At 46.5% G+C, this 60,948-nt stretch overlaps 1 protein-coding gene across 1 annotated transcript; it reads right to left on the reverse strand.

Moving 5' to 3' along the window:
• Window positions 1-18,802: 18,802 nt before the first annotated feature.
• Window positions 18,803-60,669, reverse strand: LOC115118117 (ras-related protein Rab-15-like). The gene is made up of 6 exons (XM_065026040.1): window positions 60,330-60,669; window positions 34,957-35,017; window positions 34,584-34,644; window positions 29,761-29,838; window positions 29,016-29,171; window positions 18,803-20,232 (listed from the first exon to the last, which is right to left on the reverse strand). The coding sequence occupies exons 1-6, from the start codon at window positions 60,451-60,453 to the stop codon at window positions 20,074-20,076; spliced, it is 639 nt and encodes a 212-aa protein (XP_064882112.1). The 5' UTR covers window positions 60,454-60,669; the 3' UTR covers window positions 18,803-20,073.
• Between the last annotated feature and the right edge of the window lie 279 nt (window positions 60,670-60,948).

Consider the following 60,948-nt stretch of genomic DNA (forward strand, 5'->3'; position numbering starts at 1 on the left):
TAACAAAAACAACAAACGTGAGAAAACCTAAAACAGTCCCATCTGGTGCAAACACAAAGACAGGAACAATCACCCACAAACACACAGTGAAACCCAGGCTACCTAAATATGGTTCCCAATCAGAGACAATGACTAACACCTGCCTCTGATTGAGAACCATATCAGGCCAGACATAGAAATAGACAAACAAGACATCCAACATAGAATGCCAACTCAGATCACACCCTGACCAACCAAAACATAGAAACATACAAAGCAAACTATGGTCAGGGTGTGACAAATTCTAAAATGATCTAGATCCTCTATGAGGCTGTGGAGGGATTCTAATTCTAAAATGATCTAGATCCTCTATTGAGGTTGTGGAGGGATTCTAATTCTAAAATGATCTAGATCCTCTATGAGGTTGTGGAGGGATTCTAATTCTAAAATGATCTAGATCCTCTGAGGTTGTGGAGGGATTCTAATTCTAAAATAATCTAGATCCTCTATGAGGTTGTGGAGGGATTCTAATTCTAAAATTATCTAGATCCTCTATGAGGCTGTGGAGGGATTCTAATTCTAAAATAATCCAGATCCTCTATGAGGCTGTGGAGGGATTCTAATTCTAATTCTAAAATAATCCAGATCCTCTATGAGGCTGTGGAGGGATTATAATTTGAATTCTAAAATAATCCAGATCCTCTATGAGGCTGTGGAGGTATTCTAATTCGAATTCTAAAATAATCCAGATCCTCTATGAGGCTGTGGAGGTATTCTAATTCTAATTCTAAAATAATCCAGATCCTCTATGAGGCTGTGGAGGGATTCTAATTCTAAAATGATCTAGATCCTCTATGAGGCTGTGGAGGGATTCTAATTCTAAAATAATCTAGATCCTCTATGAAGCTGTGGAGGGATTCTAATTCTAAAATAATCCAGATCCTCTATGAGGCTGTGGAGGGATTCTAATTATAAAATAATCCAGATCCTCTATGAGGCTGTGGAGGGATTATAATTCGAATTCTAAAATAATCCAGATCCTCTATGAGGCTGTGGAGGTATTCTAATTCGAATTCTAAAATAATCCAGATCCTCTATGAGGCTGTGGAGGTATTCTAATTCGAATTCTAAAATAATCCAGATCCTCTATGAGGCTGTGGAGGGATTCTAATTCTAAAATGACCTAGATCCTCTATGAGGCTGTGGAGGGATTCTAATTCTAAAATAATCTAGAGCCTCTATGAGGCTGTGGAGGGATTCTAATTCTAAAATAATCCAGATCCTCTATGAGGCTGTGGAGGGATTCTAATTCTAAAATAATCCAGATCCTCTATGAGGTTGTGGAGGGATTCTAATTCTAATTCTAAAATAATCCAGATCCTCTATGAGGCTGTGGAGGGATTCTAATTCTAAAATGATCTAGATCCTCTATGAGGCTGTGGAGGGATTCTAATTCTAAAATAATCTAGATCCTCTATGAGGCTGTGGAGGGATTCTAATTCTAAAATAATCCAGATCCTCTATGAGGTTGTGGAGGGATTCTAATTCTAAAATAATCCAGATCCTCTATGAGGCTGTGGAGGGATTCTAATTCTAAAATAATCCAGATCCTCTATGAGGCTGTGGAGGGATTCTAATTCTAAAATAATCCAGATCCTCTATGAGGCTGTGGAGGGATTCTAATTCTAAAATAATCCAGATCCTCTATGAGGCTGTGGAGGGATTCTAATTCTAAAATAATCCAGATCCTCTATGAGGCTGTGGAGGGATTCTAATTCTAATTCTAAAATAATCCAGATCCTCTATGAGGCTGTGGATGGATTCTAATTGTGGATTTAAAAGAAAACATTAATCATCAGCGTACAATGACACCTTCGTTTTTACATCCTGGATTTCTAGCCACTTGATAGTATTGTTGGATCTGATTTTAACAGCTAACATTTCATTGGCCATAGTAAATAGATATGCCGATAGTGGACAACCTTGTTTTACTCCTCTTGACAGTTTAAAACTTTCTGAGAAGTAGCCATTTTTTACTATTTTACACCTATGGTTACTATACTTGACTTTAACCCATTTTATAAGAGATTCTCCAAACTTGAAATGTTCCAGGTATTTATATATAAACTCCAGTCGTACTTTATCAAAAGTATTTTCAAAGTCAGCTATGACCTGCTGACTCTTTTCAAACTCAGCAGGCCTGTTTTCCCAGATTTTTCATATTATTCTATTGTTTCAAGTACTTGTCTTATATTATCTCCAATGTATTGTCCATGTAAAAAACCTGTCTGATTAGAATGGATAATATCTGACAATACTTTTTTAATCATATGTGCTATACATTTTGCTAGAATTTTTGCATCACACATTGAAGTGTAAGAGGCCATTTTTTAAATGGACTGGATCTTTATATTTACCACTTGGATCCTGTTTCAGTAATAATTCAATCAGACCTTCTTGTTGAGTGTCCGATAATCTACAATTTATATAGAAGTGGTTAAAACATGCTAATTAATGTGGAGATATCCTCTGAGGATATCAAAAAAAGTTTGCTATGCCATCCAGCCCTGGAGTTTCCCTGGACTTAAATGCTTTAATTGCATCAGGAACTTCCTCCTCTGTAATGTGGCCTTCACAATGAGTCTTTCTGTACACATGTTAATTTTACATTATTAATAAGAAAAACATCCATAGAATTAGTTTCTGCTAAAGGAGATGGTGGAGACTGAAATGTAAACACAAGCTTAAAGTACCTTGGGTGACTGTCATTTGTAACACATTTCAGTAAATTCTTATTGGATTTCTATGTTGAAGATAAAAAAAATATTTTGGTGCATTTTTCCCTGTATTCCATCCAGTTTGCTTTATTTTATATATTTGAACTTTCTTGAATAAGCCCCTCCATTGTTTTTCCTCTAATTTATTCTGAGGCTCTATGGTACAGATTGTATTGCTACCAGTCTGTCCTGTTAGACCTATAAGTTCCTTTGGTACTATGGACTCTTTGACCTATTGCTTCCGGAGCCGACAGAGATGGCTGCCTCGCTTCGCGCTCCTAGGAAACTATGCAGTATTTTGTTTTTTTACGTGTTATTTCATACATTGGTACCCCAGGTAATCTTAGGTTTAATTACATACAGTCGGGAGGAACTATTGGATATAAGAGCAAAATCAACTCACCATCATTACGACCAGGAATACGACTTTCCCCAAGCGGATCCTCTGTTTTGCCCACCACCCAGGACAATGGATCGGATCCAAGCCGGCGAACCAAAACAACGACGCCGTAAAAGGGGCAGAAGAAGCGGTCTTCTGGTCAGGCTCCGGAAACGGGCACATCGCACTCTGCTCCAGAGCATACTACTCGCCAATGTCCAGTCTCTTGACAACAAGGTAGATGAAATCCGAGCAAGGGTAGCATTCCAGAGAGACATAAGAGACTGTCACGTTCTTTGCTTCATGGAAACATGGCTCACTCGAGACACGCTATCGGAGTCGATACAGCCAGCTGGTTTCTTCACACATTGCGCCGACAGAAACAAGCATCTTTCTGGTAAGAAGAGGGGCGGGGGAGTATGCCTTATGATTAACGAGATGTGGTGTGATCATAACAACATACAGGAACTCAAGTTCTTCTGTTCACTTGACTTAGAATTCCTCACAATCAAATGTCGAACGCATTATCTACCAAGGGAATTCTCTTCGATTATAATCACAGCCGCATATATTCCCCCCCCAAGCAGACATATCGATGGCCCTGAACTAACTTTATTTGACTCTATGTAAACTGGAAACCACATATCCTGAGGCTGCATTCATTGTAGCTGGGGATTTTAACAAGGCTAATCTGAAAAGAAGACTTCATAAATTCTATCAGCATATCGATTGTGCAACCAGGGCTGGTAAAACCCTGGATCATTGTTATTCTAACTTCCGCGACGCATATAAGGCCCTCGCCCGCCGTCCTTTCAGGAAAAGCTGACCACGACTCCATTTTGTTGCTCCCTGACCAATCTGATTCCACGCATCAAGAATGCTTCGATCACGTGGACTGGGATATGTTCCGAATTGCGTAAAACAACAACATTGATGAATACGCTGATTCGGTGAGCGAGTTTATTAGCAAGTGCATTGGCGATGTCGTACTCACAGCAACTATTAAAACATTCCCAAACCAGAAACTGTGGATTGATGGCAGCATTCACTCGAAACTGAACGCGCGAACCACTGCTTTTAACCACTGCAAGGAGACCGAAAACATGACCGAATACAAACAGTGTAGTTATTCCCTCCGCAAGGCAATCAAACAAGCTAAGCTTCAGGCTCTGGTACACTTCACAAAATAGATGGCATCATGAGGGAGGAAAATTATGTGGATATATTGAAGTAATATCTCAAGACATCAGTCAGGAAGTTAAAGCTTGGTCGCAAATGGGTCTTCCAAATGGACAATGACCCCAAGCATATTTCCAAAGTTGTGGCAAAATGGCTTGAGGACAACAAAGTCAAGGTATTGGAGTGGCCATCACAAAGCCTTGACCTCGATCCCATAGAAAATTTGTAGGCAGAACTGAAAAGGCGTGTGCGAGCATGGAGGCCTACAAACATTACTCAGTTACACCAGGTCTGTCAGGAGGAATGGGCCAAAATTCACCCAACTTATTGTGGGAAGCTTGTGGAAGGCTACCCAAAACGTTTGACCCAAGTTAAACATTTTAAAGGCAATGCTACCAAATACGAATTGAGTGTATTCCCACTGGGAATGTGATGAAAGAAATTGAAGCTGAAATAAATAATTCTCTCTACTATTTCACATTCTTCAAATTAAGTGGTGATCCTATCTGACCTAAGACAGAATTTTATTACTAGGATTTAATGTCAGGAATTGTGAAAAACTGAGTTTAAATGTATTTGGCTAAGGTGGCTAAGGAAACTTCCGACTTCAACTGTATGTTATGTCGGAAAAATTCAAATTCCTCTGTCCTAGTTAAAAACAAGTGAATTATTGCAGCAGTCTTTCCCATACATTTCTTATTAGCAGCTCTTAGCCATTAAGTAGTTATCCAAACACCAAATACTCAAGATTTAGATTAAATATTGACCACATTTGTTTCACCCATTGACTGGTAGTCTAGCTTAAAGTTCTGTCTGACTCACTTTTAATTATGCACACACCTTTGTGTGTGTGTGTGTGTGTGTGTGTGTGTGTGTGTGTGTGTGTGTGTGTGTGTGTGTGTGTGTGTGTGTGTGTGTGTGTTTTAGTCTGCATAAGTGTGTATGGAGTGTCTTTTGAAGCTGAGCAGTATAAAAAAATAAAAATGTATTTTAAAAGAGATCAGAGCAGAGGACGAATTCAGCACCAGAAAATTCCTGTTTATCATTCAGCAGTGCTGACTTCTCCTCTCCCCTTAGGGAGCTCTGGAGTGGAAGGAGGAGAGTGACTCACACTGGAGCGAACGCACAACCACGGAGAAGAGAAGAGGTGGGAGGATGACATCACTACAGGGTCCAGTAGCACACTGAAGAGGTGCTACTGGACCCTGATACACACATACACCACACACACACACACACACACACACATGCATACACACACTGAAACACACACACACAGAAACAGACACACACAGAAACAGACACACACTCACACAGAAACAGACACACACTCACACAGAAACAGACACATGCACATACACACACACAGAAACAGACACACACGAACACACACAACTCTTCGTCCCAATCTCCACCTACCACCCACGCCAAACTCCCCCGCCTGCATCATATATCCCATATCCTCACATCTCCCTCCGCCACATGCACACTCAGCCCCCCTCCTTCCTCCTTACTTCCTCCACTCAGCCCCCCTCCCCCTCTCCTCCCTACTTCCTCCACTCAGCCCCCTCCCCCTCCCTACTTCCTCCACTCAGCCCCCTCCCTCCTTCCTCCCTACTTCCTCCACTCAGCCCCCTCCTTCCTCCTTACTTCCTCCACTCAGCCCCCTCCCCCTCTCCTCCCTACTTCCTCCACTCAGCCCCCCTCCCCCTCTCCTCCCTACTTCCTCCACTCAGCCCCCTCCCCCCCTCTCCTCCCTACTTCCTCCACTCAGCCCCCTCCCCCTCTCCTCCCTACTTCCTCCACTCAGCCCCCTCCCTCCTCTCCTCCCTACTTCCTCCACTCAGCCCCCCCTTCCTCCCTACTACCTCCACTCAGCCCCCCTCTCCTCCCTACTACCTCCACTCAGCCCCCTCCCTCCTTCCTCCCTACTTCCTCCACTCAGCCCCCTCTCCTCCCTACTTCCTCCTCTCAGCCCCCTCCCCCTCTCCTCCCTACTTCCTCCACTCAGCCCCCCTCCTTCCTCCCTACTACCTCCACTCAGCCCCCTCCCTCCTTCCTCCCTACTTCCTCCACTCAGCCCCCTCTCCTCCCTACTTCCTCCACTCAGCCCCCCCTCCCCCTCTCCTCCCTACTTCCTCCACTCAGCCCCCCTCCCTCCTTCCTCCTTACTTCCTCCACTCAGCCCCCTCCCTCCTCTCCTCCCTACTTCCTCCACTCAGCCCCCTCCCCCTCTCCTCCCTACTGCCTCCACTCAGCCCCCTCCCTCCTTCCTCCCTACTTCCTCCACTCAGCCCCCTCCCTCCTTCCTCCCTACTTCCTCCACTCAGCCCCCTCCTTCCTCCCTACTTCCTCCACTCAGCCCCCTCCCTCCTCTCCTCCCTACTTTCTCCACTCAGCCCCCCCCTCCTTCCTCCCTACTTCCTCCACTCAGCCCCCTCCCTCCTCTCCTCCCTACTTCCTCCACTCAGCCCCCTCCTTCATCCCTACTTCCTCCACTCAGCTCCCCTCCTTCATCCCTACTACCTCCACTCAGCCCCCTCCCCCTCTCCTCCCTACTTCCTCCACTCAGCCCCCTCCCCCCTCTCCTCCCTACTTCCTCCACTCAGCCCCCTCCCTCCTCTCCTCCCTACTTCCTCCACTCAGCCCCCTCCCCCTCTCCTCCCTACTGCCTCCACTCAGCCCCCTCCCTCCTTCCTCCCTACTTCCTCCACTCAGCCCCCTCCCTCCTTCCTCCCTACTTCCTCCACTCAGCCCCCCTCCCTCCTTCCTCCCTACTTCCTCCACTCAGCCCCCTCCTTCCTCCCTACTTCCTCCACTCAGCCCCCTCCCTCCTCTCCTCCCTACTTTCTCCACTCAGCCCCCCCTCCTTCCTCCCTACTTCCTCCACTCAGCCCCCCTCCCTCCTCTCCTCCCTACTTCCTCCACTCAGCCCCCTCCTTCATCCCTACTTCCTCCACTCAGCCCCCTCCTTCATCCCTACTACCTCCACTCAGCCCCCTCCCTCCTCTCCTCCCTACTTCCTCCACTCAGCCCCCTCCCCCGTCTCCTCCCTACTACCTCCACTCAGCCCCCTCCCCCTCTCCTCCCTACTTCCTCCACTCAGCCCCCTCCCCCTCTCCTCCCTACTTCCTCCACTCAACCCCCTCCCCCTCTCCTCCCTACTTCCTCCACTCAGCCCCCCCCTCCCTCCTCTCCTCCCTACTTCCTCCTTCACTCTCCTCACTCTCCTCTCCTTTTGCCCCAAATAACACAGAGCATATTTTTCTGGCTATCCTGAGGAAACGTGTTCCGTGTCGTCATTCAGCCACGACTCGGTGAAAGATATTAAGATATTACAGTTGTTTTTTATGTCCCGTTGGTAGAATAGTCTCGAACGGAGCTCATCCAGTTTATTCTCAAGGGATTTCACATTGACCAATAGAACGAATGGTAGAGGCGGGTTGCCCATTTACTTACGGAATTCTCAACAGAGCACCGTGATTTGCGGCCGACTGTATTTCCTTATTTCCGGCCTTGTCCGGGAGCAATACCCTTCACGTCAGACTCATTAAATAAAAAATATTTGTCCAGTTCGAGGTGAGTAATCGCTGTTCTGATATCCAGAAGCTCTTTTTTTGGTCATAAGAGTCAGTAGCATCAACATTATGTACAAAAAAAAATATATATATATACAGTATATATATATATATATATCACAAATGGTTAGGAGCCCGTAAAACGGCAGCCATCCTCTCCGGCGGCCATTATTTTTCACACCCTATATCAACTAAATGCAGGCCAGAGTGTGCAAGGCTGTCTGCAGCTATATTGTAAACTTTCATACATAGGCTAGGTTGTAGCAACCTCATGATGGGTTTAGGGAGAATTAGAGTATCATGTAGTAGCCTAAACCTATCGCTGTTACATTGAACTGGGTGAATGGAATATGAAGAACAGTCATTCCAATATGCTGTAATAGAAATAAGGCCATGCTCATGAAGAAAATAAATATAATCGGCCTCCCTCGTCTTAAACGGCACTGACACAGGCACTGCTTTTAACCAGGGGCCAATAGGGAATAGGGTGCCACAGTTGTCTTCCTCTGGTCTCTATAAATAACCCTCTGGAGGATGATAATCTCTCTCTCTCAAGCATCTACGCTTCCCCTCTGTCTTCCCACCAAGCAGAATTGGACCTACTTGAAACGTACGTGTGTGTGTGTGTGTGTGTGTGTGTGTGGTGTGTGTGTGTGTGTGTGAGCGAGAGAGGCATGGGAGAGGGTTTTTCAGGTCAGGCAGGCAGAAGGGTGTTTTTAATTAGTTACTGGACAGAGAATGTTGGTGGGGTGTGAGGACATGAGGACTGAACAGGGGGAAGGAATCTTCACAGAACTGCTATATCACCCCCCCCTCCATTCACTTCCACCCAGAGGAGGCATGTCGTGGGAGAGGAGGGGAGGGGAGGTCGGGTGAGAAGGCGTCAGGGTGATGATGAGCACCGCTCTCTCTGACACACTGACACGCCACAACATGAATCACAGGAATTAGCTTAGTGGACTAGTTCCCAGCACGTCGGAGAGAGCATGTGTGTGTGTGTGTGTGTGTGTGCGTGCGTGCGTGCGTGCGTGTGTGTGCGTTTCGTGCGTGCGTGTCAGAGAGAGAGAGAGAGGGTGTGTCTCAACAATATCTCCTTTCTCCTGAAGTGTGCACTCATTCACTACTTCCCACAAATCTAAATGCAACATATTTCTTTATACCACTCATTTCAAATCAGGGGAGGGGAGTGAACAAGTGCACACATTGGGAGGAAGGAGAGATGTATCTAACCATAATTGGTTGCGTGGGGCTCTGTTGGTAGAGCATGGCGCTTGCAACTCCAGGGTTGTTGGTTCAATTCCCACCGGGGACCAATACAAAGAAAAAAGTGTATGCGCTCACTAATGTATGTCTCTCTGGATAAGAGAGTCTGTTAAATGACTCACTACTGTACGTCTCTCTGGATAAGAGAGTCTGTTAAATGACTCACTACTGTACGTCTCTCTGGATAAGAGAGTCTGATAAATGACTCACTACTTTAAGTCTCTCTGGATAAGAGAGTCTGATAAATGACTCACTACTTTAAGTCTCTCTGGATAAGAGAGTCTGATAAATGACTCACTACTTTAAGTCTCTCTGGATAAGAGTGTCTCATAAATTATTAAAATGTCAATGTAATTGGGATTTAACCAGAGAGAGTGTGCGTGTGTCATGGGATAATCAACGAGGGGCTGTGCGTTCTATAGAAAATAATGAACGACGTGTAAGGTGTGTTCCACGACACTCTACCAGAGTGGAACCGACCTTCCACCACAGGAGGCTGGTGGCACCTTAATTGGGGAGGACGGGCTCGTGGTAATGGCCGGAGCTGAATGGATGGAATGGTATCAGACCCGTGGTTTCTAGGTGTTTGACGCCATTCCATTGGTTCTGTTCCGGATGTTATTGTGAGCCGTCCTCAACCCAGCAGCCTCCTGTGCCTTCCACAAGAGTGGCATTATTTTCAAGAGAACGCAAAGACCCCCGTGTTGATTATTCCTGTTATACCATGGCTATAATTTAACACATTTGCCGGTGGAAATTGATAGCAAGTATACGAGATAGCTACAGATAGCTACAGTAGTTGCTGTTGTAACCAAGCAAACACACTTGCTAGTTTATCTAACCAAACCATCATCCTAGCTTGCTATTATTAAAATATAATTCAACAATACCAATACTGTTTTCAATTCGACTTTTGCTTTCAAAAGCAGCTCAAACAAAACATGTAAAAATGAACTATAGCCATTGAATTCTACCGTCCAAATATACTGTGCGTTATAGGGAAATAATGCACACTCTAGAATGTCGTTCAAGCCAATCAGAAAGGATTATTCAACAATGACATGGTATGAACAGATATAGATCCAGAGCCATAGAATGACTAGAAAGAGCCTCCTGAGTGGCGCAGTGGTTAAGGGCGCTGTACTGCAGCGCCAGCTGTGCCATCAGAGTCCCTGGGTTCGCGCCCAGGGACTCTGTCGTAACCGGCCGCGACCGGGAGGTCTGTGGGGCGATGCACAATTGGCCTAGCGTCGCCTGGGTTAGGGAGGGCTTGGTCGGTAAGGGGTTTAGGGAGGGCTTGTCTCATCCCGCACCAGCGACTCCTGTGGCGCTAGGTGCACGGTGTTTCCTCCGGCGCATTGGTGCGGCTGGCTTCCGGGTTGGATGCGCACTGTGCGGCTTGGTTGGGTTGTGTATCGGAGGACGTATGACTTTCAACCTTCGTCTCTCCCGAGCCTGTACGGGAGTTGTAGCGATGAGACAAGATAGTAGCTACTACAACAATTGGATACCACGAAATTGGGGAGAAAAAAGGGGTAAAATTTAAATAAATAAAAAATAAAAAAGAATGTTTTGGATGCTGATTCGCTTGCTTCTCTCCACCAACTCAACCCCATAGTTACTGTTGCTACGACTAAGAGACAATTTATGCTTGATCAGAAACTCTGTGACGGGTAGGCCAAATTGACCTCTGTACCACATCGCTGTGCGCCTCCCAAAGGTTGTGACCGGGTGGTGGGCTCCATATAGCTGGCAAGCAAGGTGCTGAAACAAAAGGCTAGCAATATGATGGCTAATATGTAGCTAGCTAGCAATATGATGGCTAATATGTAGCTAGCTAGCAATATGATGGCTAATATGTAGCTAGCTAGCAATATGATGGCTAATATGTAGCTAGCTAGCAATATGATGGCTAATATGTAGCTAGCTAGCAATATGATGGCTAATATGTAGCTAGCTAGCAATCTTAGATCGCTGTCTATAGTGAGAGGCAACAGAGTGTTCGGCTAACTGGCTAGCAACTGGTTTTACTGTATAAATTAGCTCGATTCCGTTCTATTTATTTAACTTTTCCATTTCAAATTAAGAACACTCTGTGGACTCTGTCTATCTGAAACACATGTCAAGGTAATTGCACCACTAACTACAACATTTGCATTGGATTCTGTCTCCCTGACAACCTAGGATGTCCATTACCAGGCTGGAGAGTGGTGGTGGCCACTGGAGGGAAATCAACTTCACTGAGCACATTTGGAAGCTCATCGCCATGAATTTTTATCTATACCAGCTGATAGAAGTATCTAGGTCCCAAGATAACGATTCACTTTGACCCAAGAGAACATTTCAGACTAAGATTTTGCAAAATGTAAGATCATAATGAACAATATTATAAGGACAGAGGGGATCTGATTCAAGATCAGCCCTGGTCAACTCCATTCTCTTACCCTGGTTCTGGAGAGCTACATTGGTATGCATTTGTTTGTGTGTGTCCTAGTGTAACGGATGTGAAACCGCTAGCTTAGTTAGCGGTGCGCGCTAAATAGCGTTTCAATCGGTGACGTCACTTGCTCTGAGACCTTGAAGTAGTAGTTCCCCTTGCTCTGCAAGGGCCGCGGCTTTTGTGGAGCGATGGGTAACGATGCTTCGTGGGTGACTGTTGTTGATGTGTGCAGAGGGTCCCTGGTTCGCGCCCGGCGAGGGGACGGTCTAAAGTTATACTGTTACACTAGGAATTCTAGGTGGGGATGAACCCACTGGAGGTCAACATCGATGAGCACATACATGTACAGTGCCTTGCGAAAGTATTCGGCCCCCTTGAACTTTGCGACCTTTTGCCACATTTCAGGCTTCAAACATAAAGATATAAAACTGTATTTTCTGTAGAATCAACAACAAGTGGGACACAATCATGAAGTGGAACGACATTTATTGGATATTTCAAACTTTTTTAACAAATCAAAAACTGAAGAATTGGGCGTGCAAAATTATTCAGCCCCTTTACTTTCAGTGCAGCAAACTCTCTCCAGAGGGTCAGTGAGGTTCTCTGAATGATCCAATGTTGACCTAAATGACTAATGATGATAAATACAATCCACCTGTGTGTAATCAAGTCTCCGTATAAATGCACCTGCACTGTGATAGTCTCAGAGGTCCGTTAAAAGCGCAGAGAGCATCATGAAGAACAAGGAACACACCAGGCAGGTCTGAGATACTGTTGTGAAGAAGTTTAAAGCCGGATTTGGATACAAAAAGATTTCCCAAGCTTTAAACATCCCAAGGAGCACTGTGCAAGCGATAATATTGAAATGGAAGGAGTATCAGACCACTGCAAATCTACCAAGACCTGGCCGTCCCTCTAAACTTTCAGCTCATACAAGGAGAAGACTGATCAGAGATGCAGCCAAGAGGCCCATGATCACTCTGGATGAACTGCAGAGATCTACAGCTGAGGTGGGAGACTCTGTCCATAGGACAACAATCAGTCGTATATTGCACAAATCTGGCCTTTATGGAAGAGTGGCAAGAAGAAAGCCATTTCTTAAAGATATCCATAAAAAGTGTTGTTTAAAGTTTGCCACAAGCCACCTGGGAGACACACCAAACATGTGGAAGAAGGTGCTCTGGTCAGATGAAACCAAAATTGAACTTTTTGGCAACAATGCAAAACGTTATGTTTGGCGTAAAAGCAACACAGCTCATCACCCTGAACACACCATCCCCACTGTCAAACATGGTGGTGGCAGCATCATGGTTTGGGCCTGCTTTTCTTCAGCAGGGACATGGAAGATGGTTAAAATTGATGGGAAGATGGATGGAGCCAAATACAGGGCCATTCTGGAAGAAAACCTGATGGAGTCTGCAAAAGACCTGAGACTGGGACGGAGATTTGTCTTCCAACAAGACAATGACCCAAAACATAAAGCAAAATCTACAATGGAATGGTTCAAAAATAAACATATCCAGGTGTTAGAATGGCCAAGTCAAAGTCCAGACCTGAATCCAATCGAGAATCTGTGGAAAGAACTGAAAACTGCTGTTCACAAATGCTCTCCATCCAACCTCACTGAGCTCGAGCTGTTTTGCAAGGAGGAATGGGAAAAAATGTCAGTCTCTCGATGTGCAAAACTGATAGAGACATACCCCAAGCGACTTACAGCTGTAATCGCAGCAAAAGGTGGCGCTACAAAGTATTAACTTAAGGGGGCTGAATAATTTTGCACGCCCAATTTTTCAGTTTTTGATTTGTTAAAAAAGTTTGAAATATCCAATAAATGTCGTTCCACTTCATGATTGTGTCCCACTTGTGGTTGATTCTTCACAAAAAAATACAGTTTTATATCTTTATGTTTGAAGCCTGAAATGTGGCAAAAGGTCGCAAAGTTCAAGGGGGCCGAATACTTTCGCAAGGCACTGTAGGAGTCCATCCCCTTGTGACGTCCATCTACACCAGCGAGGTTTCCTATATTATAACGTACATTACAGAAACAACGTTGAAAAACCCCCCTTGGGGGTCTCCACCTCTCACCTTCTACAGATTCATACCCGCAATCCACCACTCACCTTCTACTTAGTCATACCCACAATCCACCTCTCCCCTTCTACAGAGTCATACCCACAATCCACCTCTCACCTTCTATAGAGTCATACCCGCAATCCACCACTCACCTTCTACTTAGTCATACCCACAATCCACCTCTCCCCTTCTACAGAGTCATACCCACAATCCACCTCTCACCTTCTATAGAGTCATACCCACAACCCATCTCTCACCATCTACAGAGTCATACCCACAATCCACCTCTCACCTTCTAGAGAGTCATACCCACAATTCACCTCTCACCTTCTAGAGAGTCATACCCACAATCCATCTCTCACCTTCTACTTAGTCATACCCACAATCCACCTCTCCCCTTCTACAGAGTCATACCCACAATCCACCTCTCACCTTCTATAGAGTCATACCCACAACCCATCTCTCACCATCTACAGAGTCATACCCACAATCCACCTCTCACCTTCTAGAGAGTCATACCCACAATTCACCTCTCACCTTCTAAAGAGTCATACCCACAATCCATCTCTCACCTTCTACAGAGTCGTACCCACAATCCACTTCTCCCATTCTACAGAGTCATACCCACAATCCACCTCTCACCTTCTGTGTAGTCATACCCACAATCCATCTCTCACCTTCTATAGAGTCATACCCACAATCCATCTCTCACCTTCTACAGAGTCATACCCACAATCAACCTCTCACCTTCTAGAGAGTCATACACTAGTCACAATCCACCTCTCACCTTCTACAGTCATACCCACAATCCACCTCTCACCTTGTATAGAGTCATACCCACAATCCACCTCTCTTTTTCTACAGAGTCGTACCCACAATCCACCTCTCACCTTGTACAGTCATACCCACAATCCACCTCTCCCCTTCTACAGAGTCATACCAACAATCCACCTCTCACCTTCTCCTGAGTCATACCCTAGTCACAATCCACCTCTCACCTTCTACTGAGTCATACCCACAATCCACCTCTCACCTTCTACAGAGTCATACCCACAATCCACTTTCCCCTTCTACAGAGTCATACCCTAGTCCCAATCCACCTCTTACCTTCTACATGGCAGGCCCTGGTTTACAGTGCGTTCGGAAAGTATTCAGACCCCTTGACTTTTTTGTTAGGTTACAGCCTTATTATAAAATTGATTAAATCATTTATTTCCCTCATCAATCTACACACAACACCCCATAATGACAAAGCAAAAACTTGTTTTAGACATTTTTGCTAATGTATACAAAATAAAAACTGAAATATCACATTTACATAAGTATTCAGACCCTTTACTCAGTACTTTGTTGAAGGACCTTTAGCAGCGATTACAGCAGTCTTCTTGGGTATGATGCTACAAGCTTGGCTCACCTGTATTTGGGGAGTTTGTCCCATTCTTCTCTGCAGATCCACTCAGGCTCTGTCAGGTTGGATGGGGAGCGACACTGCACAGTTATTTTCAGGTCTCTCCAGAGATGTTCGATCGGGTTCATACAGGAACTCAAGTCCTTCTGTTCACCTGACATAGAATTCCTCACAATCAAATGTCGACCGCATTATCTACCAAGGGAATTCTCTTCGATTATAATCACAGCCGTATATACCCCCCCAAGCAGACACATCGATGGCCCTGAACTAACTTTATTTGACTCTTTGAAAACTGGAAACCACATATCCTGAGGCTGCATTCATTGTAGCTGGGGATTTTAACAAGGCTAATCTGAAAACAAGACTCCCTAAATTCTATCAGCATATCGATTGTGCAACCAGGGCTGGTAAAACCCTGGATCATTGTTATTCTAACTTCCGCGACGCATATAAGGCCCTCACCCGCCGTCCTTTCAGAAAAGCTGACCACGACTCCATTTTGTTGCTTCCAGCCTACAGAGAAACTAAAACAAGAAGCTCCCGCGCTCAGGTCTGTTCAAAGCTGGTACGACCAATCTGATTCCACGCTTCAAGACTGCTTCGATCACGTGGACTGGGATATGTTCCGCATTGCGTCCTACAACAACATTGATGAATACGCTGATTCGGTGAGCGAGTTTATTAGCAAGTGCATCGGCGATGTCGTACTCACAGCAACTATTAAAACATTCCCAAACCAGAAACCATGGATTGATGGCAGCATTCACTCGAAACTGAAAGCGCAAACCACTGCTTTTAACCACTGCAAGGTGACCGGAACCATGACCGAATACAAACAGTGTAGCTATTCCCTCCGCAAGGCAATCAAACAAGCTAAGCGTCAGTATAGAGACAAAGTAGAGTTGCAATTCAACGGCTCAGACACAAGAGGTGTGTGGCAGGGTTTACAGTCAATCACGGATTACAAAAAGAAAACAAACCCCGTCGCGGACCAGGATGTCTTGCTCCCAGACAGACTAAATAACTTCTTTGCTCGCTTTGAGGACAATACAGTGCCACTGACACCGCCCACTACCAAAACCTGCGGACTATCCTTCACTGCAGCTGACATGAGTAAAACATTTAAACGTGTTAACCCTCGCAAGGCTGCAGGCCCAGATGGCATCCCCAGCCGCGTCCTCAGAGCATGCGCAGACCAGCTGGCTGGTGTGTTTACGGACATATTCAATCAATCCTTATCCCAGTCTGCTGTTCCCACATGCTTCAAGAGGGCCACCATTGTTCCTGTTCCCAAGAAAGCTAAGGTAACTGAGCTAGTCAAGGACCATATCACCTCCACCCTACCTGACACCCTAAACCCACTCCAATTTGCTTACCGCCCCAATAGGTCCACAGACGACGCAATCGTAACCACACTGCACACTGCCCTAACCCATCTGGACAAGAGGAATACCTATGTGAGAATGCTGTTCATCGACTACAGCTCAGCATTTAACACCATAGTACCCTCAAACTCGTCATCAAGCTCGAGACCCTGGGTCTCGACCCCACCCTGTGCAACTGGGTACTGGACTTCCTGACGGGCCGCCCCCAGGTGATGAGGGTAGGTAACAACATCTCCACCCCGCTGATCCTCAACACTGGAGCCACACAAGGGTGCGTTCTGAGCCCTCTCCTGTACTCCCTGTTCACCCACGACTGCGTGGCCATGCACGCCTCCAACTCAATCATCAAGTTTGCGAACAATACTACAGTGGTAGGCTTGATTACCAACAACGACGAGACAGCCTACAGGGAGGAGGTGAGAACCCTCAGAGTGTGGTGTCAGGAAAGTAACCTCACACTCATCATCAACAAAACTAAGGAGATGATTGTGGACTTCAGGAAAAAGCAGAGGGAGCACCCCCCTATCCACATCGACGGGACAGTAGTGGAGAGGGTAAAACCAGAAAATCTTGTTTCTCATGGTCTGAGAGTCTTTATGTGGCTTTTGGCAAACTCCAAGTGGGCTGTCATGTGCCTTTTAATGAGTGGCTTCTGTCTGGCCACCCTACCATAAAGGCCTGGTGGAGTGCTGCAGAGATGGTTGTCATTCTGGAAGGTTCTCCCATCTCCACAGAGGAACTCTAGAGCTCAGTCAGAGTGACCATCGGGCTGTTGGTCACCTCCCTGACCAAAGCCCTTCTCCCCCGATTGCTCAGTTGGGCCGGGCGGCCAGCTCTAGGAAGAGTCTTGGTGGTTCCAAATTGCTCTACGGAAAATTCCTTCGACCTTGGTTTTGGCTCTGACATGCACTGTCAACTGTGGGACCTTATATAGCCAGGTTTGTGTGCTTCCCATGACTGTGTTTTTGTATTTTAATGTGTACATACATACATACATACATACATACACACACACACACACACATACATACATACATACATACATACATATACACACACACACACACACACACACATACATACATACATACATACATGTGGAACATAGTAAATGTGAAAAATAGTACAAATAAAGAAAAACCCTTGAATATATACAGTACCAGTCAAAAGTTTGGACACACCTACTCATTCAAGGGTTTTTCTTCATTTCTTTCTGCGTTGTAGAATTAATAGTAATAATAGACATCAAAACTATTAAACTATTAAACAACACACATGGAAACATGTAGTAATGTTAAACTAATCTAAATGTATGTTATATTTCAGATTCGTCAAAGTAGCCACCCTTTGCCTTGATGACAGCTTTGTACACTCTCGGCATCATCCAGTACACTCTCGGCATCATCCAGTACACTCTCGGCATCATCCAGGTGGGCTCATCCATCTGTGGAGAAACTGATTGGCGCAAAACTGTGTGAGGGAGATGGTGACCAGTTGTAAAGCAACCAGACTTTAGTGGCTTAGTTATTTACTCAACTCCTCTTTCAATTTGACCAAGACACAGCAGTTGTTGATCAAGCTAAATTATACAGTAAAACAGGTTGCTAGTAAATTAGCAGAAACAAACTGTTGCCTCTCACCATAGCCAACTATCTAAGATGGAAATGATTGCATCCCAATACTAGGCAACCAATGCGAGTGTAGTCATGAGTCTACTAGTCAAATTGTCATGGTTAGAGGTTCCACGTCCGTTCTGTTCGCTCCAGTTCTATGTCCAGAGCTGCCGTTTCAGTAAACCAGATGTCACAGCAACACATCCACATAATCCATTTTCAACATTATGCAGATTCATCCTCACTGTCACCTCGGGCTTAGCATAGCAATCATAGATCGCTTGTATCATCACGATCAGCAGATTTGTCATGATAAAAGACAACATTTTTAAAAGTTTTTTTCGGAAAAGTCCTCATAGAACTACGTGTACTTGTGACGCAAACAGTCAAAAGTCATACAGTTATTTTGACTCAGATTATTTCAGGTATTCGACAGTGACACGGATGTAATGAGGATCATGTGCTGTGAAACACGAGTGATCCAACTCTACAACCTAGTGGTAGAAATCAATACTACAACTGTGACGCACATTCTATCCCCGACTCCTCTCCAACACCGCGGGGGGGCCGCAGTCCTGCTAGCTTTTCATTTTCACCCAGGTTTAAATTAGTCCCTGAACCCGGGACAGATATAAAAAAAAATCATAATGAAAAGCAGCAGGCGCTGTGGCCTGGAATTCAATTCATTTCAAACTTTATTGTTCCGTCTTGCGTCGTTACAATTTAACCCTTTCTATTTCATAAAGTTACCGCAGCACGATGAGTCATTCATCTTCAAGCATTTATTCAATAAACATGTGAAATAATTACAATGTTGCACGTTATATATATATCCACCAAATGCAATTCAAAACGTACCCCCTCGCACCCCCATCATCAAACAAAACAGACATACATTTCATCTGTATCTAGAAATCATAGTCCAGTATTTCATTCAATACTACATACCATATTATCACTTGCACACATAGACATGAGTTTTTGTTGATGGTAGCACTATTAACATTGTGTCAGTCGTAGAGAGAATAGGCCAGGTTAAGAATAATAACGTCAGACCACTCTGGTCAAATGCTTAATTAAGTGTTTAATAAATGACCAGTTGAATAATTAACTTCATTGAAGTTGCAAGAAAATGAAATAAAAATATGAGGCTTGAAGTGTGGACGCATGCAGATCTCTCGCTGGTCCGTTTGCTAGTCTGGATAACATGACAGAAGAAAACACAATACGTCATCGTAGATAGAATCATAGAGGGAATCTTTTAAGACCATCAAAAATGTCAACACTTTATACAGGCCTGTAATGGTAATACATACGTTCAATTAAACTAGGAGTATTATGTACATTGTCATTGAAAGTTGCCTCGAGAAACAAAATGACGAGGCTGAAACTAAATGGAACATTGTCTGTACCACAAACAGTGTATTCCCTATGGCGCAGTAGGTCTGAGCTTAGCCGAGCAGTGTACTATAAAGGGGAACGGTGGATCATTGGAGATGCATTACAGTAGAACAGTGTAATGGGTCGTAACCACTTTATCAACAGCCCTGCGGTGTACTCTAAATACTGAAAGCTTTGTATATAACGCAGCATGTATCAGCAGCACCCTCTTGTGGCAAAATCTAACAACTACAATGAAAAATACAATTTAAAAAACCTATCAAATGCCAGTACACCACCTATGATGGTAGAAAGGCAATCGGCTACGTTAATCAGGTTCTAACATGAAGAAGAGAAGTGTCACCCTCCACCCTATTCCCTACAAAGTGCACTACTTTAAACCAGATCTCGCATAGGGAATAGGGTGTGTTTTGAGACGCATCCAGACCCAGTCCTTACATAGAAGTGGCACCCTATTCCCTACATAGGGCACTACTTATTTATCACCCTATTACCTACATAGGGCACTACTTTTCTCACCCTATTCCCTACATAGGGCACTACTTATTTCACCCTATTCCCTACATAGTGCACTACTTTTGACCAGGCCCAGCCCTTAACACCAGCAGCCCTTCTGTGAGGCGGCGGCCCCGTCTGTGATGCCCTCCTCCTCCTCCAGGGCGGCGAGGTTGAGCTCGTCTGTGACCGACGCCCTTAGGAGGTCCAGGTCCTTCTTATTGGCTGCCAGGACCTGCTCAGCCAATCGTGTGAAGGACTGGGGTGGAGGGGTGGCAACATGACACAAGGAAAACAGAGAAGTGAAATGTTTTGTTTTTGCAATGCTGAAGACTAATTTAACTGTTAGTGCAAATCTGTTTTATGTATATATATATCACTGTATATATATCTATATATATATATATATATCACTGTATACATATTTTAAATGTAACCTTTATTTAACTAGGCAAGTCAGTTAAGAACAAATGATTATTTACAATGATGGCCGACACCGGCCAAACCCGGACTCGCTGGGCTAATTGTGCGCCGCCCTCTGGGACTCCCGATCACGGCCGGATGTGATACAGCCTGGATATATAACTGTATACAGTGCCTTCAGAAAGTATTCAGACCCCTTGACTATTCTAAAATTGATTAAATTGTTTTTTCCCCCTCATCAATCTACACACAATACCCCATAATGACAAAGCAAAAACAGGTTTTTAGAAATGTTTGCAAAATTTATAAAAAATGAAAAACTTATATTACATTTACATAAGTATTCAGACCCTTTACTCAGTACTTTGTTGAAGCACCTTTGGCAACGATTACAGCCTCGAGTTTCATTGGGTATGAAGCTTCAAGCTTGGCGCACCTGTATTTGGTGAGTTTCTCCCATTGTTCTCTGCAGATCCTCTCAAGCTCTGTCAGGTTGGATGGGGAGTGTCGCTGCAAAGCCAGTTTCAGGGATCTTCAGAGATGTTCGATCAGGTTCAAGTCCGGGCTCTGGCTGGGCCACTCAAGGACATTCAGAGACTTGTCTCGAAGCCACTCCTGTGTTGTCTTGTCTGTGTGCTTAGGGTCGTTGTCCTGTTGGAAGGTGAACCTTTGCCCCAGTCTGAGGTCCTGAGCGCTCTGGAGCAGGTTTTCATCAAGGATCTCTCTGTACTTTGCTCCTTTCATCTTTGCCTCGATCCTGACTAGTCTCACAGTCCCTGCCGCTGAAAAACATCCCCACAGCATGATGCTGCTACCACCATAGGGATGGTCCCAGGTTTCCTCCAGACGTGACGCTTGGCATTCAGGCCAAGCCTGAATCAGACCAGAGAATCTGGTTTCTCATGGTCTGAGAGTCTTTAGGTGCCTTTTGGCAAACTCCAAGTGGGCTTTCGTTCATTTTACTGAGGAGTGGCTTCCGTCTGGCCACTCAAATCAAATCAAATTGTATACACGTATACATGCACGTGTTAGCAGATGTTATTGCAGTGTAGCGAAATACTTGTGTTTCTAGCTCCAACAGTAATATCTAACAATTTCACAACAATACACACAAATCTAAAGTAAAAGAATGGAATTCAGAATATATAAATATATATGGACGAGCAATGTCAGAGTGGCATAGACTAAAATACAGTAGAATAGAATACAATATATACATATGAAATGAGTAATCCAAAATATGTAAACATTATTATAGTGACTACTGTTCCATTATTAAAGCCATCTACAAGTCCATGCTAGGTAAAGCTCCGCCTTATCTCAGTTCACTGGTCACGATGGCAACACCCACCCGTAGCACGCGCTCCAGCAGGTGTATCTCACTGATCATCCCTAAAGCCAACACCTCATTTGGCCGCCTTTCCTTCCAGTTCTCTGCTTGCCTGTGACTGGAACAAATTGCAAAAATCGCTGAAGTTGGAGACTTTTATCTCCCTCACCAACTTTAAACATCTGCTATCTGAGCAGCTAACCGATCGCTGCAGCTGTACATAGTCCATCGGTAAATAGCCCACCCAATTTACCTACCTCATCCCCATACTGTTTTTATTTATTTACTTTCCTGCTCTTTTGCACACCAATATCTCTACCTGTACATGACCATCTGATCATTTATCACTCCAGTGTTAATCTGCTAAATTGTAATTATTCGCCTCCCTCCTCATGCCTTTTGCACACAATGTATATACTCTTTTTTTTCTTTTTTTCTACTGTGTTATTGACGACTTGTTAATTGTTTACTCCATGTGTAACTCTGTGTTGTTGTCTGCTCACACTGCTATTCTTTATCTTGGCCAGGTCGCAGTTGTAAATGAGAACATGTTCTCAACTAGCCTACCTGGTTAAATAAAGGTGAAATAAAATAAAATAAATAAATAAAAGTGGCCAGTGATTTTAAGTCTATGTATATAGGGCAGCGGCCTCTATGTGCTAGGGATGGTTATTTAACAATCTGATGGTAGAGATAGAAGCTGTTTTCATCCTCTCAGTGACAGCTTTGATGCACCTGTACTGACCTCGCCTTCTACCATAAAGGCCTGATTGGTGGAGTGCTGCAGAGATGGTTGTCCTTCTGGAAGGTTCTCCCATCTCCACAGAGGAACTCTGGAGAGTGACCATCGGGTTCTTGGTCACCTCCCTGATCAAGGCCCTTCTCCCCCAATTGCTCAGTTTGGCTGGCCAGCCAGCTCTAGGAAGAGTCTTGGTGGTTCCAAACTTCTTCCATTTAGGACTGATGGAGGCCACTCTGTTCCTGGGAACCTTCAATGCTGCAGAAATGTTTTGGTACCCTTCTCCAGATCTGTGCCTCGACACAATCCCGTCTCAGAGCTCTAAGGATAATTTCTTCGACCTCATGGCCTGGTTTTTGCTTATATAGACAGGTGTATGCCTTTTCAAATCATGTCTAATCAATTGAATTTACTACAGGTGGGCTCCAATCAAGTTGTAGAAACATCTCAAGGATGATCAATGGAAACAGGATGCACCTGAGCTCTATTTGAGTCTCATAGCAAAGGGTCTGAATACTTATGTAAATAAGGTATTTAAGTTTTTTATTTATAAATTTGCAAACATTTCTATAAACCTGTTTTTTCTTTGTCATTATGGGATAACAATCTCATAGATTGATGAGGATTTGTATTTAATTTAATCCATTTTAGAATAAGGCGGTAACGTAACCATATAATGAAAAAGTGAAGGGGTCTGAAATACTTTCCAAATGCCCTGTATACATACAGTACCGGTCAAAAGTTTGGGGTCACTTAGAAATGTCCTTGTTTCTTAAAGAAAAACACATTTTGGTCTATTAAAATAACATAAAATTGATCAGAAATACAGTGTATGTAACAGTCTTCTTCCTCCTCTGAGGAGGAGGAGTAGTATGAAGGATCGGAGGACCAATGCGCAGCGTGGTACGCGTTCATGATTCTTTTAATAGAACACAGAAAAATACAAGATAACAACGTGAAATAACAACAACAGTTCCGTGTGGAACACAGAAACAGTTCCGTATGGAACACAGACACAGAAACAGTTCCGTGTGGAACACACAGACACAGAAACAGTTCCGTATGGAACACACAGACACAGAAAATAATCACCCCACACCACACAGGTGGGAAAAGGCTACCTAAGTATGATTCTCAATCAGAGACAACTAACGACACCTGCCTCTGACTGAGAACCATACCAGGCCAAACACAAAAACACCACATAGAAAAAGGAACATAGACTACCCACCCAACTCACGCCCTGACCATACTAAAACAAAAACATAACAAAAGAACTAAAGTCAGAACGTGACAGTGTAGACATTGTTAATGTTGTAAATGTCTATATTGTAGCTGGAAACGGCAGATCTTTTATGGAATATCTACATAGGCGTACAGAGGCCCATTATCAGCAACCATCACACCTGTGGTCTAATGGCATGTTGTGTTAGCTAATCCAAGTTTATCATTTTAAAAGGCTAATTGATCATAAGAAAACCCTTTTGCAATTATGTTAGTACAGCTGAAAACTGTTGTTCTGATTAAAGAAGCAATAAAACTGGCCTTCTTTAGACTAGTTGAGTATCTGGAGCATCAGCATTTGTGGGTTAAATTACAGGCTGAAAATGGCCAGAAACAAAGACCTTTCTTCTGAAACCCATCAGTCTATTCTTGTTCTGAGAAATGAAAGCTATTCCTGAAGATCTCGTACAATTGTACTACTCCCTTCACAGAACAGCGCTGTGTACTACTCCTTCACAGAACAGAGTACTACTCCCTTCACAGAACAGGGCTGTGTACTATTCACAGAACAGGGCTGTGTACTACTCCCTTCACAGAACAGGGCTGTGTACTACTCCCTTCACAGAACAGGGCTGTGTACTACTCCCTTCACAGAACAGCGCTGTGTACTACTCCCTTCACAGAACAGCGCTGTGTACTACTCCCTTCACAGAACAGGGCTGTGTACTACTCCCTTCACAGAACAGGGCTGTGTACTACTCCCTTCACAGAACAGCGCTGTGTACTACTCCCTTCACAGAACAGCGCTGTGTACTACTCCCTTCACAGAACAGGGCTGTGTACTACTCCCTTCACAGAACAGCGCTGTGTACTACTCCCTTCCCAGAACAGCGCAAACTGGCTCTAACAAGAATAGAAAGAGGAGTGGAAAAACACCAGTCTCAACGTCAACAGTGAAGAGGCGATGCCGGGATGCTGGCCTTCTAGGAAGAGTTGCAAAGAAAAAGCCATATCTCAGACTGGCCAATAAAAAGAAAAGATTAAGATGGGCAAAAGAACACAGACACTGGACCAAGGAGTGGCCAGCACAGTCACCGGATCTCAACCCTATTGAGCTGTTGTGGGAGCAGCTTGACCGTATGGTACGTAAGAAGTGCCCATCAAGCCAGTCCAACTTGTGGGAGGTGCTTCAGGAAGCATGGGGTGAAATCTCTTCAGATTACCTCAACAAACTGACAACTACAAACAACTGCAAAGCTGTAATCGCTGCAAATGGAGAATTCTTTGACAAAAGCAAAGTTTGAAGGACACAATTATTATTTCAATAAAAAAAATCATTATTTATAACCTTGTCAACATCTTGACTCTATTTCCTATTCATTTTGAAACTAATTTCATGTATGTTTTCATGGAAAACAAGGACATTTCTATGTGACCCCAAACTTTTGAACAGTAGTGTGTATATATGTACAGTAGCAGTCAAAAGTTTGGACACACCTACTCATTAAAGGGTTTTTCTTAATTTCTTACTATTTTCTACATTGTAGAATAATAGTGAAGACATCAAAACTATGAAATAACACATATGGAATCATGTAGTAACCAAAACAATTGTTACTAACGTAACCAACACTGCTAGCTAGCCAGCTAGCTCCCGATAAGCAGCATTGTAGAAACTTCACACTCAACGGTACGACTTGATTAGGGTAGTGTCAACAACGCAGCTAGCCTACCCCAGCAGTACTCTATCATTTTAATCATTTTAGTCAATTAGATTCTTGCTACGTAAGCTTAACTCTCTGAACATTCGAGACGTGTAGTCCACTTGTCATTCCAATCTCCTCTGCATTAGCGTAGCCTCTTCTCTAGCCTGTCAACTATGTGTCTGTCTATCCCTGTTCTCTCCTCTCTGCACAGACCATACAAACGCTCCACACCGCATGGCCGCAGCCACCCTAATCTGGTGGTCCCAGCGCGCACGACCCACGTGGAGTTCCAGGTCTCCGGTAGCTTCTGGAACTGCCGATCTGCGGCCAACAAGGCAGAGTTCATCTCAGCCTATGTCTCCCTCCAGTCCCTCGACTTCTTGGCTCTGACGGAAACATGGATCACCACAGACAACACCGCTACTCCTACTGCTCTCTCTTCGTCCGCCCACGTGCTCTCGCACACCCCGAGAGCTTCTGGTCAGCGGGGTGGTGGCACCGGGATCCTCATCTCTCCCAAGTGGTCATTCTCTCTTTCTCCCCTTACCCATCTGTCTATCGCCTCCTTTGAATTCCATGCTGTCACAGTTACCAGCCCTTTCAAGCTTAACATCCTTATCATTTATCGCCCTCCAGGTTCCCTCGGAGAGTTCATCAATGAGCTTGATGCCTTGATAAGCTCCTTTCCTGAGGACGGCTCACCTCTCACAGTTCTGGGCGACTTTAACCTCCCCACGTCTACCTTTGACTCATTCCTCTCTGCCTCCTTCTTTCCACTCCTCTCCTCTTTTGACCTCACCCTCTCACCTTCCCCCTACTCACAAGGCAGGCAATACGCTCGACCTCATCTTTACTAGATGCTGTTCCTCCACTAACCTCATTGCAACTCCCCTCCAAGTCTCCGACCACTACCTTGTATCCTTTTCCCTCTCGCTCTCATCCAACACTTCCCACACTGCCCCTACTCGGATGGTATCGCGCCGTCCCAACCTTCGCTCTCTCTCCCCGCTACTCTCTCCTCTTCCATCCTATCATCTCTTCCCTCTGCTCAAACCTTCTCCAACCTATCTCCTGATTCTGCCTCCTCAACCCTCCTCTCCTCCCTTTCTGCATCCTTTGACTCTCTATGTCCCCTATCCTCCAGGCTGGCTCGGTCCTCCCCTCCCGCTCCGTGGCTCGACGACTCATTGCGAGCTCACAGAACAGGGCTCCGGGCAGCCGAGCGGAAATGGAGGAAAACTCGCCTCCCTGCAGACCTGGCATCCTTTCACTCCCTCCTCTCTACATTTTCCTCCTCTGTCTCTGCTGCTAAAGCCACTTTCTACCACTCTAAATTCCAAGCATCTGCCTCTAACCCTAGGAAGCTCTTTGCCACCTTCTCCTCCCTCTTGAATCCTCCTCCCCCTCCCCCCTCCTCCCTCTCTGCAGATGACTTCGTCAACCATTTTGAAAAAGAAGGTCGACGACATCCGATCCTCGTTTGCTAAGTCAAACGACACCGCTAGTTCTGCTCACACTGCCCTACCCTGTGCTCTGACCTCTTTCTCCCTCTCTCTCCAGATGACATCTCGCGTCTTGTGACGGCCGGCCGCCCAACAACCTGCCCGCTTGACCCTATCCCCTCCTCTCTTCTCCAGACCATCTCCGGTGACCTTCTCCCTTACCTCACCTCGCTCATCAACTCATCCCTGACCGCTGGCTACGTCCCTCCCGTCTTCAAGAGAGCGAGAGTTGCACCCCTTCTGAAAAAACCTACACTCGATCCCTCCGATGTCAACAACTACAGACCAGTATCCCTTCTTTCTTTTCTCTCCAAAACTCTTGAACGTGCCGTCCTTGGCCAGCTCTCCCGCTATCTCTCTCAGAATGACCTTCTTGATCCAAATCAGTCAGGTTTCAAGACTAGTCATTCAACTGAGACTGCTCTTCTCTGTATCACGGAGGCGCTCCGCACTGCTAAAGCTAACTCTCTCTCCTCTGCTCTCATCCTTCTAGACCTATCGGCTGCCTTCGATACTGTGAACCATCAGATCCTCCTCTCCACCCTCTCCGAGTTGGGCATCTCCGGCGCGGCCCACGCTTGGATTGCGTCCTACCTGACAGGTCGCTCCTACCAGGTGGCGTGGCGAGAATCCGTCTCCTCACCACGTGCACTCACCACTGGTGTCCCCCAGGGCTCTGTTCTAGGCCCTCTCCTATTCTCGCTATACACCAAGTCACTTGGCTCTGTCATAACCTCACATGGTCTCTCCTATCATTGCTATGCAGACGACACACAATTAATCTTCTCCTTTCCCCCTTCTGACGACCAGGTGGCGAATCGCATCTCTGCATGTCTGGCAGACATATCAGTGTGGATGACGGATCATCACCTCAAGCTGAACCTCGGCAAGACGGAGCTGCTCTTCCTCCCGGGGAAGGACTGCCCGTTCCATGATCTCGCCATCACGGTTGACAACTCCATTGTGTCCTCGTCCCAGGCGCTAAGAACCTTGGCGTGATCCTGGACAACACCCTGTCGTTCTCAAATAACATCAAGGCGGTGGCCCGTTCCTGTAGGTTCATGCTCTACAACATCCGCAGAGTACGACCCTGCCTCACACAGGAAGCGGCGCAGGTCCTAATCCAGGCACTTGTCATCTCCCGTCTGGATTACTGCAACTCGCTGTTGGCTGGGCTCCCTGCCTGTGCCATTAAACCCCTACAACTCATCCAGAACGCCGCAGCCCGTCTGGTGTTCAACCTTCCCAAGTTCTCTCACGTCACCCCGCTCCTCCGCTCTCTCCACTGGCTTCCAGTTGAAGCTCGCATCCGCTACAAGACCATGGTGCTTGCCTACGGAGCTGTGAGGGGAACGGCACCTCACTACCTCCAGGCTCTGATCAGGCCCTACACCCAAACAAGGGCACTGCGTTCATCCACCTCTGGCCTGCTCGCCTCCCTACCACTGAGGAAGTACAGTTCCCGCTCAGCCCAGTCAAAACTGTTCGCTGCTCTGGCCCCCCAATGGTGGAACAAACTCCCTCACGACGCCAGGACAGCGGAGTCAATCACCACCTTCCGGAGACACCTGAAACCCCACCTCTTTAAGGAATACCTAGGATAGGATAAAGTAATCCTTCTCCCCCCCTTAAAAGACCTAGATGCACTATTGTAAAGTGGCTGTTCCACTGGATGTCATAAGGTGAAAGCACCAATTTGTAAGTCGCTCTGGATAAGAGCGTCTGCTAAATGACTTAAATGTAAATGTAAATGTAGTGTGCAAAGCTGTCATCAAGGAAAAGGTGGGCTACTTTGAAGAATCTCAAATATGTAGAAAATCGTCAAAATAAAGAAAAACCCTCAAATAAGTAGGTGTATCCAAACTTTTGACTGGTACTCTATATATATGTACTGTGTATATATATATATATATATATATATATACATATATATCACTGTATATATCACTTGGACTCTGGGAGATACAGACTAAAACAAAGTGACTCATGATGAAATGTTGTTCCATTAACCCTCATTAATAGTTTGCGTACCAGTAGTCCGGCCGTGGTGCTTGGCTTTGGCCTGTGACAGACAGGCCACCATACACAGTGTTTGTTCAGGAGCTGTCAGCCACTCACCTCTGTGATGTTATAGTTGGTGGAGGCACTTGTCTCAAAGAAGTCCATCCCATAATCCTTGGCCAGCTTGTTGCCCTGTCCTGTAGCAACCTGTCTCTTCTCCTCCTCGTCTGACTTGTTCCCTATGAGGATCCTCTGGATGTTATCAGGAGCATACTGAGAGAGAGAGGGAGGGAGGGAGATGGGGAGGGAGGGAGATGGGGAGGGAGGGAGGGAGGGAGATGGGAAGAAAGGAAGAGGGGGAGGGAGGGAGGGAGATGGGGAGAAAGGAAGATGGTGAGGGATAGAGCGGGGGGGGGAGAGGGGTGAGGGTGGGAGGGAGAAAGGAAGAGGGGGAGGGATAGAGGGGGAGGGAGGGAGGGAGATGGGGAGAAAGGGAGGGAGGGAGGGAGATGTGGAGAAAGGGAGAGGGGGTGAGGGAGGGAGGGAGGGAGATGGGAAGAAATGGAGAGGGAGGGAGGGAGATGGGGAGAAAGGGAGAGGGAGGGAGGGAGATGGGGAGAAAGGGAGAGGGAGGGAGGGAGATGGGGAGAAAGGAGAGGGGGTGAGGGAGGGAGGGAGGGAGATGGGAAGAAAGGAAGAGGGGGAGGGAGAGAGGGGGTGAGGGACAGAGAGGGAAGAGAAAGCGAGACAGAGAGGGAAGAGAAAGCGAGACAGAGTCATTCTGTATGATTTGACAAAAGCACCTGTGCCATTATAAAACATTTTAGCCTGAACCTCTAACCCCCAACTCCCTTGATCTCACCTCATCCACATCGCTGGCCCACTTCATGATGTGCTGGAAGGATCGCTCACTTGTGATGTCGTAAACCAGGAAGATTCCCTGAAGAGAGGAGAAAAGGAAAGGAGAGGGGCGGGGAGAGGAAGGAAGGAGATGAGGGATGGGAAAGGAAGGGGAGAGAAATGAAGGGAAGGGAAAGGGAGGGGAGGGGATGAGGGATGGGAAAGGAAGGGAAGGGAAGGGAAGGGAAGGGGAGGGGAGGGGAAGGGGAGGGGAGGAGATGAGGGATGGGAAAGGAAGGGAGGGGAGGGGAGGGGATGAGGGATGGGAAAGGAAGGGAGGGGAGGGAGGGGAAGGGAATGGGGGAAGGGGAGGGGAGGGAAGGGAAGGGGAGGGAAGGGGGAAGGGGAGGGGAGGGGGAAGGGGAGGGGAAGGGAATGGGGGAAGGGGAAGGGAAGGGAAGGGGGAAGGGACGGGAAAGGAAGGGGAGGGGAAGGGAATGGAAGGGGAGGGGAGGGAAGGGAAGGGAAGGGAAGGGGGAAGGGAAGGGAAGGGAAGGGAAGGGAAGGGAAGGGAAGGGAAGGGAAGGGAAGGGAAGGGGAGGGGCGGGGAGGGGAGGGGAAGGGGAAGGGGAGAAACATGTCATCTGATTCTGTTATGGTTGTCAAAGCAACACCACGTATTATAGTATCCATGGGTGATAAGGGTGGTGAGTGGACAGGAGGAAACTGTTACTATGACACTAAGTAGGGTGGCAGGTAACCTAGTGGTTAGAGTGTTGGCCAGTAACCGAAAGGTTGCTGGATCGAAGGTAAAACATTTAAATAAAACTATCACCAGGAAACTGTTACTATGACACTAACTATCACCAGGAAACTGTTACTATGACACTAACTAGCACCAGGAAACTGTTACTATGACACTAACTATCACCAGGAAACTGTTACTATGACACTAACTATCACCAGGAAACTGTTACTATGACACTAACTAGCACCAGGAAACTGTTACTATGACACTAACTAGCACCAGGAAACTGTTACTATGACACTAACTAGCACCAGGAAACTGTTACTATGACACTAACTAGCACCAGGAAACTGTTACTATGACACTAACTAGCATCAGGAAACTGTTACTATGACACTAACTATCACCAGGAAACTGTTACTATGACACTAACTAGCACCAGGAAACTGTTACTATGACACTAACTAGCACCAGGAAACTGTTACTATGACACTAACTAGCACCAGGAAACTGTTACTATGACACTAACTAGCACCAGGAAACTGTTACTATGACACTAACTAGCATCAGGAAACTGTTACTATGACACTAACTAGCACCAGGAAACTGTTACTATGACACTAACTATCACCAGGAAACTGTTACTATGACACTAACTAGCACCAGGAAACTGTTACTATGACACTAACTATCACCAGGAAACTGTTACTATGACACTAACTAGCACCAGGACACTGTTACTATGACACTAACTAGCACCAGGAAACTGTTACTATGACACTAACTAGCACCAGGAAACTGTTACTATGACACTAACTAGCACCAGGAAACTGTTACTATGACACTAACTAGCACCAGGAAACTGTTACTATGACACTAACTAGCACCAGGAAACTGTTACTATGACACTAACTAGCACCAGGAAACTGTTACTATGACACTAACTAGCACCAGGAAACTGTTACTATGACACTAACTAGCACCAGGAAACTGTTACTATGACACTAACTATCACCAGGAAACTGTTACTATGACACTAACTAGCACCAGGAAACTGTTACTATGACACTAACTAGCAGAGAGAGTAGTTATCATACCTGATCTGACCTCGTACCTGCAATATCATGAGGGATAGTAGTTATCTTACCTGATCTGACCTCGTACCTGCAATATCATGAGGAATAGTAGTTATCTTACCTGATCTGACCTCGTACCTGCAATATCATGAGGAATAGTAGTTATCATACCTGATCTGACCTCGTACCTGCAATATCATGAGGAATAGTAGTTATCTTACCTGATCTGACCTCGTACCTGCAATATCATGAGGAATAGTAGTTATCTTACCTGATCTGACCTCGTACCTGCAATATCATGAGGGATAGTAGTTATCTTACCTGATCTGACCTCGTACCTGCAATATCATGAGGGATAGTAGTTATCTTACCTGCTCTGACCTCGCACCTGCAATATCGTGAGGAATAGTAGTTATCTTACATGATCTGACCTCGTACCTGCAATATCATGAGGGATAGTAGTTATCTTACCTGATCTGACCTCGTACCTGCAATATCATGAGGAATAGTAGTTATCTTACCTGATCTGACCTCGTACCTGCAATATCATGAGGGATAGTAGTTATCATACCTGATCTGACCTCGTACCTGCAATATCATGAGGGATAGTAGTTATCTTACCTGATCTGACCTCGTACCTGTAATATCATGAGGAATAGTAGTTATCTTACCTGATCTGACCTCGTACCTGCAATATCATGAGGAATAGTAGTTATCTTACCTGATCTGACCTCGTACCTGCAATATCATGAGGAATAGTAGTTATCTTACCTGATCTGACCTCGTACCTGCAATATCATGAGGGATAGTAGTTATCTTACCTGATCTGACCTCGTACCTGCAATATCATGAGGGATAGTAGTTATCTTACCTGCTCTGACCTCGCACCTGCAATATCATGAGGGATAGTAGTTATCTTACCTGATCTGACCTCGTACCTGCAATATCATGAGGAATAGTAGTTATCTTACCTGATCTGACCTCGTACCTGCAATATCATGAGGGATAGTAGTTATCTTACCTGATCTGATCTCGTACCTGTAATATCATGAGGGATAGTAGTTATCTTACCTGATCTGACCTCGTACCTGTAATATCATGAGGGATAGTAGTTATCTTACCTGATCTGACCTCGTACCTGTAATATCATGAGGAATAGTAGTTATCTTACCTGATCTGACCTCGTACCTGCAATATCATGAGGGATAGTAGTTATCTTACCTGATCTGACCTCGTACCTGCAATATCATGAGGGATAGTAGTTATCTTACCTGATCTGACCTCGTACCTGCAATATCATGAGGGATAGTAGTTATCATACCTGATCTGACCTCGTACCTGTAATATCATGAGGAATAGTAGTTATCATACCTGATCTGACCTCGTACCTGTAATATCATGAGGAATAGTAGTTATCATACCTGATCTGACCTCGTACCTGCAATATCATGAGGGATAGTAGTTATCTTACCTGATCTGACCTCGTACCTGCAATATCATGAGGGATAGTAGTTATCTTACCTGATCTGACCTCGTACCTGCAATATCATGAGGAATAGTAGTTATCTTACCTGATCTGACCTCGTACCTGCAATATCATGAGGGATAGTAGTTATCTTACCTGATCTGATCTCGTACCTGTAATATCATGAGGGATAGTAGTTATCTTACCTGATCTGACCTCGTACCTGTAATATCATGAGGGATAGTAGTTATCTTACCTGATCTGACCTCGTACCTGTAATATCATGAGGAATAGTAGTTATCTTACCTGATCTGACCTCGTACCTGCAATATCATGAGGGATAGTAGTTATCTTACCTGATCTGACCTCGTACCTGCAATATCATGAGGGATAGTAGTTATCTTACCTGATCTGACCTCGTACCTGCAATATCATGAGGGATAGTAGTTATCTTACCTGATCTGACCTCGTACCTGTAATATCATGAGGAATAGTAGTTATCTTACCTGATCTGACCTCGTACCTGCAATATCATGAGGGATAGTAGTTATCTTACCTGATCTGACCTCGTACCTGTAATATCATGAGGAATAGTAGTTATCTTACCTGATCTGACCTCGTACCTGCAATATCATGAGGGATAGTAGTTATCTTACCTGATCTGACCTCGTACCTGCAATATCATGAGGGATAGTAGTTATCTTACCTGATCTGACCTCGTACCTGCAATATCATGAGGGATAGTAGTTATCATACCTGATCTGACCTCGTACCTGTAATATCATGAGGAATAGTAGTTATCATACCTGATCTGACCTCGTACCTGTAATATCATGAGGTATAGTAGTTATCATACCTGATCTGACCTCGTACCTGCAATATCATGAGGGATAGTAGTTATCTTACCTGATCTGACCTCGTACCTGCAATATCATGAGGGATAGTAGTTATCTTACCTGATCTGACCTCGTACCTGCAATATCATGAGGAATAGTAGTTATCTTACCTGATCTGACCTCGTACCTGCAATATCATGAGGGATAGTAGTTATCTTACCTGATCTGATCTCGTACCTGTAATATCATGAGGGATAGTAGTTATCTTACCTGATCTGACCTCGTACCTGTAATATCATGAGGGATAGTAGTTATCTTACCTGATCTGACCTCGTACCTGTAATATCATGAGGAATAGTAGTTATCTTACCTGATCTGACCTCGTACCTGCAATATCATGAGGGATAGTAGTTATCTTACCTGATCTGACCTCGTACCTGCAATATCATGAGGGATAGTAGTTATCTTACCTGATCTGACCTCGTACCTGCAATATCATGAGGGATAGTAGTTATCATACCTGATCTGACCTCGTACCTGTAATATCATGAGGAATAGTAGTTATCATACCTGATCTGACCTCGTACCTGCAATATCATGAGGGATAGTAGTTATCATACCTGATCTGACCTCGTACCTGCAATATCATGAGGGATAGTAGTTATCTTACCTGATCTGACCTCGTACCTGCAATATCATGAGGGATAGTAGTTATCATACCTGTGCTCGTCTGTAGTACTGCTTAGTGATGGTCTGATATCTCTCCTGTCCTGCTGTGTCCCTGGAAGAAATCAAAAGTCAATCACCCTCTCTTAGAAAATAACCATACAGGCGGTGAATAGTGATAATATCAGGCTGTTTCGATCCACGGTGGATCTTTGTGAGTTCAAAAAAAAGTTTTAAACTTGAGGTACGAGTCATTGCGAAGGGTTTTTGTGCACTACAGAGAGGGGATGTCCTATTGTCTGAACTTGTTTAGTGTCCCGTCTGTAAGCAGCCGTATGTCAGCCACTGTAAACCTGAACACGAGTGTCCTCCTAAATGACTAACATGGTGTCAATGTAGAATATGAATGCAGCTGCTTTTGGTTTACCAAATCTGTATCCGCACTTTGATGCCGTCTATCTCTAGCGTCTTCATTTTGAAATCGACTCCTGAGAAGAGACAAAGAACAGACAAGTCAATATTGTGCCTATGGAAACCTCAGATTAATTCATCCTATTTAATGTGTGGAGAGGTGAGGTGAGGTTAATGTGAGGTGAGGTTAATGTGAGGCGAGATTAAGGTGAGCTGAGGTAAAGGTGAGGTGAGGTGAGGTTAAGGTGAGCTGAGGTAAAGGTGAGGTGAGGTGAGGTTAAGGTGAGGTGAGGTTAAGGTGAGGTGAGGTTAAGGTGAGGTTAAGGTGAGGCGAGGTTAAGGTGAGGCGTGGTGGGGGGTGAGGTGAGGCGAGGTAAGGGGGATGAGGTGAGGTGAGGTTAAGGTGAGGTTAAGGTGAGGTTAAGGTGAGGTGAGGTTAAGGTGAGGTTAAGGTGAGGCGTGGTGGGGGGGTGAGGTGAGGCGAGGTAAGGGGGGGTGAGGTGAGGCGAGGCGAGACGAGGTAAGGGGGGGGGGTGAGGTGAGGTTAAGATGAGGCGAGGTAAGGGGAGGGGGTGAGGTGAGGTGAGGCGAGACGAGGTAAGGGGGATGAGTTAGGCGAGGCGAGGTAAGTGAAGGGTTAACCGATCGCTGCAGCTGTACATAGTCTATTGGTAAATAGCCCACCCATTTTCACCTACCTCATCCCCATACTGTTTTTATTTATTTACTTTTCTGCACTTTTGCACACCAATATCTCTACCTGTACATGACCATCTGATCATTTATCACTCCAGTGTTAATCTGCAAAATTGTATTATTCGCCTACCTCATGCCTTTTGCACACATTGTATATAGACTCCCCCCTTTTTTTTCCTACTGTGTTATTGACTTGTTAATTGTTTACTCCATGTGTAACTCTGTGTTGTCTGTTCACACTGCTATGCTTTATCTTGGCCAGGTCGCAGTTGCAAATGAGAACTTGTTCTCAACTAGCCTACCTGGTTAAATAAAGGTGTTCTCAACTAGCCTACCTGGTTAAATAAAGGTGTTCTCAACTAGCCTACCTGGTTAAATAAAGGTGTTCTCAACTAGCCTACCTGGTTAAATAAAGGTGAAATAAAATAAATAAAATAAAAAGGGGGGATGAGGTGAGGTTAAGGTGAGGTGAGGTTAAGGTGAGGTTAAGGTGAGGTTAAGGTGAGGCGAGGTTAAGGTGAGGTTAAGGTGAGGCGAGGTTAAGGTGAGGTTAAGGTGAGGTTAAGGTGAGGTTAAGGTGAGGTGAGGTTAAGGTGAGGCGAGGTTAAGGTGAGGCGTGGTGGGGGGGTGAGTTTAAGGTGAGGTGAGGTTAAGGTGAGGTTAAGGTGAGGTGAGGTTAAGGTGAGGCGAGGTTAAGGTGAGGTTAAGGTGAGGTTAAGGTGAGGTGAGGTTAAGGTGAGGCGAGGTTAAGGTGAGGCGTGGTGGGGGGTGAGGTGAGGTTGAGGTGAGGTTAAGGTGAGGTTAAGGTGAGGTGAGGTTAAGGTGAGGCGAGGTTAAGGTGAGGCGTGGTGGGGGGTGAGGTGAGGTTAAGGTGAGGTTAAGGTGAGGTGAGGTTAAGGTGAGGTGAGGTTAAGGTGAGGCGAGGTTAAGGTGAGGTGTGGTGGGGGGTGAGGTGAGGTTAAGGTGAGGCGAGGTAAGGGGGATGAGGTGAGGCGAGGCGAGGTAAGGGGGATGAGGTGAGGTTAAGGTGAGGCGAGGTAAGGGGGAGGGTGAGGCGAGGTTAAGGTGAGGCGTGGTAAGGGGGAGTGAGGTGAGGTTAAGGTGAGGCGTGGTAAGGGGGGTGAGGTGAGGCGAGGCGAGGTAAGGGGATGAGGTGAGGTTAAGGTGAGGCGAGGTAAGGGGGATGAGGTGAGGCGAGGCGAGGTAAGGGGGATGAGGTGAGGTTAAGGTGAGGCGAGGTAAGGGGGAGGGTGAGGCGAGGTAAGGGGGAGTGAGGTGAGGTTAAGGTGAGGCGTGGTGGGGGGGTGAGGTGAGGTTAAGGTGAGGCGTGGTGGGGGGGGGGTGAGGTGAGGTTAAGGTGAGGCGTGGTGGGGGGGGGGTGAGGTGAGGTTAAGGTGAGGCGTGGTGGGGGGGGGTTAAGGTGAGATGAGGTACGGTGGGGAGAGCTGAGATTTTCTCTTCTGTTTTCTATCCTAAACTATTAGACTAATATGTTTTTGGCCGATCTGAAATACTCTCTCAGACTAATGCTTAGGTAAACATACATGGCATTTAACCACCCCAATAGTCAACAAACAGCTCTAACCAAAGAACCCCAACTAAAAAAGCTAAAAGACTCACAAACCATTACTCATGTTGTAAGGCTCCACTCCAGTGAAGGGTTAACTGTGGCAAATCAATACTCAGTCCATCAGATACTCTGATACTCTGCCTGTGGTGTGTTTTTCATCAGTTCCATTCCTCCTCTACTCAGCCTGAAATACTGAAATACTGCTTTTAAACTGCAGTGTGTTCACTTGATAAGGGCCTTGGCACTGAAACGTATCTGTCGACCCTGTAGCCACTCTCTCAGACCCTCAGACTTAACCCGTGAGATGCCCATTGTGGGTGATACACACCTCTTCTGTTGACAGGGCACTCCCATGAGAAAGACACATCTGATAGATGTGACATATTGCTTTTGTACTTCAGTGTGTTCATTCGAAACAAGTCTCATCTCGGCACGCATATCTAAAACACGATAGACAACTAGTGACACTCTCACGGGTCTACTTTTCATACTGCCGTGTGATGGCTTGATACAGTCTCTGCACTCAGACACTCATCTCATCTTAAACACGATAGACACTCTCTCACAGGCCTAGACTGGAGTTCACTCCACTTCAGGGAGAGACAGAGAGGCCTGTTAAAACAGTAAAGCAGCCTGTTGTGGGACTACTACACATTTTTTTTTTTAAGAAAAGGTTTCTACCTAGAACCTAAAATGGTTCTTCGGCTGTCCTCACAGGAGAACCCTTTGAGGAACCATTTTTGTTTCCAGGTACGACCCTTTTGGGATCCATATATGTCCCTTTCCACAGAGGGTTCTACCTGGAACCCAAAATGGTTCTACCTGGAACCAAAAAGGGTTCTACCTGGGAAAAAAAGGGTTCTACCTGGAACAAAAAAGGGTTATCCTAAGGGAACCCTTTTGGAACCCTTTTATCTAAGAGTGTGAAGAACTGTGTGACAACTAGAACTGTGTGACAACTAGGACTGTCTGACTACTAGGACTGTGTGACTACTAGAACTGTGTGACTACTAGGACTGTGTGACTACTAGGATTGTGTGACTACTAGGACTGTCTGACAACTAGAACTGTCTGACAACTAGGACTGTCTGACTACTAGGACTGTGTGACTACTAGGATTGTGTGACTACTAGGACTGTGTGACAACTAGAACTGTCTGACTACTAGGACTGTCTGACTACTAGGACTGTGTGACTACTAGGATTGTGTGACTACTAGGACTGTCTGACAACTAGAACTGTCTGACAACTAGGACTGTGTGACAACTAGGACTGTCTGACAACTAGGACTGTGTGACAACTAGGACTGTCCGACTACTAGAACTGTGTGACAACTAGGACTGTGTGACAACTAGGACTGTGTGACTACTAGGACTGTGTGACAACTAGGACTGTGTGACAACTAGGATTGTGTGACTACTAGGACTGTGTGACAACTAGGACTGTGTGACTATGAGGGCTGTGTGACTACTAGGACGGTGTGACAACTAGGACTGTGTGACTACTATGACTGTGTGACAACTAGGACTGTGTGACTATTAGGACTGTGTGACAACTAGGACTGTGTGACAACTAGGACTGTGTGACTATTAGGACTGTGTGACAACTAGGGCCGTGTGACAACTAGGACTGTCTGACAACTAGGACTGTCTGACAACTAGGACTGTGTGACTACTAGGACTGTCTGACTACTAGGACTGTGTGACTACTAGGACTGTGTGACAACTAGAACTGTCTGACAACTAGGACTGTCTGACAACTAGGACTGTCTGACAACTAGGACTGTGTGACTACTAGGACTGTCTGACAACTAGGACTGTCTGACAACTAGGACTGTCTGACTACTAGGACTGTCTGACAACTAGGACTATGTGACAACTAGGACTGTGTGACAACTAGGACTGTCTGACAACTAGGACTGTGTGACAACTAGAACTGTCTGACAACTAGGACTGTGTGACAACTAGGACTGTGTGACAACTAGAACTGTCTGACAACTAGGACTGTGTGACAACTAGGACTGTGTGACTACTAGGACTGTGTGACAACTAGGACTGTGTGACAACTAGGACTGTGTGACAACTAGAACTGTCTGACAACTAGGACTGTGTGACAACTAGGACTGTGTGACAACTAGGACTGTGTGACTATGAGGGCTGTGTGACTACTAGGACTGTGTGACAACTAGGACTGTGTGACTACTAGGACTGTCTGACTACTAGGACTGTGCGACTACTAGGACTGTGTGACAACTATGACTGTGTGACAACTAGGACTGTCTGACTACTAGGACTGTGTGACTACTAGGACTGTGTGACTACTAGGACTGTCTGACTACTAGGACTGTGTGACTACTAGGACTGTGTGACTACTAGGACTGTCTGACAACTAGGACTGTGTGACTACTAGGACTGTGTGACTACCAGGACTGTGTGACTACTAGGACTGTCTGACTACTAGGACTGTGTGACAACTAGACTGTCTGACTACTAGGACTGTGTGACTACTAGGACTGTGTGACTACTAGGACTGTCTGACTACTAGGACTGTGTGACTACTAGGACTGTGTGACTACTAGGACTGTGCGACTAGGGAAGGAGTATGCAGACCATGGCACAGTGAAAGGTCACTGGCTTGTCTTGCCTGGGGCTGGGAGGAGTGAAAGCAGGAAAAAACACAGACATGAAGGCTCTCGCTCTCTCCCTCTTTCTCTCTCTGTGTCTTGCTTCTCTCCAAGCATCTCTCTCTCTTCCCCTCACTCTTTCTATGCTTCTCGCTCTCCCCGTCTCTCCCTCTACATCTTTCCTTTTGCTTCTCTCCTGGAGTCATCCCTGCATTCAGTGATCTGGGAGTGAGTGACGTGCAGCTTCAAAGTAAATGCTTCTAAGATGTCCTCTAGAATAGATGAATGGGAAGTGTTGGCTCAGCTATCTAAGATGTCCTCTAGAATCAAATCCAAATCAAATCAAATTGTATTAGTCACATGCGCCGAATACAACAGTTGAAATGCTTACTTAAGAGCCCTTAACCAACAATGCAGTTTCAAAAAATATGGATAAGAATAAGAGGCCATGTGAATAGTCTGGGTAGCTATGTGACTAGAATTTCAGGAGTCTTATGGTTTGGGGATCGAAGCTGTTTAGAAGCCTCTTGGACCTAGACTTGACGCTCCGGTGCCGCTTACCGTGTGGTAGCAGAGAGAACGGTCTATGACTAGGGTGGCTGGATTCTTTGACAATTTATAGATGAATGAGAAGTGTTGGCTCAGCTATCTAAGATGTCCTCTAGAATAGATGAATGAGAAGTGTTGGCTCAGCTATCTAAGATGTCCTCTAGAATAGATGAATGGGAAGTGGTTGGCTCAGCGATCTAAGATGTCCTCTAGAATAGATGAATGGGAAGTGGTTGGCTCAGCTATCTAAGATGTCCTCTAGAATAGATGAATGGGAAGTGGTTGGCTCAGCTATCTAAGATGTCCTCTAGAATAGATGAATGGGAAGTGGTTGGCTCAGCGATCTAAGATGTCCTCTAGAATAGATGAATGGGAAGTGGTTGGCTCAGCTATCTAAGATGTCCTCTAGAATAGATGAATGTGAAGTGGTTGGCTCAGCGATCTATGTAAGATCTGATAGAATATATCACAGTAGTGTTCAAACATCTGGTGATTTGAAGAAGAAAAATATTCTTGTATAAGGTGAGAGGGGTTTTCATATTGTAGTGAGTTCCGGGGGGTGGCCCCGGCAGGGACACGAGCAGGGACACGACCCCGACAGGGACACGACCCCGACAGGGACACGACCCCGACAGGGACACGACTCCGACAGGGACACGACCCCGACAGGGACACGACCCCGACAGGGACACGACCCCGACAGGGACACGACTCCGACAGGGACACGACCCCGACAGGGACACGACTCCGACAGGGACACGACCCCGACAGGGACACGACTCCGACAGGGACACGACCCCGACAGGGACACGACTCCGACAGGGACACGACCCCGACAGGGACACGACCCCGACAGGGACACGACCCCGGGTCCAGCGACTCTCAACACATTAGCCATTATGCCAAGTCAGTTAAGAACAAATTCTTATTTACAATGACGGCCTAACCCGGCCAAACCCTAACGACAATGGGCCAATTGTGCGCCGCCCTATGGGACTCCCAATCACAGCCGGATGTGCTTACAGCCCAGGGTCGAACCAGGGTCTGTAGTGACACCTCCAGCACTGAGATGCAGTGCCTTAAACTGCTGCTCCGCCTGCCACCCTTGATGAGGTCGCTACAATAGAATCACTAGGTGTGTAACGGTCGACTTGCAGTCCCCAAGTCTTTTGTCACAGTGTCTGTGCTCTGTGAATGAAACGGACACCGTCTATGACTCTACAGCCCATCACATCACACCCAGCCGTGACAATGAAGCTCAAATACAGCTCCCCACTGAGAAAGCGGTGGCTAATTTGTCACGGTAAGTGTTTCATCACAGTCTGCAAGGCGGAGAAGCTGTGCAGGGTTAATAGGTACAAGGAAGTGACTGGTCTAATTACCTTGAACACAGCTCACTTCTACCTTCATTAGGTGATGACACGTCAGGAGTGTACTGTAGGCAGTGGACCTAATACAGAGTTGATATAGTATTTAGTGTTTACAGTGTGTTTTACACAGAGTTGATATAGTATTTAGTGTTTACAGTGTGTTTTACACAGAGTTGATATAGTATTTAGTGTTTACAGTGTGTTTTACACTGAGTTGATATAGTATTTAGTGTTTACAGTGTGTTTTACCCAGAGTTGATATAGTATTTAGTGTTTACAGTGTGTTTTACACTGAGTTGATATAGTATTTAGTGTTTACAGTGTGTTTTACCCAGAGTTGATATAGTATTTAGTGTTTACAGTGTGTTTAACCCAGAGTTGATATAGTATTTAGTGTTTACAGTGTGTTTTACCCAGAGTTGATATAGTATTTACTGTTTACAGTGTGTTTTACCCAGAGTTGATATAGTATTTACTGTTTACAGTGTGTTTTACCCAGAGCTGTATCACACGGTCATATAGTATTTAGTGTTTACAGTGTGTTTAACCCAGAGTTGATATAGTATTTAGTGTTTACAGTGTGTTTTACCCAGAGTTGATATAGTATTTAGTGTTTACAGTGTGTTTTACACAGAGTTGATATAGTATTTAGTAGTGTGTTTTAGTTGATATAGTATTTACTGTTTACAGTGTGTTTTACCCAGAGTTGATATAGTATTTAGTGTTTACAGTGTGTTTTACCCAGAGCTGTTTTACCCAGAGTTGATATAGTATTTAGTGTTTACAGTGTGTTTTACCCAGAGTTGATATAGTATTTAGTGTTTACAGTGTGTTTAACCCAGAGTTGATATAGTATTTAGTGTTTACAGTGTGTTTAACCCAGAGTTGATATAGTATTTAGTGTTTACAGTGTGTTTTACCCAGAGTTGATATAGTATTTAGTGTTTACAGTGTGTTTTACCCAGAGTTGATATAGTATTTAGTGTTTACAGTGTGTTTTACCCAGAGTTGATATAGTATTTACTGTTTACAGTGTGTTTTACCCAGAGTTGATACGGTAGTATTTAGTGTTTACAGTGTGTTTTACAGAGTTGATATAGTATTTAGTGTTTACCCAGAGTTGATATAGTATTTAGTGTTTACAGTGTGTTTTACACAGAGTTGATATAGTATTTAGTGTTTACAGTGTGTTTTACCCAGAGTTGATATAGTATTTAGTGTTTACAGTGTGTTTTACACAGAGTTGATATAGTATTTAGTGTTTACAGTGTGTTTTACCCAGAGTTGATATAGTATTTAGTGTTTACAGTGTGTTTAACCCAGAGTTGATATAGTATTTAGTGTTTACAGTGTGTTTTACCCAGAGTTGATATAGTATTTACTGTTTACAGTGTGTTTTACCCAGAGCTGTATCACACGGTCATATAGTATTTAGTGTTTACAGTGTGTTTTACCCAGAGTTGATATAGTATTTAGTGTTTACAGTGTGTTTTACACAGAGTTGATATAGTATTTAGTGTTTACAGTGTGTTTTACCCAGAGTTGATATAGTATTTAGTGTTTACAGTGTGTTTAACCCAGAGTTGATATAGTATTTAGTGTTTACAGTGTGTTTTACACTGAGTTGATATAGTATTTAGTGTTTACAGTGTGTTTTACCCAGAGTTGATATAGTATTTAGTGTTTACAGTGTGTTTTACCCAGAGTTGATATAGTATTTAGTGTTTACAGTGTGTTTTACACAGAGTTGATATAGTATTTAGTGTTTACAGTGTGTTTAACCCAGAGTTGATATAGTATTTAGTGTTTACAGTGTGTTTTACCCAGAGCTGTATCACACGGTCATATAGTATTCAGTAGATCTACGTTCATCACACCCAACAGTTTAATTCAACATACTGACAACAGTGTTTCTACTTAGCGTAGCTATTAGCCAACCATTTCTATGAATGGATAAGTATAGGTGCGTGCCAAATGACACCCAGAACACTATGGGCCCTGGTCAAAAGTAGTGCACTATATAGGGAATAGGGTGTCATTTGGGACGTATCCTATCTCTGTCAGTGAGCCATGTCCAGGGCATCCCCTTTATTGTAGCTATCCCATAATAAGCAGCACTTAACAGTGGTGGTGGTGGGTGACGGGCCAGGCACGTAGTAGATGTGGGTTCGAGGAGCTGCTTATTGTTTCATGATATAGGGCACAGGCACAGGCACACACACACACACACACACACACACACACACACACACACACACACGGAAAACAGGTATACACCCACACACACACACACCTCCTACTATCCCTCACAGCCAATATGACAGCCAGAGGCTCCAAGGAGTTCACAGGTCATTGACAGGCCGACCGCTCAGGCGAGGGAGATTAAATGCATGGATCGTGTGATTAAACATGTCTCCTAAATCATGGCTGCCTGGCGGTAGCTTCTTACTGCGGTGACCAGTGGAGGTAATGGAGGTAGTGGAGGCAGTGGAGGTAGTGGAGGTAGTGGAGGCAGTGGAGGTAGTGGAGGCAGTGGAGGTAGTGGAGGTTGTGGAGGTTGTGGAGGTAGTGGAGGTAGTGGAGGCTGTGGAGGTAGTGGGGGTAGTGGAGGTAGTGGAGGCAGTGGAGGTAGTGGAGGTAGTGGAGGTTGCACATAAAGTGGCAATAATATATATACCATTTAGCAGATGATTTTATCCAAAGCCATTTATAGTCATGGGTGCTGAAATATTTCACATACGGGTAGTTCTGGGAATCAAACCCACTTTCCTGGTGATTCATGCCTCGTGATCTACCAACTGAGCTACAGAGGACCACCAGATGAACACATGGTAATAGTATGTTAACCTGAACCTTATTCATTAATAACATTAATGCATTCAGGTCTAGAGTTCTAAACTAACAGAACAAGAGGGGGACAGGAGTTCCCCCTGTCACGCCCTGGTCGAAGTAATGTATGTTTGTCTTCATTTATTTGGTCAGGCCAGGGTGTGACATGGGTTATTGTGGTGCGTTTTTGTCATGGGGTTTTTGTGGGGTGTCTAGCATAGTCTATGGCTGCCTGAGGCGGTTCTCAATCAGAGTCAGGTGATTCTCGTTGTCTCTGATTTGGAACCATATTTAGGCAGCCATATTCTTTTGAGTATTTCGTGGGTGATTGTTCCTGTCTCTGTGTTAGTTGTCACCAGATAGGCTGTATAGGTTTTCTCATTTCCGTTTGTTGTTTTTGTATTGTTCGTGTTTTTTTCGTCTATTAAAGATGTATCGAACTAACCACGCTGCATTTTGGTCCGACTCTCCTTCAACGGAAGAAAACCGTAACAGAATCACCCACCACACCAGGACCAAGCAGCGTGGTGACAGGCAGCGACAGCAGAAGCAGCGAAAGGAGGAATGGACATGGGAAGACGTTTTGGATGGCAAGGGTTGTTACACTTGGGAGGAGATACTGGCTGGAAGAGATCGCCTCCCATGGGAACAGGTGGAGGCACTTAGGAGAGCAGAGGCAGCCGGAGAGAGGAGCCGACGATACGAGGGAACACGGTTGGCAAGGAAGCCCGAAAGTCAGCCCCAAAAATGTATTGGGGGGGGGCTCAGGGAGAGTGTGGCAGAGTCAGGGTTCAGATCTGAGCCAACTCCCCCTGTTTATCATGAGGAGCAGCGATCACAGGACTTCTGGACTTGGGAGGAGATCTTGGACGGAAAAGGACCCTGGGCACAGCCTGGAGAATATCGACGCCCCAAAGAAGAACTGGAGGAGGCGAAAGCGGAGAGGCACTGGTATGAGGAGGCAGCACGGTGACGCGGATGGAAGCCCGAGAGTCAGCCCCAAAAATGTATTGGGGGGGGGGGTCACAGGGAGTATGGCTACGCCAGGTAGGAGACCTGCGCAAACTTCCTGTGCTTACCGGGGGGCTAAAGAGACCGGGCAGGCACCGTGTTATGCTATGGAGCGCACGGTGTCTCCAGTGCGGGTGCATAGCCCGGTGCGGTACATACCAGCTCTTCTTATTGGCCGGGCTAGAGTGGGCATCGAGCCAGGTAAGGTTGGGCAGGCTCGGTGCTCCAGAGCTCCAGTGCGCCTGCACGGTCCGGTCTATCCAGTGCCACCTCCACAGACCAGTCCTCCGGTGGCAGCTCCCCGCACCAGGCTTCCTGTGCGTGTCCTCGGTCCAGTACCACCAGTGCCAGCACCACGCACCAGGCCTTCAGTGCACCTCGCCTGTCTAGCGCTATCAGAGCCTTCCTCCTCTCCAGCGCTGCCGGAGTCTCCCGCCTGTTCAGCGCAGCCAGAGCCTTCCTCCTCTACAGCGCTGCTGGAGTCTCCCGCCTGTTTAGCGCAGCCAGAGCCTTCCTCCTCTACAGCGCTGCCGGAGCCTCCCGCCTGTTCAGCGCAGCCAGAGCCTTCCTCCTCTACAGCGCTGACGGAGCCTCCCGCCTGTTCAGCGCAGCCAGAGCCTTCCTCCTCGACAGCGCTGCTGGAGTCTCCCGCCTGTTCAGCGCTGCCAGAGCCTTCCTCCTCTACAGCGCTGCTGGAGTCTCCTGCCTGTTCAGCGCAGCCAGAGCTGCCAGCCTGCATGAAGCAGCCTGAGCTGTCAGTCTGCATGGAGCAGCCTGAGCTGTCAGTCTGCATGGAGCAGCCAGAGCTGTCAGTCTGCATGGAGCAGCCAGAGCTGCCAGTTTGCATGGAGCAGCCAGAGCTGCCAGTCTGCATAGAGCTGCCAGTCTGCATAGAGCAGCCAGAGCTGCCAGTCTGAAGGAAGCTGCCAGTCTGCATAGAGCAGCCAGAGCTGCCAGTCTGCATTGAGCAGCCAGAGCTGCCAGTCTGCATGGAGCAGCCAGAGCAGCTAGATCCGCCAGTCAGCCAGGATCCGCCAGTCAGCCATGATCTTCCAGATCTGCCAGTCAGCCATGATCTTCCAGATCTGCCAGTCAACCAGACTCTTCCAGATCTGCCAGTCAACCAGACACTTCCAGATCTGCCAGTCAACCAGACTCTTCCAGATCCGCCAGCCAGCCAGGATCTGCCGGAGCCAACTACCTGCCTGAGCTTCCTCTCAGTGCTGAGCTTCCTCTCAGTGCAGAGCTTCCTCTCAGTGCTGAGCTTCCCCTCAGTCCCGAGCTTCCCCTCAGTCCCGAGCTACCCCTCAGTCCCGAGCTACCCCTCAGTCCCGAGCTACCCCTCAGTCCCGAGCTGCCCCTCAGTCCAGTGGGGTTCTGGGTGAGGACTACTAGGCCATGGTCGGCGGCGAGGGTGGACTATCCTAGGACGCGAGGGGGAGGAACTAAGACATTGATGGAGTGGGGTCCACGTCCCGAGCCGGAGCCGCCACCATGGACAGGCGCCCACCCGGACCCTCCCTATTGTTTTGATGTGCGTCCGGGAGTCCGCACCTTAGGGGGGTGGGTTCTGTCATGCCCTGGTCGAAGTAATGTATGTTTGTCTTCATTTATTTGGTCAGGCCAGGGTGTGACATGGGTTATTGTGGTGCGTTTTTGTCATGGGGTTTTTGTGGGGTGTCTAGCATAGTCTATGGCTGCCTGAGGCGGTTCTCAATTAGAGTCAGGTGATTATCGTTGTCTCTGATTGGGAACCATATTTAGGCAGCCATATTCTTTGAGAATTTCGTGGGTGATTGTTCCTGTCTCTGTGTTTGTTGTCACCAGATAGGCTGTATAGGTTTTCACATTTCCGTTTGTTGTTTTTGTATTGTTCGTGTTTTTTTTGTCTATTAAAGATGTATCGAACTAACCACGCTGCATTTTGGTCCGACTCTCCTTCAACGGAAGAAAACCGTAACACCCCCGGACCACATGACCTGACAGGTCAACTCTGAGCCCTACCTAGCGTAAGGTACAGCATCACTTATCACATGACCTGACAGGTAAACTCTGAGCCCTACCTAGCGTAAGGTACAGCATCACCGGATCACATGACCTGACAGTGAAACTCTGAGCCCTACCTAGCGTAAGGTACAACATCATTTTAGTTATAGCCATCTACAGCTAGAACACCTGGTATCTGTCAGGTTGTGGGAACACAGGGAAGAACGTTATTGTTCTATTAAATCACTGTCTCTAACCTTTAGTGAGTCTGCCAATAGTGGTAATGGCCTTTTGGTCTTCCTCTGCTTGGGAACACTCTATCCTAAATGCTGAGTCTCAGAAACAATATATATATATAACAATATAATATACTCCCATCTATAGAGTCTTGGCTGTGTGTTTCAGAGACACTGTCAAAAACACAGTCACAGCTCTTAGTTGAGAGTCTAAACTTGAAATGAACACAAATATTCAGAAGAAGATATTAATAGAAACACTATTTAGGACATGTGGGCCTACTTGAGTATTTGAAGAACGTGTGGGCCTACTTGAGTATTTGAAGAACGTGTTGGCCTACTTGAGCATTTGAAGAACACGTGGGCCTACTTGAGTATTTGAAGAACGTGTGGGCCTACTTGAGTATTTGAAGAACATGTGGCCTACTTGAGTATTTGAAGAACATGTGGGCCTACTGGAGTATTTGAAGAACGTGTGGGCCTACTTGAGTATTTGAAGAACGTGTGGGCCTACTGGAGTATTTGAAGAACGTGTGGGCCTACTGGAGTATTTGAAGAACGTGTGGGCCTACTTGAGTATTTGAAGAACATGTGGCCTACTTGAGTATTTGAAGAACATGTGGGCCTACTTGAGTATTTGAAGAACGTGTAGGCCTACTTGAGTATTTGAAGAACATGTGGCCTACTTGAGTATTTGAAGAACATGTGGGCCTACTGGAGTATTTTAAGAATGTGTGGCACTACTTGAGTATTTGAAGAACGTGTGGGCCTACTTGAGTATTTGAAGAACATGTGGCCTACTTGAGTATTTGAAGAACATGTGGGCCTATTTGAGTATTTGAAGGCAAACTGAAATACAAATCATGGAGGCAGCTATAACAAATTATATTTAAGGCTTGGGGGTTAGGTTCAGGTTTAGGGTTAGGTTGAGGTTTAGGGGTTAGGGTTAAGGGATTGGAGTTAAGGTTAAGGGATTGAGGTTAGGGCATTGGGTTAGGTTTAGGGATTAGGGGTAGGGCATTGGGGTTAGGGGTAGGGCATTGGGGTTAGGGTTAGGGGACTGGGGTTAGGTTTAGGGATTAGGGGTAGGGCATTGGGGTTAGGGTTAGGGATTAGGGGTAGGGCATTGGGGTTAGGGTTAGGTTAGGAAAATAGGATTTTGAATGGAAATCAATTGTTTGGTCTCCACAAGGATAGTAAAACCAACGTGTGTGTGTGGTGTGTGGTGTGTGGTGTGTGCGTGTGTGTGCGTGTGTGTACTATATTGATAGTCAGAGTGGTGTTAGCCAGTGTTGGTCAGTCTATGCCTCTCTGTGGACTCAATTTGGTTTGTTTGATCTCCAATAGAGGTCCTTAGACAGACCGCATCCCAAATGGCTCCCTATTCTCAACATAGTGCACAACCTTTCACCAGAGTTCTGTGGGCCCTGGTCAAGAGTAGTGCACTATTTAGTGAATAGGATGTAATTTGGTAGACAGCCAATAGCAGACAGGCACATGAGTGGCCATCTGTAACCCTGTGTACTGTTGTCTTATAGCAGTAAGACAAACATATTACCACTCCACTCCTGGCTGCACCTGCAACCCACCCAGTAATTTGATCTGACGTAGCCGGCTGGGCAAGCTGGAGCAGTGGACACTCCAGGTTCTAGAACTTTAGACAGAGAACACCACAGAGATATCACTAGGTATGTAGTTCTATGAAGAACACTCCAGGTTCTAGAACTTTAGACAGAGAACACCACAGAGATATCACTAGGTATGTAATTCTATGAAGAACACTCCAGGTTCTAGAACTTTAGACAGAGAACACCACAGAGATATCACTAGGTGTGTAATTCTATGAAGAACACTCCAGGTTCTAGAACTTTAGACAGAGAACACCACAGAGATATCACTAGGTATGTAGTTCTATGAAGAACACTCCAGGTTCTAGAACTTTAGACAGAGAACACCACAGAGATATCACTAGGTATGTAATTCTATGAAGAACACTCCAGGTTCTAGAACTTTAGACAGAGAACACCACAGAGATATCACTAGGTATGTAGTTCTATGAAGAACACTCCAGGTTCTAGAACTTTAGACAGAGAACACCACAGAGATAACACTAGGGATGTAGTTCTCTGAAGAACACTCTAGGTTCTAGAACTTTAGACAGAGAACACCACAGAGATATCACTAGGTATGTAGTTCTATGAAGAACACTCCAGGTTCTAGAACTTTAGACAGAGAACACCACAGAGATATCACTAGGGATGTAATTCTATGAAGAACACTCCAGGTTCTAGAACTTTAGACAGAGAACACCACAGAGATATCACTAGGGATGTAGTTCTCTGAAGAACACTCCAGGTTCTACAACTTTAGACAGAGAACACCACAGAGGTAACACTAGGGATGTAGTTCTATGAAGAACACTCCAGGTTCTGCAACTTTAGACCGAGAACACCATAGAACTCTAGAAATGGGTTCTTCCAAAATTCTATCCTAGAATGTTGATAATGTGTATAATGTACTCTGGCAACAGTCGTCAAAACGCTTAGAAGTATCTCATATATACATTTTCTAATGGTGTCAGGTATTTATTTGATATTCAGTGTTAAAATAAATAAAAGCACATCATTTGCATAATTAGTGTGGTGTATTTGTATATTTGATACATTAGCATAAAGGGGTGGAACAAGGCTGCAACCCCAATAACGTCCTCTGACGAGGCCTGCCTACATTCACCTGCGCTGTCTACACCGCCTGCTTATTATAGTTGTTGTCACGTTCTGTTGCATAATTCAACTAGTGTGTCAATAGCAGAATACCCTGGGAAAAATATATATACACGTTTGGGTCTAGATTACACCTATTTATCCATACACTATACTGAATATTAAAAAGTATGTGGACACCACTTCAAATGAGTGGATTCAGCTATTTCAGCCACACCCTTTGCTGACAGGTGTATAAAATCGAGCACACAGCCATGCAATCTCCATAGACAAACACTGGCAGTAGAATGGCCTTACTGAAGAGCTCAGTGACTTTCAACATGGTGCCGTCATAGGATGCCACCTTTCCAACAAGTCAGTTCGTCAGATTTCTGCCCTGCTAGAACTGCCCCGGTCAACTTTAAGTGCTCTTATTGTGAATTGGAAACATCTAGGAGCAACAACGGCTCAGCCGCTAAGTGGTAGGCCACACAAGCTCATAGAACAGGACCTGTACTCGGTTGCAACACTCACTACTGAGTGCCAAACTGCATCTGTAAGCAACGTCAGCACAATAACTGTTTGTCGGGAGCTTCATGAAATGGGTTTCAATGGCCGAGCAGCCGCACACAAGCCTAAGATCACCATGCGCAATGCCAAGCGTCGACTGGAGTGGTGTAAAGCTCGCCGCCATTGGACTCTGGAGCACGGGAAACACGTTCGCTGGAGTGATGAATCACGCTTCCCCATCTGGCAGCCTGTTGGACGAATCTGGGTTTGGCAGATGCCAAGAGAACGCTACTTGCCCCAATGCATAGTGCCAACTGTAAAGTTTGGTGGAGGAGGCATAATGGTCTGGGGCTGATTTTCATGTTTCGGGCCCCTTAGTTCCAGTGAAGGGAAATCTTAACGCTACAGCATACAATGACATTCTAGACGATTCTGTGCTTCCAACTTTGTGGCAACAGTTTGGGGAAGGCCCTTTCCTGTTTCAACATGACAATGCCCCCATGCACAAAGCGAGGTCCATACAGAAATGGTTTGTTGAGATCGGTGTGGAAGAACTTCACTGGCCTGCTCAAAGCCCTGACCTCAACCCCATCGCACACCTTTGGGATGAATTGGAACGCCGACTGTGAGCCAGGCCTAATCGCCCAACATCAGTGCTCAACCTCACTAATGCTCTTGTGGCTGAATGGAAGCAAGTCCCTGCAGCAATGTTCCAACATCTAGTGGAAAGCCTTCACAGAAGAGTGGAGGCTGTTATAGCAGCAAAAGGAGGGACCAACTCCATATTAATGCCCATGATTATGCAATGAGATGTTAGACGAGGAGGTGGTGTCCACATACTTTTGGTCATGTTGTGTACTTTACATTGTTTGTGAGACGAGACATAATACTACTATAATCTGAATGTTAATTTTCGTAAATTGCTTTAATTTCAGAGAATCTAATTTGTAAACATTTCTAATTATTACTTTTTTTTTATTCCACAAAAAAAAAAATGAACACCCATCGAAATAAAGTTATCTTTCTCGTTCTTGTGATATAAGTATCCAGATCGTGATGCAACAGAAAGACAATCTATTCCGTCTATTTCAGCCACTACCAGGGTGTGTTTGACAGGCCATTACTAAAACAACTAGAAGCACAAACAAAGAGTATGAAAAAGTCGCAGGAGTAAAATGAAACCAATCAATCCAGTGAGATTTAAGTGACAAGTGGATTTTGAACCCCTCAAACACAGGAAATAGATGGCTGAAAAAGAGGGATCCTCAGGTGGAAGGGACATGCAGGTTGCTAGTGTACTTTACTAGTCCTGTATTAGAGGACCGAATGTCCCTGGTCTAAAGTAGTGCACTAGATAGGGAATAGGTTTCCATTTGGAACATAAATCTGATATTTCTCTGTGATGTCCCTGAACCCCGGGGGAGGAGGAGTTCAGTCACAGAAAGGAAAACCTGCCTTGACTGGGAAGATAGGAGAATGACTGGTACAGGTCGGTAAAGAGGAGAACAGGGCTTTTCTGATGGCTCACCGGCCTCAATAGGAAGGCAGTGGAGTAGAGTGAGGAGCTGTTCATTTGGGAAATGGAGTTTGACAGCCCATATTAACTATAGGGGCAAACCTTGTTGGGTCCGTAGGCTACTGCTTTAATGCTCTCTCTCTCTCTCTCTCTACAAGGGTTGGACCGAGGCAAAGCAATGACCAAGGATGAAGAGTATGTGAAATTACACTATTTTGCATGACAATAACTTTTACACTATTAGTAACTATAATATATATATTATATTGCAGTAAAATGACAAGGCATGTAGATTATGTATATATTTCAAATCAAAATAAAATCATTGGTCACACGCGCTGAATACAACAGGTGTAGACTTCACAGTGAAATGCTTATTTACGAACCCAATCCCAACAGTGCCCATTCCCAACAGTGCCCATTCCCAACAGTGCCCATTCCCAACAGTCCCAACAGTGCCCATTCCCAACAGTCCCAACAGTCCCCATTCCCAACAGTCCCAACAGTGCCCATTCCCAACAGTCCCAACAGTGCCCATTCCCAACAGTCCCAACAGTGCCCATTCCCAACAGTGCCTATTCCCAACAGTGCCCATTCCCAACAGTCCCAACAGTGCCCATTCCCAACATTCCCAAAAGTGCCCATTCCCAACAGTCCCAACAGTCCCCATTCCCAACAGTCCCAACAGTGCCCATTCCCAACAGTCCCAACAGTGCCCAATCCCAACATTCCCAACAGTGCCCATTCCCAACAGTCCCAACAGTGCCCATTCCCAACACATTCCCAACAGTGCCCAATCCCAACATTCCCAACAGTGCCCATTCCCAACAGTGCCCATTCCCAACAGTCCCGACAGTGCCCATTCCCAACAGTCCCAACAGTGCCCATACCCAACAGTGCCCATTCCCAACAGTCCCAACAGTGCCCATTCACAACAGTGCCCATTCCCAACAGTCCCAACAGTGCCCATTCCCAACAGTCCCAACAGTGCCCATACCCAACAGTGCTCATTCCCAACAGTGCCCATTCCCAACAGTCCCAACAGTGCCCATTCCCAACAGTCCCAACAGTGCCGATACCCAACAGTGCCCATTCCCAACAGTGCTCATTCCCAACAGTCCCAACAGTGCCCATTCCCAACAGTCCCAACAGTGCCCATACCCAACAGTGCCCATTCCCAACATTCCCAACAGTGCCAATTCCCAACAGTCCCCATTCCCAACAGTCCCAACAGTGCCCATTCCCAACAGTCCCAACAGTGCCCATTCCCAACAGTGCCCATACCCAACAGTGCCCATTCCCAACAGTCCCAACAGTGCCCATTCCCAACAGTCCCAACAGTGCCCATTCCCAACAGTCCCAACAGTGCCCATACCCAACAGTGCCCAATCCCAACAGTCCCAACAGTTCCCATTCCCAACAGTCCCAACAGTGCCCATTCCCAACAGTCCCAACAGTGCCCAGTCCCAATAGTGCCCATACCCAACAGTACCCAATCCCAACAGTCCCAACAGTGCCCATTCCCAACAGTCTCAACAGTGCCCATTCCAACAATCCCAACAGTGCCAACAGTGCCCATTCCCAACAGTCCCAACAGTGCCCATTCCCAACAGTCCCAACAGTGCCCATTCCCAACAGTCCCAACAGTGCCCATACCCAACAGTGCCCATTCCCAACAGTGCCCATACCCAACAGTGCCCATTCCCAACATTCCCAACAGTGCCCATTCCCAACAGTCCCAACAGTGCCCATTCCCAACAGTCCCAACAGTGCCCATTCCCAACAGTCCCAACAGTGCCCATACCCAACAGTGCCCATTCCCAACAGTCAAAACAGTGCCCATACCCAACAGTGCCCATTCCCAACAGTCCCAACAGTGCCCATTCCCAACAGTCCCAACAGTGCCCATTCCCAACAGTCCCAACAGTGCCCATTCCCAACAGTCCCAACAGTTCCCATACCCAACAGTGCCCATTCCCAACAGTCCCAACAGTGCCCATACCCAACAGTGCCCAATCCCAACAGTCCCAACAGTGCCCATTCCCAACAGTCCCAACAGTGCCCATTCCCAACAGTCCCAACAGTGCCCATACCCAACAGTGCCCATTCCCAACAGTCCCAACAGTGCCCATACCCAACAGTGCCCAATCCCAACAGTGCCCATTCCCAACAGTCCCAACAGTGCCCATACCCAACAGTGCCCAATCCCAACAGTCCCAACAGTACCCATTCCCAACAGTCCCAACAGTGCCCATACCCAACAGTGCCCAATCCCAACAGTCCCAACAGTGCCCATTCCCAACAGTCCCAACAGTGCCCATTCCCAACACATTCCCAACAGTGCCCAATCCCAACATTCCCAACAGTGCCCATTCCCAACAGTGCCTATTCCCAACAGTGCCCATTCCCAACAGTCCCAACAGTGCCCATTCCCAACATTCCCAAAAGTGCCCATTCCCAACAGTCCCAACAGTCCCCATTCCCAACAGTCCCAACAGTGCCCATTCCCAACAGTCCCAACAGTGCCCAATCCCAACATTCCCAACAGTGCCCATTCCCAACAGTCCCAACAGTGCCCATTCCCAACAGTCCCAACAGTGCCCATTCCCAACAGTCCCAACAGTTCCCATACCCAACAGTGCCCATTCCCAACAGTCCCAACAGTGCCCATACCCAACAGTGCCCAATCCCAACAGTCCCAACAGTGCCCATTCCCAACAGTCCCAACAGTGCCCATTCCCAACAGTCCCAACAGTGCCCATACCCAACAGTGCCCATTCCCAACAGTCCCAACAGTGCCCATACCCAACAGTGCCCAATCCCAACAGTGCCCATTCCCAACAGTCCCAACAGTGCCCATACCCAACAGTGCCCAATCCCAACAGTCCCAACAGTACCCATTCCCAACAGTCCCAACAGTGCCCATACCCAACAGTGCCCAATCCCAACAGTCCCAACAGTGCCCATTCCCAACAGTCCCAACAGTGCCCATTCCCAACACATTCCCAACAGTGCCCAATCCCAACATTCCCAACAGTGCCCATTCCCAACAGTGCCTATTCCCAACAGTGCCCATTCCCAACAGTCCCAACAGTGCCCATTCCCAACATTCCCAAAAGTGCCCATTCCCAACAGTCCCAACAGTCCCCATTCCCAACAGTCCCAACAGTGCCCATTCCCAACAGTCCCAACAGTGCCCAATCCCAACATTCCCAACAGTGCCCATTCCCAACAGTCCCAACAGTGCCCATTCCCAACACATTCCCAACAGTGCCCAATCCCAACATTCCCAACAGTGCCCATTCCCAACAGTGCCCATTCCCAACAGTCCCGACAGTGCCCATTCCCAACAGTCCCAACAGTGCCCATACCCAACAGTGCCCATTCCCAACAGTCCCAACAGTGCCCATACCCAACAGTGCCAATTCCCAACAGTCCCCATTCCCAACAGTCCCAACAGTGCCCATTCCCAACAGTCCCAACAGTGCCCATTCCCAACAGTGCCCATACCCAACAGTGCCCATTCCCAACAGTCCCAACAGTGCCCATTCCCAACAGTCCCAACAGTGCCCATTCCCAACAGTCCCAACAGTGCCCATACCCAACAGTGCCCATTCCCAACAGTCCCAACAGTGCCCATACCCAACAGTGCCCAATCCCAACAGTCCCAACAGTGCCCATTCCCAACAGTCCCAACAGTGCCCATTCCCAACAGTCCCAACAGTGCCCATTCCCAACAGTCCCAACAGTGCCCATACCCAACAGTGCCCAATCCCAACAGTCCCAACAGTGCCCATTCCCAACAGTCCCAACAGTGCCCATTCCCAACAGTCCCAACAGTGCCCAGTCCCAATAGTGCCCATACCCAACAGTGCCCAATCCCAACAGTCCCAACAGTGCCCATTCCCAACAGTCTCAACAGTGCCCATTCCAACAATCCCAACAGTGCCAACAGTGCCCATTCCCAACAGTCCCAACAGTGCCCATTCCCAACAGTCCCAACAGTGCCCATACCCAACAGTGCCCATTCCCAACAGTGCCCATACCCAACAGTGCCCATTCCCAACATTCCCAACAGTGCCCATTCCCAACAGTCCCAACAGTGCCCATTCCCAACAGTCCCAACAGTGCCCATTCCCAACAGTCCCAACAGTGCCCATACCCAACAGTGCCCATTCCCAACAGTCAAAACAGTGCCCATACCCAACAGTGCCCATTCCCAACAGTCCCAACAGTGCCCATTCCCAACAGTCCCAACAGTGCCCATTCCCAACAGTCCCAACAGTGCCCATTCCCAACAGTCCCAACAGTGCCCATACCCAACAGTGCCCATTCCCAACAGTCCCAACAGTGCCCATACCCAACAGTGCCCAATCCCAACAGTCCCAACAGTGCCCATTCCCAACAGTCCCAACAGTGCCCATTCCCAACAGTCCCAACAGTGCCCATACCCAACAGTGCCCATTCCCAACAGTCCCAACAGTGCCCATACCCAACAGTGCCCAATCCCCACAGTGCCCATTCCCAACAGTCCCAACAGTGCCCATACCCAACAGTGCCCAATCCCAACAGTCCCAACAGTACCCATTCCCAACAGTCCCAACAGTGCCCATACCCAACAGTGCCCAATCCCAACAGTCCCAACAGTGCCCAATCCCAACAGTCCCAACAGTGCCCATTCCCAACAGTCCCAACAGTGCCCATTCCCAACAGTCCCAACAGTGCCCATACCCAACAGTGCCCAATCCCAACAGTCCCAACAGTGCCCATACCCAACAGTGCCCAATCCCAACAGCCCCAACAGTGCCCATTCCCAACAGTCCCAACAGTGCCCATACCCAACAGTGCCCAATCCCAACAGTCCCAACAGTGCCCATTCCCAACAGTCCCAACAGTGCCCAATCCCAACAGTCCCAACAGTGCCCATACCCAACAGTGCCCAATCCCCACAGTGCCCATTCCCAACAGTCCCAACAGTGCCCATACCCAACAGTGCCCAATCCCAACAGTCCCAACAGTACCCATTCCCAACAGTCCCAACAGTGCCCATACCCAACAGTGCCCAATCCCAACAGTCCCAACAGTGCCCAATCCCAACAGTCCCAACAGTGCCCATTCCCAACAGTCCCAACAGTGCCCATTCCCAACAGTCCCAACAGTGCCCATACCCAACAGTGCCCAATCCCAACAGTCCCAACAGTGCCCATACCCAACAGTGCCCAATCCCAACAGCCCCAACAGTGCCCATTCCCAACAGTCCCAACAGTGCCCATACCCAACAGTGCCCAATCCCAACAGTCCCAACAGTGCCCATTCCCAACAGTCCCAACAGTGCCCAATCCCAACAGTCCCAACAGTGCCCATACCCAACAGTGCCCAATCCCAACAGTGCCCAATCCCAACAGTCCCAACAGTGCCCATTCCCAACAGTCCCAACAGTGCCCATACCCAACAGTGCCCAATCCCAACAGTCCCAACAGTGCCCATTCCCAACAGTCCCAACAGTGCCCAATCCCAACAGTCCCAACAGTGCCCATACCCAACAGTGCCCATTCCCAACAGTCCCAACAGTGCCCATTCCCAACAGTCCCAACAGTGCCGATACCCAACAGTGCCCATTCCCAACAGTGCTCATTCCCAACAGTCCCAACAGTGCCCATTCCCAACAGTCCCAACAGTGCCCATACCCAACAGTGCCCATTCCCAACATTCCCAACAGTGCCAATTCCCAACAGTCCCCATTCCCAACAGTCCCAACAGTGCCCATTCCCAACAGTCCCAACAGTGCCCATTCCCAACAGTGCCCATACCCAACAGTGCCCATTCCCAACAGTCCCAACAGTGCCCATTCCCAACAGTCCCAACAGTGCCCATTCCCAACAGTCCCAACAGTGCCCATACCCAACAGTGCCCATTCCCAACAGTCCCAACAGTGCCCATACCCAACAGTGCCCAATCCCAACAGTCCCAACAGTGCCCATTCCCAACAGTCCCAACAGTGCCCATTCCCAACAGTCCCAACAGTGCCCATTCCCAACAGTCCCAACAGTGCCCATACCCAACAGTGCCCAATCCCAACAGTCCCAACAGTGCCCATTCCCAACAGTCCCAACAGTGCCCATTCCCAACAGTGCCCAATCCCAACAGTCCCAACAGTGCCCATTCCCAACAGTCCCAACAGTGCCCATTCCCAACAGTCCCAACAGTGCCCATACCCAACAGTGCCCAATCCCAACAGTCCCAACAGTGCCCATACCCAACAGTGCCCAATCCCAACAGTCCCAACAGTGCCCATTCCCAACAGTCCCAACAGTGCCCATACCCAACAGTGCCCAATCCCAACAGTCCCAACAGTGCCCATTCCCAACAGTCCCAACAGTGCCCAATCCCAACAGTCCCAACAGTGCCCATACCCAACAGTGCCCAATCCCAACAGTGCCCAATCCCAACAGTCCCAACAGTGCCCATTCCCAACAGTCCCAACAGTGCCCATACCCAACAGTGCCCAATCCCAACAGTCCCAACAGTGCCCATTCCCAACAGTCCCAACAGTGCCCAATCCCAACAGTCCCAACAGTGCCCATACCCAACAGTGCCCATTCCCAACAGTCCCAACAGTGCCCATTCCCAACAGTCCCAACAGTGCCCATACCCAACAGTGCCCATTCCCAACAGTCCCAACAGTGCCCATTCCCAACAGTGCCGAGTTAAAACGTAAGACAAATATTTGCTGAATAAAAAAGGAAAGTGTCACACAATAAAAAAACAACAAGGTTGTAAACAAGGAGTACCAGTACCGAGGTAATGTGCAGGAGTACCAGTAGCTGAGGCAATGTACAGGGGTACAAGTAGCTGAGGCAATGTGCAGGGGTACAAGTAGCCGAGGCAATGTGCAGGGGTACAAGTAGCTGAGGTAATGTGCAGGGGTACAAGTAGCTGAGGTAATGTGCAGGGGTACAAGTAGCTGAGGTAATGTGCAGGGGTACAAGTAGCTGAGGTAATGTGCAGGGGTACAAGTAGCTGAGGTAATGTGCAGGGGTACAAGTAGCTGAGGTAATTGTGGGTAAAAGTGACACATTTTCCCCAAAAAAATGTCACTTTACTTTTGTTCACGTGCATTTCTTCTAGTAAAAAAAGCAGCTATTCACAAAAAAAAAATTGTGCAACAAATGTGTCCCAATTGTTTCTGACAGTTACTGATAGTCCCATAGGCTACACAACCTCTTGGAATACTCCACTTGTATTCATGCATTTTTACTTTGTTCAAAATAACATAAACATATTCAATATCCTGTTCATAGTTCGCCGATAACATCTGATGTGGTATACCATGTATCACTCTGTATCCAGGTAGCAACTGCAGTAAGTGTAGTCTACTGGTGGTCATCATTAGTGCAGTTGGATATTTACCAAGTGGACGCCCCCCAACTGGCTTTTTTTTGTTTTTCTATTTTCTATTAATGAAACTAATTCGTTTTGTAATCAAAGCTCAGATATGCAAAACAATAGAATTATACAATGCTTTGAGATAGAGAGGGACACTTCATTTTAATACACAATAGGGCTATTTGTAAATGTCTAATAGCAAATTGGTACATTCTGCACAAAGAAAATGTAGAATAATGTACATGCTCTTTTCAATAGGCTAATTGATAGAGCGACAATTATATTCAATTCGACTATTTAGCATAGAGATAATCAGATCTGATTAGGTGCATTCTGATCAATCCCCCCCCCCCCCCCCCCCCCCCACAAAAGAAAATGTATTCATGCATCAAAGGAATGGTCTTACCGATTGTGGAAATGTGAGACGGGTGAAATTCGTTGTCCGTGAATCTGCATAATAAACATGTTTTTCCAACCCCCGAATCTCCGAGAAGCAGGAGTCGGAAGAGCACATCATACTGCTTAGCCATAGCGTCTTATAAATTAGAACAGCCAGCAAGCTAACTCAGCAACGAATTTCCAAAAGCAACACAGCTACACCCCAGCCCATGTCTGCCCAAAATGCAATCAAGTCTTTTGATAGTCTTTCGAGGAACCGGTGAGCAGCTCTGTCTATCAAACCAGGAGGAGCGGTCTCTTTGGTAACAACGCCTAGGTATAAGAGAAGGGATTCCACCCAGCCCACTCCTCCTCTGATGGGTGCGGTGGCGGGGGAAGCTCCCAGCAGCATCCGCTTTTCACTTAACATCACCGACACGCGAGATGGTTGGTTGAGAAAGCGCGGGAGTAACACGACAGTACAGAAGAAACACCTTTATTATTTTATTGTCCGTAAACTACACCAGGAAGAGTAATTGTGCAAAGAAAACATAGGCTACCTAAAGTGAGCTAAATTAAATAGGGCTATTTATTTTATTCCTACAGCCTAAAATAATTGTTATTTTATGATGTGCCAAGTAGCCTAC

This window comes from Oncorhynchus nerka, linkage group LG13 (assembly GCF_034236695.1).
Source record: "Oncorhynchus nerka isolate Pitt River linkage group LG13, Oner_Uvic_2.0, whole genome shotgun sequence".
Lineage (NCBI taxonomy): Eukaryota > Metazoa > Chordata > Actinopteri > Salmoniformes > Salmonidae > Oncorhynchus > Oncorhynchus nerka.

What these genes read in the sequence shown, in the direction of transcription:
- LOC115118117 (XM_065026040.1), bottom strand. Translation starts at nt 60,453, where the DNA reads ATGGCTAAGCAGTATGATGTGCTCTTCCGACTCCTGCTTCTCGGAGAT. An exon ending in GTCTCACATTTCCACAATCG is followed by an intron (nt 35,018 to 60,329) that starts GTAAGACCATTC and finishes GTCTCTTCTCAG; the next exon opens with GAGTCGATTTCAAAATGAAG. An exon ending in AGTACTACAGACGAGCACAG is followed by an intron (nt 29,839 to 34,583) that starts GTATGATAACTA and finishes TCCTCTCTTCAG; the next exon opens with GGAATCTTCCTGGTTTACGA.